Source organism: Pelodiscus sinensis, chromosome 3, assembly GCF_052426305.1.
Source record: "Pelodiscus sinensis isolate ZL-2025 chromosome 3, ASM5242630v1, whole genome shotgun sequence".
Taxonomy (NCBI): Eukaryota; Metazoa; Chordata; order Testudines; family Trionychidae; genus Pelodiscus; species Pelodiscus sinensis.
The window spans coordinates 48,548,734-48,617,197 of NC_143054.1; the positions used below are offsets into that span (position 1 = coordinate 48,548,734).

Consider the following 68,464-nt stretch of genomic DNA (forward strand, 5'->3'; position numbering starts at 1 on the left):
TTAAGTACATAATATAATACTTAGCATGTAGTGTTTTTCATTTCATTTTATTACTATTGCCAGCATCATCTAGAGACCTTTTTAAATATTGGTGTCACATTATCTATCTTCCAATCATTAGGTACAGGAGCTGATTTAAAGGATAGGTTACAAACCACAGTTAATAGTTCTGCAATTTCTTATTTGAGTTCTTTCAGAACTCTTGGGTGAATGTCATCTCGTCTCGGTGACTTAATACAGTTAAGTTTAACAATTTGTTCGAAAACCTCCTCTAATGACACCTCAATCTGGGACAATTCCTCAGATTTGTCTTCTAAAAATAATAGTTCAGGTTTGGAAATCTTCCTAACATCCTCTGTAAAGAATTCATGTAGTTTCTCTGCAATGACCTTATCATCTCTGAATGCTTCTTTAGCATCTAAGTCATCCAGTGGCTCCACTGTTTGTTTAGGACGCTTCCTGCTTCTGATGTACTTAAAAACATTTTGCTATTACTTTTTGACTTTTTGGCTAGCTGTTCTTCAAACTCCTTTTTGGCTTTTCTTCTTATATTTTTACACTTAATTTGACAGAGTTTATGCTCCTTTCTATTTTCCTCAATAGGATTTAACTTCTACTTTTTAAACAATGCCTTTTTATCTCTCACTGCTTCTTTTGCTTGGTTGTTAAGTGGCACTTTTTTGGTTCTCTTCCTGTGTTTTTTAATTTGGGATGTACATTTAGTTGGGCCTCCTTTATGGTGTCTTTGAAAAGTTTTCATGCAGCTTGCAGAGATTTTACTTTTCACACTGTACCTTTTAATTTCTATTTAACTAATCTACTCATTTTTATATAGTTCCCCTTTCTGCCACAGTGTTGGGCTGCTATGGCGTTTTTCCCACCAAGAAGAATGCCTGGGAAGATTTTCTTCATAGTAAGACTATTGCTGCACTTCAGTAGTTCACACTTGTTATTGGGTTGGTGAAATCTCTCTATATATTTTAGAGAGTGTCTGTCTGCTAGTCCATTGTTAATGGTGGGAGCTAGGGCCACCAAATTTGGTATGTAGCTTCCTTTTCTCCTAATTTAAGAAGGGAACTGTCCAGGCCAAAACAGGAGGTATGGTCACTCCACCTCACAGTTAATAATGTACATTTTATTTTCAGACTAAGTTTGTTTAGCTTCAACTTTAAGACACTGGATATTTCTCTTCTATACTGAAGGACCTTTTATTGAATATGTGCAAAGAACTGTTTTGAGTGTGGGGGAGGGCAGTAACTGTGCGCCCTGGGATGTGGCTAGCTTTGCATCTCATTCCCTGGATGCTAAGGGAGTGAGAAAAAATGCTTGCATTCTGTGTATTCCTCTCACACCTGGCTGGTGAGCTCCCTTCACCAACTAGGTATGAGAGGTATGCACGGAATGCAAGCACTTTCCCCTCACTTCCATAGCATCCAGGGAACGGGATGAAAAGCAAGCCGTGTCCCGGAGCGCAGGGCTGCTGCCCCCCTACAACCCCAAAATGTTGCCCTTGTATATGTGTTATCCTTATATGTATTTATAGATTATAATGAAATCACCCTTACCCTTCTCTTTGTTCAGCTAAATGGACTGAAAGATTTGAGTCTATTACTAAAAGGCATGTTTTCTTTTCCATTAATCATTCTGATGGCCCTTCTCTGAATCATCTCCAATTTATCAACATTGTTCTTTTGTGGATACTAGAGCTAAATACAGAATTCTAGCAGTGATCACACTGATGCTAAAAATAGAGGCACTATACTTCTAGAGATCGCCCCTTGTTTATATCTTTCAGGACTGCATTAGCTTTCTGGACCACAGCATTGCACTGGGAGCTCACGTATACTTTTACATTTAACAGTATTAAAAAAGTTCCTATAGAGTGAGTACTGCAACTGTGCACATAGGGTTTTCCGATTATATAATAATTTGATTAGTACTGGATGTGATCTTAGGACAAGAACCTGTCAACTCTCAAAATGATAACTAGGAATTTTGAAGTAATCTATATTAATATACAATCTAAGGATCAGGCAACAAAAGTGTAATAATTGCCCTACATGCATAAGTGCTCTTATGAAACATAATTGTTTTTCCCTTTGATATTTTCATTCCCTTTGCTCCTTATTTCCCATCCCCTTCTCTTTTCCCTGTCCCCCTCTGCCCTTCTCTCCTATTTATATTGGGTCTGCACATCCTAAACTCATACGCCATTCATCTGACAAAGTGGGCTGTGCCCACAAAAGCTCATGATGCCATCTACATGTTTTGTTATCTATAAAGTGTTACCAGACCTTTTGTTGTTTTTTAAGTTTATCCTGCACAGACTAACTTGGCTACCCCCTGAAGCTTCTAAACATTATAAAAGGTATGGATCCCAGCATTTACTGGTCATAACAGGTAGATTTTAATGCACAGCCATTAATATTATGGATAAGCATTATCCTATGTTAAACAGGCCCAGCCCACACTAGGGGGTGAAGTGGAGATTGTGAAGCATCTTATTTGCTTGCACCCAAATTACCAAGTGATCTAGGTCACGCTATATTATTTATCAGTCCTTGATTTTTGTGTTACAGGGCATCCCCACTATAAGTCACTCCAGTATACATCCGTTCCACACTAAAGTCATAGACATATGTAGGAACTGTTGCGTTGTAAGTCCTCCCATTCCCTGCTCTTAAGTCACACACAAAAAAAACCTGTACAAATGTAAGTCAGCGGCAAGAAAAAAATTCCCCGCTTTAAGTTGTTTTGCTATAAGTCCAAGTTTTTTGGAATGTATCTGGATGGCCTGTATCTGCATATCTTTGATGGTTTTATCTTTCTCCAACTGCATCAAGGAAATGTTTAATAGAGTATGGCCAAGAACCACTTCCTGCAGATCCCCACTGGGAAGACACCAGTTCAATGATTATTCCCCATTTATAGTAACATTTTGAGACCTATCAGCCCTTCTTTAATCCATTTAATGTATGCCATGATAATTCTATCAATAATTATATATTGTGTTAATTTTTTAATCAACATGTTATGGCTGCTTCAGACAGAATTCCTCTAGGAAAGGAATGCCACTACTTTATGTCAGATATCTCATGTGTTTTCCCAGTGCTGGCTGTGCTCAGCTGGCTGATGAAGGGTAAGTCTACACTACAGGGACAGGTCAATCTAAGCTATGCAATTGGCATTACATTAATAGTGTAACTCGAATCAACATAGCTTGGATCTACTTACCACAGGATCCATGCTGCACTGGGTTGAGAGAAGAAACTCTCCTGTTGACTCCCCTTGCTCGTTTCATTCTGATGAAGCAGTGGAATCAACAGGTGAGTGACTGGTGGTTGATGTATCAGGTCTTCACTAGACCTGCTAAATCAACCCCAACAGAACAATCACTGCAGCAGCAATCCACCCTATAGTGGAGACTTTCCCAATGAGGAGGTGGGACTCAGCTCTTCCTTTCATCCATCACTGTGGCAACATGAGATTAATACACTTCTCGGTGCTACTGTTACCTACTCTGGACCATCTTCTACCCCTCCTTTGTTATAGAAATCCAGTCACAATCTTGTCTCTAGTGAACAGTTATTGGACTTGAATCATTTTGAAAATATGTATTTATTGCATCCTGTTGGCAGTCTCAAATGTCAAGGCTTCCACTTCAGTGCAGCTTTAAGGATCTACCTATCATTGGCAATATGCGAAAGCAGAATCCTTGACATTCAAGACAAACCTTTCATTCGACTAAGCACGCATTTGGAGTACAGTTGTTCTAAATCAACTTGTAAAGAACAATTAACCCACAGTGCCTTATTTATCCTCAGTAAATACATTTCATTGCTCCTCTATTTACTTTTAGACTAGTTTCCTTACACAGTAGCAAAATAGAATAGTTTAAACAACAACAAATCTATTGCACAGTTGTCAGGAGAAAGAGGTAATGTAGCTCTCATAAGGGAATGTCAGAGTTAGATGTACCTGTGCTCTATTCGTTTAAGAAATGAAGGGGAGCTAAAAGGGGGTAGCTCATGTTGCAGCATCAGAGGAATGTGTGCTGTGAAATGGTGGAGTAACAATGGAGTGGGTACATACTGTGTTCGTCTGTTGATTTTATTACTAAGTGTAATTCCAGTTTGAAAACTGTCCCTGGTCTGGGAGTGTAATATTTGGCAAGCACAAGTATGAAATGCTGAATTGCCATGATCTCATCTCTTTGAGAGTTGAACCTATCTAGAAGCTGCTGTAGATGGTTCCAAGAAAAGCCACCATGGAAGCTTTAATAGTTGGTAAGGTGGGAGAGAGCTAGAGGATCTTCATGCTAAGGTATGATACCTTTTATGACAGTGAACAGACAAGCATTTAAAAGAAGTCTGTGACTCTCCAGGCATTTCTAGCACAAGTTTCAGTGAAAATGCAGCAAAAAAGCCATTTTCTTGTGCATAAGAAACCACCTAAGTAGTGAAGAGCAGGAAGAATTGGAAGATCAGGGATTGTGTGTACAGCTAGTTCGGATTAGGAAACCTAATCTGAATTAGCTAGTCCGTGCCGCGTGTAGCCGCGCGGCATGGAGTCCGAACTAGCCGGCATTTAAAAATGGCGCCGGCCGGCTTTATGCAAATGAAGCCCGGGAAATTCAAATCCCGGGCTTCATTTGCAACTCCGTATGACTACATTACCCTCCCTAGTTCGAACTAGGGGGGTAGTGTAGACATACCCATAAGGTCTCTAACATTCAGTACTTATTCTTTAAAGTCACAGGGTTCTTTTGTCCTTCGAGCCAGACTGTTTATAATACACACGTCCCATTGCAATTCCTTTGAAAGAAGAAGTGTAAACAGGAAAAAAATATATGAAACAAAAGAAGGGGTTTACACAACTCATCTGTCTCAACATATCTCCTAAATTACATGAGGCTTTCTCACTTTAGTCTCAGAAAAGAAACTCAAGTTGACAGATTTGTCTACACTGCTGTGTTTTTGTGCAAGAAGTTTTCTGTGGAAGAGATCTTCCACAAAAACTTCTTGCGCAAAAGCGTGTCCATACCTCAAAAGTGCATCGCAAAAGCAATGTGGTTTTGTGCAAGAGAGAGGTTCACACTGCATGGATGCTCTTACACAAGAAAGCTCTTATTGCCATTAACAGAATGGCTACGTCTACACTGGCACCCTTTTCCGGAAATGCTTAAAATGGAACAGTTTTCCATTATAAGTATTTCCGGAAAAAGCGCGTCTACATTGGCAGGATGCTTTTCCGGAAAAGCACTTTTTCCGGAAAAGCGTCCGTGGCCAATGTAGACGCGCTTTTCCGGAAAAAAGCCTCTATCGTCATTTTCGCGTGCCACCTAGTCCGTGCCACGTGTAGCCGCGGGCAGATAGTTCGAACTGTGGGGCATTTAAAAATGGCAGCGCCCGGGAACATGAAAATAAAGCCTGGATATTTAAATCTTGGGCTTCATTTGCAAGTTCGAATGCCTGCATTAGCCACCCTAGTTCGAACTAGGGTGGCAATGTAGACAAACCCCCTGATATTGATGGCCAGCCCAAGAGCTCTTCTGAAAGCACTAATGTCAGGCAGTTCAAACAGTGCATCCAGGCACTATGTCCCATTGTTCCACTCATGGGCAAACACTTCACTCTTAGGCTATGTCTACACTGCTGAGAAAAGTCGGAAAAAGTTACGCAAATTGCAAACCTCAATTTGTGTATCTTTTTCTGCTTTTTTTTCCAAAGGAGGCTTTTCTAAAATTTGGCCCATCTACACGATTTCAAAAAAAAAAAACAGATTTCAAAAAAACCTCTTATTTCAGAACATCCGTTATTTTACTCACTGAGAGGAATACAGGGATGCTGAAAGAAACTGTTCCGAAAAAGCAGACACATTCCTTGGATGTGGTAGAGCTTTTCCGGTATCCCAGAAAAGCTCTGCAATCTAGACATAGTCTCAGTCTCACACAAATTATGTAAATAACAGCATGTGGCCATCCTCTTGAGCAGTGGTCCCCAAAGTGGTGCCTGCGGGCGCCATGGTGCCCTCCGAAACATCTGGGCTGCCCCCCCCCCCCCGTGTGCAGGATTTGCGTGGCGCCGGCCCCGGGCACGCAGCACATGTGTGGTGCCGGCCCTGGGCTCGGCGCTTGGGTGGCCCCTACCCCCGGCGCATGGCACATGTGCAGTGCTGGCCCTTGGCTCAGGGAGCGTGGGCGGCCCCTGCCCTGGGTGCATAGCACATGCGCAGTGCCGGCCCTGAGCTCAGGGCGTGTGGGTGGCCCCAACGCCCGGGCGAGCGGAGCGTGTGTGGTCCCACCCCCGGTCTCCCGGCACGTGAGTGGCCCCGGCCCTGGGCACCCGACAGCCATGAAAGGTTGGGGACCACTGCTCCTGAGGATATAAGCCTCAAAAAGGTCTAGACTGCCATAGAGACACCTCCCCCTAGCTTTCAATCTGCCAAAGGCACATTCAACACTCAAGTAGCATTGACTTAGCCTATTGCTAAACTGCTCCTTACTGCTGTCCAGGTGCCCCATGTAAGGCTTCATGAGCCCTACATAACATAGGATCACTATGAGTCAGGGCTACTCAACACGTGACCCGTGGGCCACATCCTAGTTTGCTTGTGGCCCGCAGTGTGCTTTGGGTTTACGCACTCACCGCGCATTGTGCAGGTGGGATCCTTTGAACATCGCCTCCACTGGAAACATGCTCCACAATGGCGAGTCATATAATATAATGGTCTTCTGTTGATATGCATTTTAGTAGTTAAATTCCTGGACTGTCATTGCTCATTAAAAGTGCTGTCACATGGATGGAGATCGGGTAAATATTGCATTTTATTAATATCAGCAGAACTGACTTAAATGGGACCTTGTGTAGTCTTGCCTTAATATTTGTATTCATACCTGTCAGTGTGAAAGAAGCTATTTGCATATATATTTGCACATATAGTTGCGTGTATATGCAACCACACATAGGGTATGTCGTGAAATTCCTCATTCCACGAGGAGTAACGGCAGTTCGAACTAGGAAGCCTAGTTCGAACTACCTAGTTCGTGCCCCGTGTAGCCGCGCTGCGTGGGGTTTGAACCAGCGGGGTTTTAAAAATGCAAATGAAGCCCGGGAAATTCAAATCCTTCATTTGCAAGTGCGGTATGCCTACATTACCCTCCTAGTTCGAACTAGGAGGGTAGTGTAGACATACCCTTAGGTTGTGGCCCTCCACATGTGCTGTGAGTACCATTGTGGCCCTTGGGGCTTCCAAAGTTGAGTAGCCCTGCTATAGGCTGTGACGGCGCGTTGGGGGTTCCCCGTCTCCTGCACCCCGAAATGGCACAAACAGACTGCACCAGCCAGTGGAATTGAGGGTGGTTTATTGCTCCTCCAGCACAGCGCAGCACAGATGTAATCTGGTTACAGGAACTGGGCTAGGATGCCTCAGGCCCCCTTGAGATGGGGGAGACTGGGCCCCTAAACTCCAGCCCCTTCCCCTAGGCTCTCCTCCATGCTCTTCCACAGTCTAACTAAATTCCCTTGCAGCCCTGCCCCCGCAGTCAGGGCAGCATCCACCTTCCTTTGTTCCTCTCCATGGGGGGTGTCTGGCCACTGGTTCAACCAGTTTGGCCTTATCTCTGCCTAGCCAGGTTTTCCCTGCTGGGTCTTGCTCCAGACAGCAGGGGTCACCACAGCCCAGCAATTACCCCCACTACGTCACAGTTCTCCCCCCTCCGAGAGCGAACTGAGCAGGGTCACTCCGCTCGTGACCTAGGGAAGTTCGGGTCCTCTGCGTGGGAACCCGCCCCGGGGACATGGGTGCTCCCCTTGACTCAGGCCGGCCGTGGCGAGGCCCCACATGAATTGGCTTCCCTCTGTCCACTCGCCGCCCCGCTCCAGGGCGACTGGCGCAGGCCTGTCCTCGGGGGTCACACCCACCCCTCCGCTGGCCTTGATCTCTGGCCAGGGTCTCTCGGGCCGGGGCCATGAGCCCAGTGAGCCTTCTCTGGACAGCCAGGGCGGCTTCCACCCCCGATGCTCCATCCAGGGAGGTCTTCCCCTCCCATAACTCTCTCAGCAAGCCCAGAGGGTCTATCTGGGGTCGAGACCCCCAAGCCGCTTTCCTCCTGTCTTGGGCCTTCCCGCCCCTCTGGCAGGAGTCACAGGACCGGCAGTACCGCTGCACGGCTGTAAAGATTCCTGGCCAATAGAAGTGCTGGAGCAGCTTCAGCCGGGTGCTCCGGATCCCCCGGTGGCCCCCAACGGGGACATCGTGGGCCAAATACAGCAGCTTGAGGCGATACTTTCGGGGGACGACCAGCTGCCGCTGGACACCCCATGCCCTCGCCTTCCTGGGGGGAAGCCACTCACGGAACAGGAGCCCACGCTCCCGCAGGAATCTCTCCTGGCCACCTCTCCCCCGGGGCTGAGCTGCATGGAGGCCAGCCTGGTCCCTCAGCCTCTGCAAGGAGGGGTCTGCCTGCACCTCAGCCTGGAATTCAGCTGCTGAGGCAGGGATCGGGATCTGTCCCCCACCTCTGCCTAGGTCCGGAGTCCCAGCCTGGCTGGACCCCGTGTCCACTGGGATGGGACCCTGAGGACGCTGCCAGGAGTCCTTCCCTGGACCCACGTTGTCGGCCCCCCGCTGGCTCTGGCTCCGGGTAGGGACTAGAGCCCGCTGGGATCCATGGGGCCACTCCTCTAGGTCATTCCCCATCAGCACCTCGGTGGGCAAGTGCGGGTGTACCCCCACTTCCTTGAGGCCCTCCTTGGCCCCCCATTTCAGATGCACCCTGGCTACAGGCACCTTAAACGGGGACCCGTCTATGCCCTTCAGGGTCAGCTGCGCGTGGGGTAGTATCCGCTCCTGGGCCACTATGTCGGATCGGGCCAGAGTCACCTCCGCCCCCGTGTCCCAGAAGCCCGTCACCTTCCTACCATCCACCTCCAGGGGTATGAGGCACTCGCTCCGCAGGGGCCGTCCTGCCCCCACCCGGTACACGGAGAAATCCGCCTCCTGAGAATCAGACCTCCCAGGGGAGGTGCACTGAGCATCCTTCCCCTCTCTCTGAGCTGAGGTTTGCCTGCCAGCCCCTGCCTCTGGGGCAGCCTGCCCTTCCTCCCGCCCCAGCCAGTTAACCCTGGACAGTCCCCGGTCCTGGGACCTGGTGCACTGAGCCCTCTTGTGGCCTTTTTGCCCACAGCGATGGCAAGTTAGGCTTTGGGCTGTCTCTGTCCAGGCCCTGGCTGGTTCTCTGGGGCGCAGACGACCTGTTCCTTGGTCTCGCCCCGTAGTTGACTCCCTCCGTCGCTCAGCCGAGATCCGGTCTCTGCGCGGTTCCCTTTCTCTCCGGGACTCCCGTTCACACCCGGACCGGCTCTCCGTGAACTCATCCGCCAGCCTCCCGGCCTCCTGGGGGTTCTCTGGTCTCCGGTCCTTGAGCCACAGCCTCAGTTTGGGTGGGCACGCTTCATAGAACTGCTCCATCATGACCAGCTTGAGCAGCTCCTCTGCGGTCTGGGCTCCGACTCCAGACACCCACTTGCGGCCGTATTGCGCCAGGCGGGAGGCCAGGTCCACATAGGTCTCCCGTGGCCCTTTCTGTACCCCCCGGAACTTCTTCCTGTACATCTCGGGGGTCAGCCCGAACTTGTGCAGCAGGGCCTCCTTGACTCGGTTGTAATCCCCGGGCTGTAGGTCCTCCAGCTGACTGAGCACTCCGGCCGCCTCCTGGCTCAGTGCGGGGATGAGCTCCTGCAGCCAGTCAGCTGGGGGAACCCGTTGCAGTCCACAGGCCCTCTCAAAGGCACTGAGGAACCCGTCTATGTCACCCATGTCCTTCAATTGGGCCACCACGGGCCTCTCCAAGCATCTGGCAGTCCTGGGACCCTGGGGCCCATCCGCACTTGGCGCAGCCGGTGCCCCGCCGGTTCTCCGCTCTGCCATGGCCAGCTCATGCTGCCGCTGCCTCTCTCGATCTTGGCGATCCCTCTCTCGGTCCTCTACTTCCAATTCCTTGATCCGCAGCTGGATCTCCAGCCGCCGCAGCTCTGCTTGGCTGGCCCCTGCCCTAGATGGGCTGCAGCTTGCAGGCCTCCTGGGGGAAGCTGTCTCATCTCTCCTGTGGGTTCCAGCGCTCCTCCCCCTCTCTGAGCCTGACACACTCTCAGGGGGGGTCTGGCTGCTTCCCCTGGGGACAAGATCCTGGCCCTGTGGCTGGTCGTTCTCTTCTAGCTGAGCAATCAGCTGGGCCTTGGTTGCTTTCTGCACAGGCAAGCCCCTCTCTCTGCACAGCCCCACCAGCTCTGCCTTCAAGAGTCGGGCGTAGGCCATCTGCCCGCTGGGCCCCTCGGTGCAGACTCACCAGTCTAGTGCTGCAGCGCCCCACGATTCCCAGGAACCGCTTCGCTCTGTCTCCAGCACGCCTGGCTCCAGGGCTCTTGCTTCTACTGCGCCTTGTCGCTCGCCGCTGGAAGCTTCATCCACGGGGTGCCGTGGATCCCACTCCTGACACCAGTGTGACGGCGCGTTGGGGGTTCCCCGTCTCCTGCACCCCGAAATGGCACAAACAGACTGCACCAGCCAGTGGAATTGAGGGTGGTTTATTGCTCCTCCAGCACAGCGCAGCACAGATGTAATCTGGTTACAGGAACTGGGCTAGGATGCCTCAGGCCCCCTTGAGATGGGGGAGACTGGGCCCCTAAACTCCAGCCCCTTCCCCTAGGCTCTCCTCCATGCTCTTCCACAGTCTAACTAAATTCCCTTGCAGCCCTGCCCCCGCAGTCAGGGCAGCATCCACCTTCCTTTGTTCCTCTCCATGGGGGGTGTCTGGCCACTGGTTCAACCAGTTTGGCCTTATCTCTGCCTAGCCAGGTTTTCCCTGCTGGGTCTTGCTCCAGACAGCAGGGGTCACCACAGCCCAGCAATTACCCCCACTACGTCACATAGGCGTTTCCACATCCCCCACTGTAATTTTCTGGTCTGGAAAAATAATCCCAGCATGTACCCTTCTGAACAGGCCACTGTTCCTCAAGATGTGTGCATCGTGCACCTTTCCAGACAACCCTGCATTTATGTCTGTGAAACACCCTCAGTGATCCACAAGCACCTGAAGCACCACAGAGTACTCCTTACTCTGAGACAAGATGGCATGGCACTACAATGGGAACGTTTGTGCTAACAATTGCCTTGCCACAGTTTGGAAAGCCCATGTTAGTGAGGCCAGCCACTATGTCATTTGCATTTCCCCGAGTCACAGTTCTATGCAGCAAAATGTGATTTATTACCCTGCACACTTGCATAACTGTAGACTTCCCCACTCCATATTGATTTTCAACTGAATGGTAGCAATTGGCAGTCACCAGTTTCCATAAATCAACATTCATATGTTTCTCTACCGAGACAGCAGGTCTCACTTGGGCATCCTTGCACTGCAGTTCAGAGGCCAACTCATCACACAGTTCCAGGAAGGTTGCTTTATGCATCCAAAAGTTCTGTATCCACTGATCTTCATCTCACACCTGCCTGACAATATGATCCCACCACTCAGTGCTGGTTTCCCTATCCCAAAAGAGACGGTCTACAGTGCACAGCTGATCTGTGATAGCACTGCCAATTCATCAATGCTCCTCTCACTATTGTCATCTGCATTCAAGTTGTCCTCAAATATCAATTGCATAAATAGATCTGCTGCAAGGCATGATGTCTTAAGCACATTGAACACAACATGGGAGAGAATTACGGGATCCATTATTTCTCACAGCAGATGCTGGAGTTCACAAGGACTGTCATCAAGTGACATGAAAGTAAGCTGGGAGTGCTGGGAATCAAAGTGATGGCTGATAGGGTTTTTTCTCAGATTCCCAAAATACATAGCGCCATGATGTATGTTCCCACAATGCTTAGTGACTGAAGGTGATGCCAGTCACTGTGGGACGCTTACTCACACTGTTTTGCTCTGTCTATTGACAGGGTGCTAACAATGTGACTATGAAAGGTCAACAATGGGAGGCAGAAAAACTGTTTTGACCAGTTTTCCCTTTTGGGGAAATGCAATGAGGAGTAACGGTAATCCGAATTAGGGGCTTTAGTTCAAACTACCTAGCCCGTGCTGTGTGTAGCCGTGGGCAGGGAGTCTGAACTACGGGGCATTTAAAAATGGCGGCACCCGGGAACATGCAAATAAAGCCCAGGATATTTTAATCCCGGGCTTCATTTGCAAGTTTGAATGACTACATTAGCCACACTAGTTCGAACTAGGGTGTCATTGTAGACATACCCTTGGCGATTTTTGCATGTGGACAGCACTTTCATCACCAATCCTTCCCAGTGCAGACATAGCCATTCTCTGATCTTTACTTCTCACTGTCTGTTTACATAGCACAGATTACTTCCAAAATCCTGTTCCGGTAAGCAGTGGCTTCAAAAGAAAATTGTAATGTGTTCTCTGGAGGAAATTTCCCCTTTGATTATTCAAAATAGCGGTCATGAATCTAACAGGGGTATTTCATTACTATAATTACAATTCTCAGCAGTGGATTAAGACTATATTGGTTTTTAATCCACCAGTATTTGTTCCTATTATACATTTAAATGATTCTTTTCCATCACCAAAATAGAAAGAATCTATGTAGCACATACAAATGTAGATTACATGACACCAATGTTCTGCCTGCTTTTTCTCTTTCTCATAGTAACCTGATTTGAGGTACTGAACAGGAAACATGGATGTAGGGGTATATACTTATTCTGGGTCCTAGGCTTGCAGGAAGTGATTTGGCACAGAATCAACTACAATAGACCAACATCTGTTGCACACCAACTTTTTATTGCTCTGGTCTACTCCACCTGTAAGACCTTGTTCCAAAGGATACAGGGACCCTACCTGAATCCTGCCCTGATTTTTCTATTGTTGATTGTATGGGGCAGGAATATTTTATTCCAAATACATGTTTTGTTTTGGCTCTTTTTAACGTCAGTCTTCTTGCTTTTATAATCAGTTTATGTGACACTCCAAAGGTTTATATTTAGAGAGTTTCTTCATAGCTGGGTAATTAAAGCTTAGAAGAGCCCACTTAGCTTCAACCCTAACCACAAAATGGATCTACTCATGAGATACTCTAGAATCCAAACAGATGACATGTAAGAGCAGGTAGAAATATTTTGTCCACGGATATAACAAAATGTTGGTGCTGTGCTGATCAGTGAATATTACACTGAGTTATAATAAGTTAATAACAAATGACTCCTTGAAAAATAGAGCACTGTGCTTCCAGTACTTCAAGGAACTCTGTGACATACTGCCTAATTCAATGCCCGCTGAGGTCAATGGGAATTTACTTTAATTGATTAGGCCCAAAATCTAATTGTACTGTCCACTGGTCTCATCGGTTATTACAAGATGTTATGAGGTCTTTGCTATAGGTATAGCTAGAGCTACATCACCATTTGCATGTGTACCAACAAAACTACGGGGAGAAATTATTGCTATACTGTTCGAACATTTTGCATGTAACAATTTACATCAATACTTTAATGGATTTTCCTTTAGCAAATGAGAAAAGCAGATCACAGAGCAGTTTTGTATAACAGAAGTATATGCACACAGTCTTCTCTCTCAGTATATCTACAGTTCATTAAATAATGAACAACAAATAGGTGAGTCACTGACTCTAGCCTCTTTCTCTGTTCACTGAATATTTGCAGACTGTAATTTCTTTAAATATGTTTATAATTCAAAATTATGCCAGTGTTTTCAGGAAATTTGTTTTTACTCTAAGGATTGAATGGAAATGGTTCTCTGTAAATATCAGTATTTCTTAGTCAATATGTGCTGATCATTTGTGATTAGTTACACATGTCACATGATTTTCTTTCCCCTAATTAGCTGAAGGCCAAAATACTTGGGTAGATGGAATTATTTTGAAATAAGAGGCCTCCAGCCCTTCCCACAGGTGCCCTGATGGCCACTCAATCCACATGCATCAAAACTCTGAAGTCCCGCTTCCCCTGAAGCCCTTAAAGCTGCAGCCACAGGGGAAAGAGCTTGTGGCTCATGGCAGCCCTGACAGACCTGAGCCACACAGCAGCTTCCAGACCAGCATGTTTGGCCAGCATGAGCAACCCTGTTGTTCCCACTGAGCCCTCCCCTACTCCTAGGGAGATGGCAACTAGCTCCCAGGATCCTGCCCAGGGCCAGAAGAGGTGTACATCTTCCTGGTCTGGTGCAGAGATCCTGGACCTCATTGAGGTCTGGGGAGAGGAGGTAAACCTCCAGGATCCATGTTGCCTATGTTGATGACTCTACACAGCAGGACGGTGTTGATGGCCCTTATCACCGGTGGAAGGAGACAAACAAACAGAGAATCACAAGGTTGCCAGGGCCCTTGGGAGGCCGCTGAGCCCAACACCCCTCGCCCCCACCCGTACACACCAGGAGCAACCCCGACTTGCCGCATCCATCCTCAGGGCTTTGTGAAGGCATGACTGAAAAACCTCCCAGGGTTGACTTCCACCACCACAACCACCGCCACCACCACTCTTCCCTAGGGAACCCCACTCCAGCAGTTCAATTCTCCCTACTCCTGGGACAACAGCATGAGAGCACCATACATGCATGACCATGGCCCCTACTGTTGAACTCCCCATGCTGAACTGGTTCCCAATGAATTGGTAGGTGCCCAGCATGGCGAGCTTCCGGATGGCAATGGCTACCTGCTTCTGGAAGGGGGATGGTGGGTCTCATATTGGTATCCGATTGCTGGAGAGCAGGGGCGAGCGTACAGAAATTCTGGAGCTACTGCTGGTTACCCTGCTGCTCCAGGACAATCCAGTCCCACCAGGCGGAGCTGGTGTCCAGTCACCAGAATAGGCCGTGCATGATGTGCAGAGGAGAAAAGGAGGGGTTGAGCAGTACCTGGAGAGAGGTGAGGAATTGCCCCACAAGGAGCTGGAGGTCCTGTCCTGCAGGGCTAGGAAGGCAGCCCACAGAAACTGCAGCAGGAGGTGCACCAAAACATATAAGAGCCATCTACTGCTGGGAGGCAGGTCCAGCTCCATGGAAGAAGTGCTGAGGTGTCCACAAGGGCAACCACAGCAGGCAAAGTAAAGGCTTTGCTGACCTCAGTGAAGTAGCAAAGGAGACGAGCTTGAGACATGGCTGTACAGGGGGGTTCCTTTAAGCTCAGATAGCCTCAGGCAGCAGCTCCAGGAAGTGAGTGCTGTCCTGATGCCCTGCCTGAAGTGTTTCCAGGTGGCCTTAAATGTGATTCAGCATCCAATGAGTGTGGATGCTCTTTTTTGAAATAGCTCAGCTCTATTTTGATAGGCATTTGCTGTGTAGACACACTGTTTCGAAATAAGCTATTTCAGAGTATTTCCTACAAAACAGCTTATTCCAAAATAACATCCAGTGTAGAAGTGCCCTATGTTATAGATTCGGCACTATATTTGCCCTTTTCCTGTCCTCTGGAATCTCTTCCATGACTTTTGAAGATAATCCCTAGTGGCTCAGTTGTCTCCTCAGTCAAGGAATCTATCTCTCTCTTTTTTGAACCATGTTACAATTCTAGCATCCTCTGACAAGGAGTTCCACAGGTTGACTGCGTGCTAAATGAAGAAAAACTTCCTTGTTTGTTTTAAACTTGCTGCATATTAATTTCATTTGTGACCTCTAGTTCTTTTATTATGGGAATAAGTAAATAACTTTTCCTTATTCACTTTTTCCATGCCAGTCATGATTGTATAGACCTCTATCATATCCCCCCGTAGTCTTTTCTTTTCTAAGTTGAAAAGTCAAAGTCTTTTTAATCGCTCTTCATATGGGAGTAACGTTAGTTCGAACCAAGGGGTTTGATTCGAACTAACACGTCCAGGTGCGCACGTCCTGGTTCAAATCAGCTGTTGAGCAGAACAATGCGTGGGCGAGATTTCGCTAATGAAGCCCGGGATATTTAAATCCCCACTTCATTCGCAATTTCGGTCGGCTACATTTGCATCCCTAGCTCAAACTAGGGAGCAAATGTATACGTACCCTTAGACAACATCTAAATTCATTTCAAGGCTATTGAAAATAGTACAAAGACTAAGAACTAAAGACTGTGCTGAAGTTGCTGAAAATATATTGAAGCGCGAACAAAAGGAAAAGTCATAACAGGAAAATGACAAAATGCTAGTACACGATCAAAGGACCAAATTCTCATCTGGCTCAGAAAGTTAGATATGGTGATGTGCATAGCCATCAGGGAGTGGGTTGCAGCCCCTTGATTCTGTGCATTGGCATAAGCAAAAGCTGCTGAAAACTAACTGTAACTCACACCACAGACAGAAGATGACCTTACAACACTGGAGAATTAGTTTTAGTGGAGATCCACTTTGCCACACTGCCAACATCACCTGCTTTCCTTTCTCCCAAGTATAGAGGGAAGCTGGCACAATCATCACAAAGTGGATTCAGTGCACAGAGAGTATAGTCAAGACACCTATTCTTTCTGTTTCCGTTTCCCTATTACTAAAATGGACCCAAGCATCTTCCCAGAGCTTGCATCCTGAAACTCCTCCTGGACCCCAATTTCCCACCCTGAGCTAAGCCCGGAGCCCCTTCCACACTCCAAACCCCTTGGCCCAAGACCAGAACCTGCACTCCAACTGCCTACCCCACTTTGTGAAAGTGAGTGACTATGGGGGAGGAAGAGAGATGGAGAGAACAGAGTGAGGTCTTGGAGAAGGGGTGGAGCAGGGCCAGGGCCTCAAAGAAGGGGCAGGAAGGAAGCGGGTCAAGTGTATTTGGGTTTGAGGTAGATCTTACATTGCACTTAAATTGAAGAGTGATCTTTTGGAGATAACTGCTGTAAATGGAGGCTACAAACTTCCCTTGTGACTTTTTTGAGACAGGAAGAAAACATTTTGAGAGAACTGACAATGTAAGACCTCTGAAAATGCGAGAGGCAAATACCCTGCCAACTCTGAATAATGTTTCTGCCTGAATTAAAACTGTGTTTTCTTAGAAAATCCAATTGTGGATCTTCTCCTTCTCTGTATTAGATGGAGAGAGCAAAAGGCAACAAAAGGCACATCTCTGAGATGTGTTTATAGTAAAAACAAGAAGTTTATTTAACAGAGACTTTAATAATTACATAAAACCATTGGTAACAGAAGACCAAGTAGTTACATAAAAATAAACCATTCACACACATTCTAGAACCTAGTATTTGTCATCAATGGGGTTTTTTTCAGCCAGGTAGACTTTAATCTCTTTACCATTTTATAATTCATGCTCTCGGCTTGTCCCCTCAGAACAGGATACAGACTTTAGTTGTGTTCATATAGTTATGGTCCAAAAGTCCACTTTCTTCACTTGTAAACAGGTCTTTCTCCTCTGGGATTATTTCTTCATGAAAATTCACTTTCTGAAAGATTTCACAATCCCTTCATTAGCATTTGGCTCAGATTATAAATGGGCATCCATTGTAAACCATATAATACTGTCACATTACCGAATTGGAGGGAAGCAGCCAGATCGCTGCTGCACCCCTAGGTGGGGGTGTTGGCCCCAGAAATCTGTATGAAAGGGAGCTATGTGGGGTATTGAATGGGAGATTATTGTTTGTTGATCTTATGTACGCTATTTGTGTGAGTGTATAATGTCTATGTGTGTGGGTAGGAATCTGTAATCTGTGTGGAAGCTGAATATTTCTGTGAATGTGGTTAAGCATGGCTATGGACAGGCTGAGTAGCAAAGCCCGGTGGAACAATGACTCTCAATAGGCTATGGACACACCCAAAGAATGGGATTTGTCACCTGAGGGCAGCCAGCAGGAAACATAGAGATTGGCCTCTGACCAGGTGACTTGCTGCATACAAGAAGAGGCCAGGAAGGGAATAAAAGAGGCCATGTGGTTGATGCCATTTTGTTCTCAGCTCAGCACTTCATCCCAGAGGCAGCACTGCAGGGATCGAAGAGCCTGGAAGACCTGTGAACCCATCCTGATGATAGGATGTGCAATAAGAACTTTTAAAACAGCAGCTGTAACATCTCTGCTAGAGCCTGCATCGAGGACTGGGAGATTCGGTGCATGTAACGTACTGTACTTTAATAACCTTACTCTCATGCTTTTCTTTCTTGTGATAATAAACCTTTAGTTATAGATTCTAAAGGATTGGCCCAGAGTGATTTGTGGGTAAGATCCAGAGGGTAAATTGACCAGGGATCTGTGGCTGGTTTCTTGGAACCGGACAGAACTTGTTCGGGGTTGGTGGGATTGGGTGCTAGGACCCCCCCCCCCCCATCTGTGTATGAGGCCCGGGGCCATCTGGGGCACGGATATTGCTGGGATGTCGGAGGGGTTTGCTCGGGAGGCTTCAGGCAGGCAGCTGAAGCGCTCTGTGGGACTGGTTTGTGGCCTGTGTGGAGAGGTCACCAATCGGGGGCTGTAAGTAGCCCCGGATTTGAGCAATTCGCCCTGAGCGGACGCCCTCAGCTGTGCCCAGACACGGCCTGGTCTGTCACAAATACTCACTTTACATGTAGCCAGTCAGATAAATATTTCTTGTTGCATGAAAGAAATCTGTACCTCCCATTCTGGTGACCAGCCCCAAATCACAGATGTGAAGAACATAATTTTCAGTATATGTACATCACTACTTATATAATATCCATATATACATTTCACAGTGACCTGGGAACAGGTGTGACACAGGCTTTCGGAATAGTCCTTACATTACAATCTTTGGCAAATTATACAGAAGATCCCTCTAGTACTTCTGCCCCTTTGTCAGTTAGCAGCAGGTCTCTGCATCATGGTAGTTTATGACATGAACAATCCCATTGGATGTAAATGAAGACATATTTGAAACAAAATAAATATAATGTAGCAATTTAAAATTAATTTTAAGATGAAAGAACTCTCAGAAACATCCTAATATTTTATTCTGAAAAAAAATGGGGATCCAGCCTCAATCTTTAACCAAGCAGGTGGCTGAGTACAGTAATTCCTCATTTAACATAATAGATGCGTTTCTGAAAATATTTGTGCTAACTGAAAATGTGCTATGCGGAGTCAATATTCCCATTAAAAATAATGGAAAAGGTGGGGGTTGCATTTCAGGTGGTGGAAAAGTCAATTTTTTGTTGGTGCTGGGTCATCAATGTCAATATTAGATGATGTAGATGGAACAGAGCTATCTTGTTCATCAGATGATTTTTTTTAGGTTGAACACAAAAATTTTTTTTGAAAGAGAGCTGTTTTGCTACTTTTTGTTTTTCATTGTAAAGTTGCTTGTAGCAAGATATGGTGCTTTCTAAGCTTTTTGCTACTTTTGAGCTCTATTCACAAGCAGGATCATTCTCATAAAAATGTTTATTACGTCACTTATAAATACAAATCACCGCAGTTTGTAAAAACACAAAGATAAACACGTGAGTAAGCGGAGGAGTGCTGTGACCACATGTATTCATCCGCTCATGCGTATTACCACTGTTTTCACCAATTTATACTGCTCTGTGAAGTAGTCTGCCACTTGATTATTTTCGTGTTATTTCGGGGATGGTCATGTTATTCAAAAAACATTCCCTAAAAAAAAAATCATGCTATTGCGAAAACGTGTTAAGCGGGCACATATTAAATGAGTAATTACTCTACTGCCACCAGTAGGATTCAAGTAAGTAAATAGAGTCAAAATGCATCTGAGTCCCAACATTTGGACTTTGCTTACTTTTTGCCAGCAGATCTATATGTTGACAAGAAGCTATTTAATCAGCCTAATTTATCTGTCAATACTTACTTTAAATTTGTTTAAATGTTATATTTACTATGAAGAGCTAATTTTAAAAGACCTTAAATAGAAATCAGATAATGTTCTATTTTGTCTACTTACAGAAAAAGGCATCCAAAAATTACATTAAAATAGAAGGAGATTTCAAAAGTTGATAAGCAATAAGCAGTATTCTATTATCTCCCCCCATCATAAAAAAGTGGAAATCTTAGGAAAGAAAATGGGTCTCTAAAACCTGTATGGTATTTCAGTTTTAAAATGCACTTCAAAAAGCACCTAAAAGTGTAAATCAAATTACTTTAAACCCAGATGTATTATCCTTTCTTTGAAAATTATGTAGGGTTGGAAACATTTACTTTAATTGAGCATTTTAAAATAAGTTTTGCCCTTTAAGAGCTGAAGCCAGGAAGCACAAATGTTCACATTGCCTTCTGCTGGGTGCAGTCTGCCAATAACCAGAACACAGAGTCCTCCTTTCCAGTTAGGGATCCAGCTACAGTAAGAAAACTGTGGCTCCAGGACTTCTCCTTCTTTCCAATTAAATTTCTGGCTGCACCTCCCTGCTTCAGCACCCTGGAATTTAAGTAGTCCTGAACAAGGGAATTTGCTGGATTAGGGGAGGTCTGGTGCTTGGGCTCTCCCAGGGCTTCCCTTCTGGCTGCTGCCCAGGCAGAACCTGGAGGCCTCACCTCCTGTGGCTCACCTGCCTGGCTCTGCTGCCCCCACCCTACTCATGGATCTCTGCTTACTGCTCCTGGGCCTAAATGGGGCAGCAGCTGCTCCCAAGGTTCACCACACCTGGCCCCACATGCAGCTGCTCCTGGGGCTCTCTGCCCTGGTCCAATATGAGGTGGTAGTCTCTCCCGGGACTCTCTACCTCCAAGTCACTGGCCCTATGGGCTGCCACCGACCAGATTGTGGCTGTGCCTACACTACAAAGAATACAGGCAGTCTCCGGGTTACGTACAAGATAGGGACTGTAAGTTTGTTCTTAAGTTGAATTTGTATGTAAGTCGGAACTGGTACATATTGTAGGGGAAACTCTAGCCAAACATTTCTCCAGAACTCAGTTTTATTCTCCCACACCTCACTTCCCTCAGTCCTTTATTCTCAAGCTGAGGTGTCTGCTGAGAAAAGCCGCTCCGCGTCTCCCTGGTCTGCTGGGGGGGGGGGGGGACGCTAGCTTCGTGTCTCCCTGGTCTGCTGGGGGGAAGCAGCTAGTGTGGGGTTGCCTCCCCCTGTTTGTAAGTAGGGATCCGATGTAAGTCGGATCCATGTAACCCGGGGACTGCCTGTAGTCAGAAAAACATACACAAATTGCAAACCACAATTTACGTATCTTTTTCCACTTTTCTTCTGAAAGAGGCTTTTTTGACATTTGGCCTGTCTACATGGGGCCAAATGTCAGAAAAAAACCCTCTTTCAGAACATCCCTTCTTCCTCATAGAATGAGGTTTACAGGAGTGTGGAAAAAACATGTCTGCTTTTCCGATTTTTTTTTTTGGAGGAGGGAAGCAGACACATTCCTTGGAGCTATCTTGGAAAAACTCTGTAATCTAGATGTACCCTGGATCTGCTCCCAGCCACTCTCAACCTTTGCGGCTGGGGCAATCTGGTCTAGCAACATCTGTGCTTCCTTTGGTTCTTTGTATTTTCATTATGCTCCATGAGTTGTTGAAATACTGGATTGCTACTATTCCTCATTCTTATTAATTCAGCAACCATACATTTTAGCCAGAAAGAATGGGCTGATAAAAAAGGCCTTTAAGCGTGTGGTTTGTAAAATAAAGGCCTTTATCCAGGCCTTTAAACATGTGGTTTGTAAAATGCTTAGGTAAAGGAGTTCTCTCATTGCCTGCACTGGAAGCTGAACTGGACTCCAAGGGCCTGATTTTCCACTTCTTTGCACCTTTTGTATATATGTGTATTTGTGCAAAATAGGTATAAAGTGATACCATTTTAACTGAGTCACAGTTTCACCCAATTTGCTTTCACAATGCTCAGGTGTATAACTACACAGGGTGAAAAGAAGTGGAAATTAAAGCCCAAAAGTAGTTGTGGGAGAAGGAGCAAACAAAAATTGGAAATCAAGAGCTAAGTCAGAAACTCTTTTTAATTATCTTGTGCTGTTTGCACTTGACTAATTTGATGATTGATCTCTAAAATATCAGATCTTTCCACTTCCAGCATTGAGGATTTGTGTTCAGACCTGTTGGGATGTGCGCCCCAAAGTCTAGTCCGCAACGGGGGCGAGGCTCCCCCTCCTTTCCGTGCGTCGTTATCCCAGATAGCAAATATCCCCAATTATTAGTTTAGCATAATGACCTCCGTGGCTGCTGGGCCCTCGGCGCTTGGGTGTGGTCTCCCAGCAGCGGGAGGGAGTGGGGGGGGACGCCCGGGGGAGTGGGGGGGGACGCCCACCCTCACTCACGGGCCCTAGCCCAGGGCTCTAAGAGCAGGTCCCACAAGACCTGCTCAGCCGGCGGGGGAATCTTTTCCCGAAACCCTCTGGCTCGCCGGGCTTAACTCCAGCCCCTGCCCTGGGCTTCTTCCTACTCCTGACTCTCCATCTCCTTTCCAGCCTCCTTCTCTCCTCTCCCCTCCTAGGGCTTTCCTTCTCCCTTTTAAACTACCCGCCTCCCCTTTACGTCAGCGTCGACCCGCCCTTTTACGTCCTGTCTCCCTCCCCCCGGCGCGCTACTGACGTCATTTCCCCTACGTCACTCCCCCTCCTTCCCTTTCGTCAGTGCACTGGACGGTGTCTCTGCCCCTGCGCCCGGCGACGGACTGCCCTGCGGCGGCTGTGCAAGACGCACAGATCTGCTGCATTCTCCCGGCAGTGCTGAGCAGAGCGAGCGCCACTGCCAGCTCAGTGCGGGGCGGGTTCGCCTCTGAGGGGCAGAGGCATCCCGCACCGTCACAAGACCTGAAAGTTATACAACTTCAATTACCTGTTTTACTGAGATGTGGGGAAATAATAAAGAAAATTTACACTACTGTTGGATAGTCACATACAAATAGACATGTTCACTAAATATGGCCACATCAGTAGTTATACAAAGGGCACCCTGGCTGCAGCTGGCGGCTGTGCCAAAAGATCTACAGTCCAAAGTAGAGGACTTGCCCTTTGATAGGCAAGCCCTATTTGCTGAGAAGACGGTCCAGCTGCTTCACTCAGGCAAGGACTCAAGAACCACCCTCAGGACGCTCAGCATGTATACCCCGCCATATCGTCGGCAGCGATACACACCTTACTACTGTCAAAGACCCTTCTCATACGCAACATCTCGATTCAAGTGATATGACCAGCAAAGACCTAGACAGTGACAACAAAAGCAACGACCTCAAAATAAGGCACCAAACCAACAAAACAACTGTCAGCCTGTTTGATGGTTTCATCTAGGGTCTGCAAAACATCCCTTTGGAATTTCATCCACAAGAACCGAAAAAAATATTCCATCATCGATTGAGACCATACCGCGAGCAAATCACATCAGACTACACAATTCCCTTCACCTCGTTACCCCTTCTCTCTCCCCCCTCCCCATCCCTTCTTAGGGACCCCTCTCATGAGCCTTTCTTAAAGGCAGAGGTTCTCCATCTTCTCAAAATCAGGGCCATAGAGAGGGGTACCCAAGGAATTCCAGGGCAAGGGATTCTATTCCCATTATTTCTTACCGAAAAGAGAGTGGAGACCAATATTAGATCTTCGGGGACTCAATGGATACCTACGAAAACAATGGTTCAAGAGGCGTACAGATAGTTCGGAATAACTACGTAGTTCGAACTATCTAGCCCGTGCCGCGTGTAGCCGCGCGGCACGGGGTTCGCACTAGCCGGCTTTTAAAAATGGCGGAGCCGGCTTTATGCTAATGAAGCCCGGGAAATTCAAATCCCGGGCTTCATTAGCAAGTTCGGTATGCATACATTACCCCGCTAGTTCGAACTAGCGGGGTAGTGTAGACATACCCTCAGTCTCATAATCAATCTCGCAAAGTCATCCACAACTCCACAGCAATCTCTCGAGTTCATTGGGGCTCGACTAGATTCCACCACGACCAGGGCTTATCTGCCCCTCTCCAGATTCAGAGTAATCCAATAACTTGTACAAATACTCCCCATGATCCCCAAGACCTTGATACTCACTTTCCTGAGGCTCCTAGGCCATATGACCGCCACCACATATGTAGTGCAACCTGCAAGATTGCACCTCATATGTCTTCAACATTAGTTGACTTCTATCTACTGACCGGGCAATCACAATCTTCACAGATCAGTTTATGTCCCTCCTGTGGTATGGGAATCCCTAAAATGGTGGAACACCACCACAAATATGCTTACTGGCATCCCCTTCTGTCACCCATAGCCCACCATACAAATAACAATAAACGCATCCTTACTGGGCTGAGGAGCCCACCTCAGGGACTCTCAAGTTCAAGGATGTTGGGCCGCTCACAAGTCCCTCCAACACATCAATTTTCTCGAGTTGAGAGCAGTATTCAACACCTGCAAAGTTTTCCTATCCAACATTCAAGGCTGCACTATTCAAGTCCTTTTGGACAACATGACGACAGTATATTATATCAACCGCCAGGACAGTGCTCGCTCACGATCGCTTTGCGCGGAGGCTTATGGAACTGGTGCATCCAACACAATATTTCCATCACTGCGATGTACCTACCAGGCAAGGACAATGTCAATGCCGATACTCTCAGCAGGCACCTCATCCACCAACACGAATGGCAATTGAACCCGCAGGTAGCAAAACAAATCTTCCAAAGATGGGGGCTTATTTGCAACATATCACAACACGAAGTGCCCCTTTTACTGTTCAAAAGCAGGCATTGGACCGAACTCTCTAGGGGATGCCTTCCTTATAGACTGGAACCATCAACTACTCTTTGCATTTCCTCCAATTTCTCTGATTCCCAAAGTTTTGGAGAAAATAGCCAGGGAAAACACCAAAGTCATTCTTATAGCTCCCTTCTGGCCCCACCAAATGTGGCTCCCACTTCTCCTCCAGATGTCCATGTGTCCTCCATACCACTTACCAGACTGACACAATCTTCTGACACAACAGCAAGGGAGAATTATACATCCACAGGTCCACTGCCTACACGTCATGGCATGGCTCCTAACTGGTTCCAGCACACAGAAATCACATATTCCCAGGATGTCAAACATGTGTTGATGCATAGTAGAAGGGACTTAACATGCTGCACTTATCTGTATAAATGGTGCCATTTCCAATCCTGGTGCCATGTCAATAGCCTCGATCCCGAGTCCCTTCCTCTCCAGCACATCCTTGATTGTGCCTCGCAATTGCAAAGATCAGGTTTATCGCTTCCTTCGATCAAAGTCCACCTCACCGCGATCTCAGCTCTTCGACTCCTAGTGCAGGGTTACTTGTTATTCTCCCATCCAATGACCAAAAGATTTTTTAAGGGGCTCGCAAACTTATATCCCTCACACAGGGAACCCACAGACATGTGGGACTTACAGCTAGTCTTACATGCCCTAATGCATCCCCCCTTCAAGCCAATGGCAACATCTGACCTGCCTACACTTACCATGAAGGTCGTCTTCCTCCTGGCTATTACCTCTGCCCGGAGAGTGGGGGAGCTTGCTGTTCTCTTAGCCACACCACCGTATACTCTTTTCACTAACCAGGGGCGGATACTGCTTCCTCACTCCAGCTTTCTTCCCTAGGTGAACTCTCAGTTCCACATTAACGAGCCCATCGCACTCCCAACCTTATACCCTGAACCACACTTGTCTCCACAGGAATCCCAACTGCACACTCTGGATGTTTGCCATGCCCTTGCGATCTACTTGGATAGAATACAAGCTTTCCGCAAATCACAATGTTTGCTACTATCCATGGCCCAGCACTCTATGGGCCAACCCCTCTCATCACAACGCATTTCTAAGTTTGTTGTCTTCTGCATCTTATGCTGTTACTCATTACAAAATAAGACCCCCCTTGTTCACTAAGAGCACATTCAACTAGAGCAATGGCAACTTTGACAGCCTTTATCAAAGGAGTCTCCTTACCAGACATCTGCAGAGCGACTACATGGTCATCCGACTACACATTTGCGAAGCACTATGCTATCAACACTTCAACTCATGACTCTGCAGTAGCCTCAGCAGTCTTGTCCATGGCACAGAGGTCATAACTCTGATACCCACCTCCATAGACCAGACTACTGCTCTGGAGTCACCTAGAGTGGAACACCCATGGGGACAACACTTGGAGAAGAAGAAGTTACTCACCTTGTGCAGTAACGATGGTTCTTCAAGATGTGTGTCCCTGTGGATGTTCCACGTCCTGCCCTCCTCCCCTCTTCGGAGTCTCTTTTTCTGTTTTTCAGATATTCTCCGCTTAGGAGGAACTGGCAGGAGCCAGACTACGCACACTCAGAGTCGGACTGAGCAGCACATATCTCCTGCTGCGCATGCGTGGCCTGGCTGAACCACAACTGATAAATCTCCAGTCTGTGGTGTGGGACGAGCCCGACACCTAGAGTGGAGCACCCATGGGGACACATATCTTGAAGAACCATCATTACTGCACAAGGTGAGTAACTTCTTCTGAAATAACTGTGCAGTGTAGATGTACCCTATGTCAACCCTCTACCCAAGCCCTGAGCTCCCTCCCACTCGCATACTCCCTCCCAGAACACATATCCTCTCCCACATTCCAGACGTCTTGACTGTAGCCCGTAGCCCCCTCCTGCACTCTGAACTCCTCATCCCTGGCCTCACCTTGGAGCCTATACCCCAGACTGGAGCCCTCACACCCTTCCACATATCAACCTCCAGCCCCAGCCTGGTAAAAGTGAAGGAGGAGAAGAGGTCTGTAGTGAGGAGACAGTGCTTCAGGGAAGGGGTGGTACAAGGGGTGGGACAAAGGTATTTGGTTTTATGCTGTTAGAAAGTTGGCAACCCTAATCTGAAGAGAGAATATATGCATCTCCAGCCATATCATTGTGCCGTGATCCCATCAGAAGCTCGCAAGCTAAATGAGGTAGGTTAGTACTCAGATGGTTACTTTCAAAGGAACACACAGCCCAAAACATACGAAGAATTACTGATAGGACTTTTTTCCCTGTCTCAGTTCTGACTCTATCTCTCAACATGATATTAGAGATGGTACTGAAATGCTGTAAGATAATAAGATATAAAAGTGAAGTTCTAACCACTAGTAATGATAAATGGAACAAAGGCACTTTTCTCATAGTTTTGTGTATGAGAAAAGTATAATACTGGTGTGCTGGCAAACTGGATAATGACATTTTGTTTACCTGAAATTCTAGTGTCAACAGAATTCAGTGTTCCTCGTTTTCTGCCAGGAGCTATTGGGCAAAGAGGTTTCATTGAGCTTCATTTCAGAGTGGGTATATAATGTATGGAAAATAGGCATTGTTGTACCAATTTTTGCTTTAAGTGCTATGTTTGTATTATCATTGGTCAGTTGTTACCATGAAAGAAAATATGTCCCTTTTTAACATTTGTGTCCCGTAACTTAAAATGTTGACCATGATATTATCAAATTACCTCACCATCTATTGTCACAAGGTCCCATTGTGTTCTTTACACAATAAAGTAATTATACTTAATAACATTTAACTGATTACACGATTATCCAAAGGTTATCTTAGAAGGCAATTTATATTTTATACAAACTGTTTTGTGAACACTTGTAACATTTTCAATAATAACACTAACACTAAACTTTTACATCCAGACACATACATACTCTCCCATCCAGAGCCATACACACTCAGAGACTCACATACACTCTTTTTGGACACACTGACTCTCACTGTCATATAGACACACACACACACACACACACACACACACAAAGTGTCATAGATACCCTCTCACATGGACCGACATGAGTCACACATGGACATGCACAATCTCTCTACTACAGGGTCACACATACACTGACATATCACACAAACTCATAAACACGTACTCTTAGATATACAAATGAACATCCCAGAGTGGTTGGCTTTCTCCCTCTGTAGTCATTGAAATGCAGACAGTGTGCTGCTCCTTAGATTTACCCAAAACTTGGTGAACTGCCAAAGTCACCCTGGCACAAAGCATGGCACAATGGCACTCGAAGTGAAGCAGTAACTCTCCCATCTCCATGGGAATGAAAGCTGGGGTACCTGCAATGAGACTTCATTACCATGATCAGTGCAAAAGAACTAACAGGGTGTCTCAAGGAGCCACCTTGTGAGGGACTGGCAACAGATTTTCTGGGCCTCTGGGCAAGGTGGGCTTTCCCAGCTCCAGAACCCTGGAAGGGATGGTGCCTTGGATGGAAGGGGTAGGGCTAGGGGCTAACCTCCCCCAGCCAGCCCTTAAGTGCTGTCGAGCCCACAACAACCAGAGCTCATGCAGCAATTTAAAAGGCCCAGGGCTCTGGCTGCTGCCATGGTAGCGGTGTCATTGTCTGGAGTACTTTCCTCAATTTCTGGGAGTCATGGCAAGACACAGAGAAATGTCTGATGGGCCAGATCTGCAAATTTTGCAGGCAAATTGTGTAGCTTGGTTCAAGGCAATTTCAAAATAGCTTATTTTGAAATTTGGCACTATCTACACAGCACCAAATTTCAAAATAAAGTGCTATTCCAAAAAATTCCTTAATCCTTGTGGAATGAGGGATGTTGGAAAAGCAAGCTCATTATATTTCGAAATAACAGGTATACTCAAAAATGCAAGCAAATGGTCTGGTAGCACTTTATAGACTAACAAAACATGTAGATGGTATCATGAGCTTTCATGGGCACAGCCCACTTCTTCAGATGACTGGAGTTATGACTAGAGGATAAGAAAACGAAATAAATAGGAGAAGGGGGCAAGAGGAATGAGAAAGTTGCTCCTTCAGGATACTTCTGGTATCCCAAAATAGTGGCACAGTGTAGACATAGCCTGGAAGACCTGGGTTTATATCCCTCCTCTTCCTGACATAGAACAACAGATTTTACCCAGGTCTTCACCTCCTTGATGCATACCACAGGTGCTCAAGTATTCTGGGATGGTTTTGTTTCTCCTGTTAATGGTGTTCCACTTTGAATATTTATTGCACAAAACCAAGAGATATTAATACAGTGGTTAGGCACTCACCTAAAATGTGTGGAACCCAAGTTCAAGTCCCACATGTGATGTATAGTCAAGTATTTTATACAAAGTAGAACAAATTCAACAGGAGAGATTGAGAGAGCCCAGACAGGACACTCAGCTAGGATTCATGTGCTTGTTCTACATCAGGCAGAATGGGAATTTGAAGCAAGGGACTCCCACATCCTGGGTGAGTGCACTAATCACTGAGCTACCAAATGCAAGGAAGGCACTACTGCTTCTGGTGGCTGGTCTTTCCTAGTGCAGGGCGTTATCTAGTAAACATGCTTTGTGGCCGCCTCTGAACATCTTTATCAAATTTGGCCCCCAGAAGAGGCAAGTGGGGAAAGCCTAGCTTGTGAATATCACTGGGACTTTGGAATGAATTAGGCATCAAACGTCTGCTGCTGAAAGAAGTGAGTCTTGAGAAATGATCTGAAGATTGAGGTTGTCTAGAACATGGCATCTCGCAGAATATTGTAGATATAAAGAATAATGTGAGTAAAGTTACAGTCATTTGTGGAAAAAGGAAACCAAGAGATGAGCAAGTTGATAATATTAGGGCTGAAGAAAAGAGGTAGTAGAAAAGAGAAAGAGGAGATATAGGACAAGATAAAGCTGCACAGATCCTTGAAACTGACAATGAAGAGTACGAATATTAAGTGGAGAGTTAGAAGCCAGTACAAAAGTTAAGCGGATGGGAAGGTGACATTGCAAACAATGAAGATCATTTTAGCTGTCTCATAATGAATAAACTTGAGAGGTGCAGAGTGAGAACTATAAGCATGTCTACACAGTAGGGCAAAAGTCAAATTAAGCTATGCATCTTCAGCTACGTTAGTTGCATAGCTGAAGTTGAAATAACTTAGTTTGGCTTTTGATGCTGTCTACACAGCAGGAAGTCAAAGGAAGAACATTCTTTCTTCGACTTCCTGCTATGTAGACAGCAACGAAAGGAACACTCTTCCTTCAGCTTCCCTTACTCCTTATGAAATGAGGGTTAGAGGAGTCAGAATAAGAAGTCCTCCAGCTTGCCATTATTTCGAAATGATGGCTTGCTCTTTGTTATTTTGAAATAACATCATTTATTCTGAAATAACATTGCTGTGTAGACATACACTATGAAAGTTACATTGGAGAATTGCAGTAGTCAAGCTTCTCTTTTCCATGCTCATGGTATATGAGGTCTTTATTAATAGATTTTGGATTCAAGCAATACTAACTTTATATTTCTATTTCTGCACAGGCTGGAAAGAATTCATATAGGAAAATGTCCCTGGTCACATTCTCTTTTCTCTATCTGCTACATGCTTTGTAGAGGAGATACAAGTATCAATATCAAAACAAACTATCTTTCACTTGTAGCTACATTCTCCCTCCCCCACTTCATGACCCCACTACTGATTTTCCCATAAGTATGCTCTACCTTCCCAGTATTCAGCAGATTTGGAGGAGCACAGAGTTCAGAATATTTTTAAATAGCACAGCTAATTTTGTTTTTATAGTCCAAGAAGAACTGACCCCAATATATACTTGTGACAGGGCGCAACGGCCCTGCACTTGGGAACCCCCCACAATGGCCATGTATTGATGCAGGGGAACGTGCTGTGCACCAGTTGAGCAGGGTGCAGCAACGCCATGCCCCCATTCTGGCAGCAGTGAAGAGGGTGGAGTGTGGGGGCAGATGCTGGAAGGGCGTGTCCCTCCTCTGGGGGTGAAAAGGTAGACTGGGCGGACCTCTGGGAAGAGGGAACGAGCAGCGGGCAGGGAACTCACAAGGGAGGGAGGAGGTGTTACAGCGGGAAGTCCCGCCAGAGAGTTGGAAGGGAAAGGCAGGGGTCGCTGGGGCGGCAGGGAGATGGTCGCAGTGAGCCTGAAAGGGGAACTAGGTGAAGGGAGAGGAAGCAGCCCCAAGGCAGGGCATTCACAGATGCCCGCAGGCTGACGTGTTACGGCAGGCAGCCCCGTCAGCCAGATGTGGACCAAGAGTTGGTCCATGTCCTTAGGGCCCTGGGCTGGGGCCCGTGAGTGAAGGTGGGCCTGGCTCTTCCCCCCCTCCCCCCCGGGAGCAAAGCCACGTCAACAACCCTGAGGAGGAAAGACTGATTACCTGATGAGGAAGTGAGAACTAAATAAGCAAGACCGAGGGCGGGCCAAACTGTGATATCCGTCAAGTAAAGGCGCAGGGGTAGGGAAATAGAGGCACAGTGTGGTTCGCATACCTTCCCCTCTGGTACAATATTGTATATGTTTATTTTCTTTTTTTACCCTCTCCCCTGGTTCTTCTTACACTGACAGAGAAAAAATACCAGAAGTCTGAAGTGCAAACAATACTATATTTACTAGGGTTAATGTATAGCAAGCATAATTCTGAAGCCTTTCACGTCAGATGAGCTTATCTATGATGAAGAGTCTGTTCCCCAGTGTTTTGTTCCTAAATCTGCTGCTGCAGAGCATTTATCCTCTGATGCTGCAGAGCCATACCTGTATCCCTGTTCCCCATTCTCTCTTCCTTGTTCCCATTCCCCCTCCTCCTTAGCAAACATGATTCCAGATTCCACCACATCCCAATTTCCCTCCCCACTTCCTGTTTGACCTCAGTTTATATAGTAAAATTTGAGTTCTGCTCAGTTATACCCTAATCAATCATTTACCAATCCTAACATATGGTACCATAATTCTCTGACCTGGCACCATATCTCACCACCTTAATTGATTTATACCTAGCATAATTAATTATCTAGTAGACAGAAACAGAAACAGAGTCTGCACCCTATATGTGAGCCCTGCACATCCTGGCTCCTTCCAGATACATTAAAACTAAATCATTGCCCAATGCCTAATGGGCCTTCAGCATCAACAGCAGGAAGTGTAGGATTTGCTCAAAAATGTTATAAATCTCCATGGGGTAGATTTTTTTTTAAAATCCCATTTCTAAGTGTCTAACCATAAACATAACTCACTTTTAAAAATAGGGGTTAGGTTCTTAAGTTGCTTAGGCAGATTTTGAAAACTTTATCCATGATCTTTTAACCTAAGAGACACCTCTTGAAATTTTTACTCAGTTTTTACTCAGTCATTATTCAGGAGTATTATGTGCAATTATGTGCAAATAAATCCATATTATTTTATGGGAATTTGCCTGAGTCAGGACTGAGTGAAGCTAAATAAGTACCTGAAGATGTAATCTGAAATCAATAATGCTAAAATAAAAAATAGGCTGTTTTATTAATGAAGGGTACTAATAACACATCTAAAGTAGAAAGTGAGGTTGCTCTCTAAACATGTGACTACAGAAAATAGTAAAACAATATTTGGGTAAGTTATGTAAACACTATTGATAACTATGAACATAGTGATTTCTGAGTTTCCATTTACTGTGGGTTGTTAAAGCTGGAGGTGTTTTGTTGTACCTTTTTGTGCTGTTCAAAAGGTTACTGGTTCTGGAAGTTTCTATTGAAGACTGGACTTGCTGAATTGCAACAGAGTTTTGAAAAGCAGCTTCCTAAACTGTATGGCTCATGAATTTCTTTATGGTAGCGTCAACATTGATGGCAAACAGTTTTAGGCTTTGTTCGGATTTTGTGCCCACTGAGCAATATGATGTGTCTTTCAAATTTTTTCCTGTCAATGTTTGTAAAGCAAGTTGTTCTCAAACTATAGTTTGTGTAGACTTCTGATATTTTCAGTAAGTCTCCTGTTCACAATATTGAATCTTGATTTGTGGCATGGTTCTTAGATGTGTTCTGGAATGAAAAATATGTGCCTACTACCTTATGTCACTAGTTTTTGTTACTCTAAAAGACTATGGAGCAACTTTTCTAACTATTTGTATCTAAGAAGTTGAAATTAATCTTCTCTGTATTCTGAGGGTTTCTAGTACACATCTAGGAAACCTGTGTTAAATTATTTTGGTGTGTCAGGTATCTACAACAGGCTACGAGAAACTAGATGAAATCCTGTCCTTACTAAAGTCAATGAGAGCTGTGTCAGCCTGGATGTTTTAGTTGTGAACATAATATTGGATTTTCTGAATTTCTTATTGTGAACTAGATCAAAGTTTGATAGCTGTGAAGAAAGGATTAAACTCTACAATTCCTCATGAGGAGATAGCAAGAAGCTCTGATGGCTTCAAAAGGACGCTATTGAAAAAACCCCTCTTTCCTGTCCACTTGTGCCTTTTTTCGAAAGAGCTCTTTTGGAAAAAGGCTTCTTCCTCATAGAAAGAGGTTTACCACTGCCAGAAAAACCCCTACATTCTTTTGACTTTCTGTTGAAAGAATACAATTGCAGTGTAGATGTAAGTGTAGTTTTTCCAGAAAAATTGATATTTTTCTGGAAAACTCTTCAGTGTACATATATCCTGACAGTATCATAAAAGCTCTGTGTTTAGATGCTTTTATACAATGTTTAATGTAAAAGAGGCCCAGTGCCTCTGGTCATATTGAGGAAATAATCTATTTTACAAGATACATGTGATACTATTAAGTTACTGCCATCGTCAACTGAAAGATTTCATTATGTAAAAAAAATCCTAAATTTTCATATCAACTGCTGTTGCTTACTCTTGTTATAAAGGTCCAATTTATATTTCACTCCATGTTATTATGGAAAGGAAAAGCAGCCATGTGGTACAAAGAAACAGGTGAATTTTCTCAGCATAGTTTGCTCCTGTTAATAATTTGCATGTCCTACAATTTTCTACCTCATTCCTTCATGCCATAAGGACCATTATATACTTCTGATAATGAAGTAAGAAGCATGCTTTGGATTTCCACTTCCAGAGTGATGATTAAGTCTTGAGGAGGAATCTATCTTGAATGGGAATCTTACAATAAATAGTCATCTCCATGCTGAAATATAGTGGTATAATGTGTACATAGGAATAGTGGTGTCATGCTGTCTGAAGTGGTTTATAACTGAGGCTATGTCTACACTATGAGTTTTTTCGGCAGAAAATATGCTAATGGGGGACTCATCTGAGTGAGTCGCAATCTCATTTGCATATTTTCTGCTGATCCGTTTTTGCGCTAGGGGTTTTTACGCAAAAACAAGCAGTGTGGACATTTCCTTTTTGCACAAAAAAACCTTTTTGCGAAAGAGCCATTATTCCTTTGATCAATATCTGTAGTTTCTGCTCTCAGAACACAATCTGAACAATGCCTTCACCTGCATGGGCCAGTGAATTTCTACTGCTGAATACAACGACCCTTGTTTTGACAGGTAATTCAATTATAAGGATATACAGTGCAAAAAAAAAAGGAGTTTTGTGCAAAAAGGAAACATCCACACCGCTTGTTTTTTGCACAAAAACCCCTAGTGCAAAAACAGATCGGCAGAAAATATGTAAATGAAATGGTGACTCACACAAGTGAGTCCCTCATTAGCATATTTTCTGCCAAAAAAACTCATAGTGTAGACGTAGCATGAGTGCCTATCTCAGGGCAGACTGTCAGGAAAATAAGGACCAACACTTCACAGTGATGGTATATTCTATTATTAGATTTTACCAAGCCAGTAACAAATATGAACTTCTGGATGACTATACCAGTTTTACCAGAGTCTCAAACAGACCCTGTAAGCCCTCCAAACCTATCCTGCCACCCAAACTGAACTTTGGGATAAAAAGCTATATAAACCAAAAATCACACTACAGCAAATTAGTCCTAATCCCAAAAGATCAGTCACTCCAGAGCAATTTGGTATTCTGGATCTCACACCAAAAACAACACTGGAGGTCAATTCTCTAATAAACTAACTAAAGATTACCTAAGAAAATAAATGAAGAGTTGTTGAGAAGTGAAAGCAGGTAAAGGATATTAATAGATTAGTTTGTAAATCCAAAATGATAGCAGAGCTGTAGTAGTCCCTCAAATTCCCAACAGATTTTTCAGGGAACCCAGATATTTCTGAGGATCTCCACTTTACTTTTGGCATCTTCCATGTAAGCGTCCAGTCAGAGGTAAGGAATATTCCTTTGAATCATTATTTGTAGTTTCCGCTCTCAGAAGACAATCTGAACAACGCCTTCACCCACATGGGCCAGTGAATTTCTACTGCTGAATACGGCTCCAAATTATGTTTGACAGGTAATTCAACTATAAGAATATACATAATGTAAAAAGTAATGTAATAGTAAACAATTTTTTCATTCGCTTTGGGGGTAGCCGAGTTAGTCTGTACAGGATAAACTTTAAAAAACAACATATAGTCTGGTAGCACTTTAAAGATTAACAAGACATGTAGATGGTATCATGAGCTTTCGCGGGCACAGCCCCCTCCCCCCCAGCAAAACTTGTTGAGCAAAACAAAAAAGGAAAAAAGGAACTGAACAGGGCAGCAAAACGTGACGGGGGAGGCTGGGTTGCCTCGTGCCTCCCCTGGAATTTCTTCACCCCCCCCAGGGGGGCACACCCCCCAGTTTTGGGATATAGAGAATTGTGTCTATTTCAACCTCTCCCTTCCAATTTCCCACTGTTACTATCACCAATGAAGTGTCAACAGCAAAGGTGGCCATTCACTGTCCTTTTAACCATCACATTGTTTAACCCAGTCTTCTCTATATACTAATGCTCTCAATGGTGGAGATTCACAGGTGATAGTGCAACATAGGGAACCAGTGAAAAACAACTGAGTTGTCCTTGGATAATACAGTGAAAATTCTGTGTTGAAATAAAAAATCTGAAGTCTTTTTACTTAGTCTAAATTGAAGCCTTGTACATACTGGAAACTAATCTATGTATGTCATATCTTCCCATTACAGATGAGGGAGGGCAGAACTAGTTTAATCTGGAACAGTATGAGAAGCAGCCATGAAACTAAAATAGGAAATTATGTATAAAGGTGGAGCTGACACACAGAGATATATTAAGGTGTTTTCTCTGCTTGTTAGCTAGGAATTGTGCTACACATTCCTCTATCAGTAACATGACTCAAAGATGTCAGAATTGATCTACTTAAAAGATATTACCCTACCACTTGTTTCTTCTAAAGGTATTTCCCAAATTCATGGGAGAGATGGCTACTGTTCAGTGTTGCACGAAGCCATCTCTCTGTACAGTATATTAGCTCATTAGCAGTTTTGTGGGGTTCCTTGTGGAGTCAAGGAGCTGTAGAAATGCAGGCTAGTCTCCTCATACCTGCAGATTTGTGATGATTCACCACACACTTTATCTGCACAAGTTTATTCAAAACTCAGGACTCCGGCTCCCAGTGGGCTGCGCAGGGACCGTAATCACCTCTTTGTTGTTTAAAAGGCATCAAAGTACAATGACCTTTCTGTCACCCAGCCCCCGGCCATCTCCCTCCCGGCCCTTCACTGACCCTTGCTTGAACTGCCTCCGAGTCAGCTCCAAATCACCCTCGGCCTCCACCACAGGTACGTTAGACAGGCTGGGGCCGGGGAGACCTGTGGACGGGCACTAAAAGGCCGCCACTAAGGCGTGTGGGTGAAGCGGAATCCCCCACTATGGGCGGGCTAGGCCAGTACGGAGGCTGCAGAGCACTTTCCCCTGGAGCGGCTGGTGCCCGGGCGGCCAGTCGGGGGGAGGCACAAGACACTGCAGGGACCAGCTCTCCTCTGACCCTGGGAGGCAGTTCCTGGGCTCCGCGCTTCCGATCCTCCGAGGCCCGCCGCCCCTCCCTTGCGTGGCGCTACGCAACTCGGCCACCTCTCGCTCATTCACTAACCGGTTCTCACCGGCTACCTCCGCCTTTCAATACCCTCTTCTCTCCCTCGCCCCCCGTGCGGCCCCGCCCCATGGCGGCGCCGGGCCCGCCTCCGACGGTCTAGCAACAGCTCTGATTGGTGATGCGCGACGCCCGTCACGGGGCGGTGTGTGTGTCGTACGACGCACGCCTGTGCGGGAGGAAGGCGGCGCTGGCGGGCCCCTCCCCTTCTGTGCCGCTTGCTCCGCGTTGGCACCGCACTCTCCAAAGCTGCTCGCTTGCTACCGCCGCCGCCGCAGCTGTATGGTCCAGCGCCGCTCCGCCGCCGTACCCCCTCCGCCAGCTCCGCGGCCTCCAGCGCCTCCAGCTCCTCCTGGTTCTGCTCCTCCTGCCCCCGGCGGTGGCGCCCTCACCCCGGCTGTATGATCAGGCTACAGTCTTCAATGAGTAACCATATTCCTGTGAGTACCGGCCTGGCCGCCTTCTCCCGTGCACCGCGTGGCCGCCGCGTGTGTCCGGCTCTTCTCTCCGGGCTGCCGGCGCTTCGCCCCCTCGCGGCTCCTCCATGTTGGCTCTTTGTTCTGCCGGCTCCGAGCGGCTCCTTGAGTCCTTTCGCGCCGTGCGGCGGCTCCTCCCTGGCGGGAAGCAGCGGGCGGGGTTGGCGTGGCAGCAGAGCGAGGGGTGGTGGAGTCCTGGGTCTGCCGCGGCTCCCTTGCGGGCTAGGAGGCGGCTGGACACAAAGCCGCTTTGTGAGCTGGGCTGCAGCTCGCCCCGCCCGCCTCCCCTCGGTGTCTGTCCAGCCGCTGCTCTCCCTCCGTGTCCTTAACGACCGAGCCCAACGCCCCGCAGCCCTGCGAGGCGGCCGATCCCGCGGGGCGGCTCTGGGTGACAAAATGGCTTCGTGTCAGGAGCCTGAGGCGTGACTCAGGTCCGGGGATCGGCCCGTTCCCTGGACACCCGGCCAGCGGCCTCGTGCGGAGCCTTCCAGCTTGCGCACTTGAGCCGCCGCGGTGCCCTTCCCTCCGTGGCCAGGCGCGCCGGGTGTAGGTGCGGGCTAACGTGGCGGGAGCGGGGGCCGGTGCCAGGGCGGGGTGAATGGCCTGGGTTTCACGCTGACCCGGGCTGAGAAGTAGTCGAGACAAGCCGAGGCTTGTCCGAGGATGGTGCGTGGGTGTCCGCCAGGCGGGCGGTGTCGCAGGGAGCTGAGGGTTGGAAAGTGACTCACTACACGCGGGAGTGGGTGCCGCGTTGGAAAGTCACGATTGAGCGGTGGCGCGGGGTCAATCGTGGGTGTGTGCATCTTACTGTCAAGTCCAGCTGCCGAGTAACTTCCTTTGTTAGGGACATACCTCCGTCAGGCTGGGACACCAGAGCTAGTGGCACCTCGTGCAGCAGCACTCCTTTGTGCAAGAAATATGAGGCCTGTTTCTCTGTTGTAGTGTTTAGCTAAGCTACTTCCGCCAGGGTTCTTGGAAACCCTTTGTATTCTTTTGCTTTTAGAGCCTTGTTCTAAAAGCTGCCTTCAGAAAAATACCTGTATTGCCAACTTCCAGTTGTTTCTTGGCAGACTCAAAATATCCGATTTGTTGAATGTGTACCTGGTACAACTATATCAGACCGTCTCAGTCAATGTATCTGGTGCCTCTTAGGAGGGTTGTGTTGTGAGTAAATCACCAGATTGGTACACTATGGGGAGCCTTGTCTGTCTTTACTGTGAGGCAAGCCTTTCTGCTTTCAGTTCTGTATCAGTACAATAGAGTTAATACTGACTACTTCACGAGTATAAATTAATGAAGTAAGACTTTTGATGACACTAAGTATAATCCCCTAGTTAAGAGGGAAAGCATGTAAAAGGGAAAGGGAGGGCTTAGAGGAAGGCAAAAATGTTCTGGGTCTCATCAAATCTAACAATATTTGAACGTCAAAGCGAAATTTTGTGTGCACTGCTCATATTTTAATTGATATCGTGAAGCAGTTTTATTTTTTACGAACGAAAGTAGTCAAGTATATAACCTGTGACATTAGCATTTTAAATTTGTTTATTTAAAAAGTGTTTTCTAGCTCTCAGGGCCCCAGAGGTAGGCTTTCAGTGTTAGTCTACTTGATGCTGCAGACTGTCTGAAACAATGACTCAGCAGTCTGAATTCCACCTACTAATCTCATAGGGCTGTCAGCTAAGAAGCCCAACATCAAATAATCCATCACTGATTCCTTTAGCAGATGGAATGGCCAAAGGATCCAGAGAGAAGAAAATAGAGCATGTAAAAGTTGGAGAAACCAAAGACAGAAATAGCAGCAGTCCAGAGAAGAGCATATTTTCTCAGTGAGAGATACTGAATGTGTCAATAAAACACTAAATAAGTTTAGTTGTTAAACAAAAGCTCTTTTCTCCTTAGCTTCTGTGCTGTCATGTTTTGATGTCAATAGATCTGTCAAGTAGAGATGTAAAATCCCAGTTAATCAGGGAGGAAAGGGGTGGCTGGTTTCTGCTCCAGGTTCCTCTTGTGTGCGGGAAGGAGGGACAGCTCCCCCACCCCCATGGAGCTGGATCAGCCCTCCATCAATGGGGGGTTGGCTGCTCCCAGGTATCAGTTAACTAATACCCCATAAGCATCACCCAGTAAGGGTGGTGCTTACTGAGTAACCAGTTACCCGTTCACATCCTTTCCGTAGATGGAGGCGTGTAGGGAGTGCTGGACTCATATTCTGACTCAAGAAACAACTAACTAATCTTTCTCTTCCAAATGAGACTCAGCTACAGGTTCTTCACAAAATAGTGCACTGCTTTGAATATTGGAAATGTTTTGGGGGGTTTTCTGGTTATTATTGAATTCTAATTTAGAGCAACAGATTATCCTGTTAAATCAGCAATACACATTTTAGTTGATTTAATTACACATCTGCATCCTATTTGTGTAGTGTAGATCTCTTATTTTAACAGTAATGAGAACAGAATTTTTGCCTACCAAATACTGTTTGTCTTGGGAACATAAGAATGGCCATACTGGGTCAGACCAATGATTCATCTAGCCCAGTATCCTGTCTTCTGACTGTGGCCAATGCCAGATGCCCCAGAGAGGGAATCATTAAATGAATCCCTCTGTCATCCATTTCCAGCCTCTGACAAGCATGGACTAGGGATACCATTCCTGCCCATACTGGCTAATAGTCATTGATAGACCTAATCTCCATGAATTTATCTAGTTCTTTTTATTCTGTCTAGAAACAGAATATTGCTATTACAAAGATTTATAGTTCATTAATTTTCATTTTAAAGGGTGGAAAATGCTTAATTAAGCTAACAGGATGCTAGTGGCTTGCTGTTTAACTACCAGCAATATGCTTAGCTGATATTCTACTGAGCCCAAAAAGAGTCCTTGTCTTGAATAATTATTCAGTTGGAAAAGCAGACAGGAAGCACTGGATAACTAAAGAGGAGTAGTAGTTGAGAACTGAGGCTTGACATCACAGGTGACAGTCTAAATTAACTGAAGATATGAATTTTAGATGATTAGTTAAATCATATTAAACATCAGTGTGGATACTTACTCAGTACTAGCATGGCTTTAATTTGCTTTGGAAATGAATTAAGGGAAATGGAAGGAAGGCTGCTATAATTCTGAGTAAGAGAATCCACAGAAATGGGGTTTATTTAATTCACTTAAAATTCACAGCTTCAGTTAATTTAGAATATCCTGAGTGTGGGCATAGAGGAATAACTTATTTTAACATGTATATGTGAAATCTGTCCTTAAAAACCTCTTAAGGATGGAGATTCTACCACATCCCTAGACAATCCATTCCACCCTCCTAGGGAAACTTGTTTTTCCTAATATCCAACGTAAGCCTTCTCCGCCACAACTTGAGATCATTGTTTCTTTTTCTGCCATCTGTTTATCACAGAGAATACATTGGCTCCATAGTTCCTGCTAAGGTGCTGTACACAAAAAATTCTGCCCCTGCCCACCTCCTCTGGAGAGCTGCGAAGCAACACTTGTACAACAGGCAGCTGCTCTGACAGGCGGGGCCGACTGAGACAGCATGGTGAAGGATCTGCTGGGGTGGGGAGTGGGGGGGGGTCAGGGTCCTGTTCTGGGAGCTGGGGCTGGGAATGGGATGTGCCATGTGGCACAGGAGTGGGGTGGCTGCTCCAGCAGCTAGGAATGTGTGTTGATAAATTGGGTGCCACGGTGGCACAGCTCCAAACCAGCTCACATGACCTCAGTATTAGTGCACAAGCCAAAACTCATTCTGTTCATGGTTGGAAAATGTTAGAGGGAATTCACTGTCAGGCTCCATCCTCTTTGGAATCCTTCCCCCACTTTCAGGTAGTTAAAGGCTGCTATTAGATCCCCCCTCATTTTTCTTGTCCGAAGACTCAATAAGCCCTGTCCTCATGAGTCTTGTGCTCTAGCCCCCTAATAGTTTTTGTTGCCTTCCTCTGGATTCCCTCCAATTTGTCCATGTTTTTTCTGTAGCGGCGAGCCCAAGGCTAGACACAGTACTCAAGATGTGTCCTCTCCAGTGCTGAATAGAAGGGAATAATCACTTCCCTTCAGTCTGCTGGCAATTCTCCTACTAATGTAGCCTGATACACTTTCAGCCTTCTTGTTGACTCATATCCAGCTTCTTGTGTACTATAATCCCAGGCCCTGTTCTGCACAAATGCTGCCTAGACAGTCGGTCCCTAGTCTATGGATATGTATACACTTGCACCCTAGTTTGAACTATTAATGCAAATGTAGGCATTCGAAATATTTAAATCCCCGCTTTATTTACTATCCTGCGTTTCATTAGCATAATGTTGGCTGTGCACTGTTTCGGAACCCAGCTGATTTGAAAGTGAAAGTGCACTCTGGGCTGTGTTAGTTTGAATCAAACCCCTTGGTTCAAACTAACGCAGCCCGGAGCGCACTTTAACTTTTGAATCAGCTGGGTTCCGAAATGGCACGCGGTCGAGATCCTGCACTTCATTAGCATAGTATTTAAATCCCCTCTTCATTTACTATTTTGAATGCCTACATTTGCATCTGTAGTTTGAACTCGGGTGCAAGTGCAGACATACCCTGTAGCAAGACATGGAATTCTCCTGTCCTAAGTGTAGGACTCTGCACTTGTTCTTGTTGAAGCTCATCGCATTTCTTTTGGCCCAATCATCCAATTTTTCTAGGTCACTATAGACCCTATTTCTACCCTCCTATCTCTCCTCTTGCTTCTGCCACCCAGATCAGTGTCATAAGCCCTGGAATTACAAACCATCTAGTCACCCTGCGTGCCATTACAGATTATTAAAAAATTCAGCAGGCCTGGTCTTAAAAATCACATTTGCAATATATTGCATAAACAAATAGGAGTGTTAGATATTGGTTATCTTAGTAATCATGTAGCCTCAACAATTTTTTTAATGGTTACTAAAATGCTTTCCCTTCACAAGCTGTCCACGGACTGAGGCAGCTCTAGTATCCCACCTACTTCACCCAACGCTGCTGCTGATAGAAAGGCAATGGTGCGGGGGGGAGGTAGGCTTGAAAGCTGACTCCCCACATGTATCGGTACCTGCCTAATCCCATGCTGCTGCCTCTGACAGATGTGTGTGGGGAGCCAACTTGAAAACCAGCTTCCCGCATGTACTGGCTTCTGCCTGCCCCCCTGTGCTGCTGCCGCTATGGGAAGCAGCAGGGGGGAAGAAGGAGCAGGTGCCTCTACAGGAAGTGGCACGCATGGGGAGCCAGCTTAAAAGCTAGCTCCCTATGGGCATTGGCTCCTGCCCCTTATCCCCCTTGTTGCTGCTTCTGATACACCAGCCCCGCTTGCTGCTTCTGTATGTAGTCATTTGGATTAATCAATACACCCAGGCTTATTGTTTAAATGACTATACACTAGAGATGTTAAACTTTAGTCTAATTGACTACAGGCAGTCCCCGGGTTACGTACAAGATAGGGACTGTAGGTTTGTTCTTAAGTTGAATCTGTATGTAAGTCGGAACTGGCGTCCAGATTCAGACACTGCTGAAACTGACCGCCAGTTCTGACTTACATACAGAATCAACTTAAGAACCCCAGGCGTCCCCAAGTCAGCTGCTGCTGAAACTGATCAGCAGCTGATTCCAGGAAGCCCGGGGCAGAGCAACTCTGCCTGGGGCTTCCTGTAGTCAGCGCTGGTCAGTTTCAGCAGAAGCTGACTTGGGGATGCCTGGGGCAGAGCAGCTGGGGTGCTGCTGGGTTGCTCCAGTAGCGCCGCTCCTGGGTGCTACTGGACCAACGTAGCAGCACCCCATCTGCTCTGTCCCAGGTGTCCTGATTCAGCCGCTGCTGAAACTGACCAGCAGCGGCTGAATCAGGACCTGGGGCAGAGCAGCTGGGGTGCTGCCGGGTTGGTCCAGTAGTGCCCAGAGCGGGCGCTGCAGGACCAATCGGCAGCGCCCCAGCTGCTCTGCCCCAGAGTCCAAAACAAAAGCCTGGTCTGCTGGGGCGCGGGGGGAGCACACTAGCTGCCCCCCCTCCCCAGCAGACCAGGGACACGGGGAGCAGAGCCTCTGAGGCTTTGCTCTGGCAGAGCCTCAGAAGCGCGGGAACCCGCCCGGTGCCCCTGGTCTGCTGGAGACGGTCTCCAGCAGACCAGGGGCACCGGAGCAGCTTACGAACGGGGCTTTCTCGCCCCGACTTCCAGGGCGAGAGAGCCCCGTTCGTAAGTGCGGATCCGACGTAAGTCGGGGACTGCCTGTAGTAGATGGATTTTTCTGTCTAAGTATGGGAGCTGCAGCAGGATTAGCTCCTGGCTCCAGGAATTAACTCTGCTGCAGCTCTCCTTTTAAGTGTATTAAGAGCCAATAGGCTAGCTGATTCCTGGCTTGCTCTGGGTCCCCCTGCTGCGCTTTAGCCTTCTAAATGTATTAAGGGCCTGCTGGCTCTTAATACATTTAAAAGGCTGGAGCACAGCAGTAGGGGGGACGCAGCACGAGCCGGGCCAGCTGTTACCTGGCTCACGCTGGGTTGATCAAAAAAGGCTAGAGTGCAGCAGGGGGACCCAGCGTGAGCCGGGAATCAGCTGTCTCAGTTTATGCTGGTCTCCACCCCCTCCCATCCCCCGCGCTGCGCTTCTGATTTTTTTTTTTCAAAGTGTATTAAGAGCTAGCAAGTGCTAGGGGGAACTGTCTTTTAAACCAGCTCCCCTCAGCACCTGCTTCCCCTGCCTTGCTGCCTGCCTCTAATAGAGGCAGCAAGGTGGGCAGGAAGCTTTTGCGTATTGGATAGTGAACTAGTTGCTTAATCTCGATTATGCACTAACAACACTATAAACAAGTAGAGGCACTTGTTCATCAACCCTGTGTCAAGGAACTATCAAACAATGGACATAGTGTTATCCTGGGATAATCCACATAGTTCTCTACTCTCCCTGGGTCAGCAATAGTCTCAGTCTTCCTTAAGCAGCCAGTCCATCACCAATCATGAATGGTCACCGTAGGCCATCATAGAGCTGACATTTCACCATTGGAGGGGACATCTGTGATTGGCCTGTTCGCCACAAAAGACAGTGCTAAATGCTGAATGTTTGTTTCTGTGGAAGTATGAGCCTGGATTTGTTGCAAGATGTCTTCATTATATCATGGAATCATGTACTTTCTCTGTGATGCCTCTAATTCCCAGGGTGTTATGCAGGCTCAGAGACAATCACATCAAACTCTTTAACAGTTCTCCAGAGGTCAATTAAGCCTCTCATCTGACTTTAGGATTACTTAGACATAATATCAAAATACCAAGGTCAGAAGCTGCATCCATACCTGAAGTCAGTGCATCCATCACCCTGGATGTTGGTTGATTGAATATTGCTCATAGGTGCAAGTGATCCTTGAAATGGAAGATGGTCATTTTTGACAACCAAATTTGATCTTGACCTATTAGAGGCTCCTGTACCTCAGATTCTTGACTTTTCTGCATTTCGGTCAATTCCATCCAAGAATATCTTGCAGTAATTGCTTTGTCATTCATCTGTTTACTCACTATTTTTCACCATCTTTTACATTTGGATGTCTGATGTGATTGTGTACTTACCTGCCAGTCAAAAAAACCCCAACCTCAGCAAGTGACCTTAATGTTCTTACATGTTTTATTAATCCCCTTTTTGAGTAACTCAGTGCAGTCCATACACTACAATAGGGATGTCAACATGTAGACAACTACATGATTAACTGATAAGCTTGGGCTTCAACTTCCCCTTATACTACCCCATCTGTGGAGCAGCCTCTGTCCATGGGGAGTTAGACCCTCCGTGGGCAAGGGCTGCTGTCGCCTGACACTGCTGCCTCTCTCATAGCCAGCAGTATGGGGCACCAGGGAGGGAGCTGGTCTGCACAGGAAGCTGGCTTTTAAACAATCTTCTCTCGCAGACTAGCTCCTGCCTGCCACCTGCACTGCTATGCCGATAGAGAGGTAGCAACATGGAGTGACAGGGAGCTCTGTGGGAGTGGTGCCGGAAGCATACTGGCTACTGGCCTCGCCCTCGCCCCTGGGGACTACTGAATAGTCATGTAACCACTAAAATTTGATGCAGTTGTATGACTCTTCAATTGCACGCTATCTAATGTGTCTATGCCCACATTCTCAGGACTTTGACCATTGCATCAGTTCTGGTGGCTTGAAAACTCCTTGTTCTGGCTTCTTCTATCCCTCACCAAGCACTCAGTTTCATGGAGGCCGTCATTTTAGACTTAGGCTAAAGTCTCATCCCAAAAGAGCTTTTGGAAATTCGTTTGTATCAGTCCATTAGTTTACTTGTTTACTGCTCCTAAACATCATTCTGCACTAGGAGAAGAAAAACTGAACACTTATATAAAATACCCTGAAATATTCTACCGGTTTGATATCCCTGGTCTGCCACACTTGGGACTTGACTAGTCCCCGATGAGGGATTTTGTTGGACCAGGGGAGATTGTTTACAGCCCTGTACTTGGGGCCCTGCACCCTCCACTGGGACTCTCTGGTCTGGCAGCATCTGTGCTCTTGTCTGCCTATGGATGTCGCCGGATCAGAGTCCCAGTTTAGAGTGGTTCAACCAGCACTACCATGACAGAAGAGAAACTTTCAGGTGATGGTCTTCTCTCTTCGTCGCCATCTTTTTTTCTTTAAAAGGTCAAGCCATCTTTCCCCAATGTCAGAATGGATTAGGCAGTGCATATCTCTCAGCTGTTGAACCTTTCCTTTTAAATTCACAGCACAAGCTGTGTTCTCTGACTGTAAAATGTGTAAAGCAGCTACATGTAGTGACCCTTAATTTTTGTCAAGCATTGTGTTCTTCACTTAGTAGCAGTACTTGACGTGTAGTTCAGAAGGGTGTGCTACAATCAAGTTTTTAGTTATCAAGGCTCTTTAGTCTCATGTTCCAGATAGATGAAGATGACTGACTGGAACAGCATCAGAGATTCTGAGTTTAATAAAGGAGTTGAGGATCTCTGTCCCTTGAAGAAGAGGGGTACAAAGTTATGTAGGCCACTGTTGCAGCACCAGCAGAAACTGCTGTTCGCAAGATTCTGATCTTGTGTACATAATCCTCAAAGAGGCTCCACAATTGCTATAACACACGTTACTATGGCACTAAGAGTATCAAGTAACAATGGGTATATGGACAGGATCAAACTGCTTAGACATTAAAAGGAATGTTGGTGGTGTGTTTTCCTCATGAGCTTTGATATGTGCTTGGTATATCCAGTCATAAAATGATAAATATATTGGCACAGTCATACATGTGATTACTAGTTCCGATATCTGGTAATTGGAACCATCACCATTTTATATATTATCTAGAAAGCTGTTTTTCAGCTTTTTAAATCAAATTGGAATACAAGCTAATTGTTTCAACATCCTAAAAACATTCCATTTCTAACTCCGTAATAGAGGATTCCAGAAACAGAAATGGCAACAGAGATGAGTGGTTTAGCTAAAGAATGGAGATGAGTGTGTTGCATACATCCATGGGTTAGGCAACCAGATTAGGTACATTTTTGGAAACCTGTGAGGTGTTGCATATTATAAACCACTTAACTGCTGTTTAACATACCAGATATATAGAACTTTAGATTCACTGTGAATGCCAATCTGATACGACTTAAAATTGCTGTGGCCAAATGCAGAGCTAGTGAAATTGAACCAAATAGGTTTAATGTGGTGAGTGGCAGCTTACTTTAGTTTACAAACTGGCTGCTGACAACTATAAAAGCCGAAGGTGACTTAAATGGCAATCAGTGCCACTTAGAAAATCTTACGGTTCGAAATATCTGCAGATCCTGTATGGTAAGTAAGTGTTAAGACTATGTAGTATTTAAGATATAGAATGGGGGTTGATAATGTGTGTTCTCAAATGACTAATACAAACTAAGAGCCCTGCATGGATGCAAAATTTGCATCTGTAGCTGCAAAAATGAACAGTGAATATATCCATTAACATCTCCCAGTGTGGATACCTGCTGATATATGCAAATTTCCAGGGTTCTAGATGCAAAATTTGTATCTGCATCCATACCTGCAAAAATGAGCTGCTGATATCCATGGATTTGCAGGGTGCTATAAACTAAGTGGTTCTAGATGTCTACTTAGAAGTCAAATGGCACCTATCTAATGCTAAAATATGGTAGTACAGTGCCACTTAAAGGAGTTGGCTTCCATATTGAGCTCTAGCTAGCAGCAATGAGAAGATTACAATTGTATCAGCATTAGGTTCACTTGTTCCTTTGTATTTGGCTTGTCTCACCTCAGCCAGGAGAACACAGCCTGTCTGGCTCCACCTTTCAGAAGAGCTGCAGTAGAAGCCAGAGGCTACGTCTACACTAGCCAGTCTTGCTCAAGAACAAATGCAAATGAGCTGCCATTTTTGCTCAGGAAGGAGCAGTTTACACTGTTCCTTGTGTAAAAACTTTCTCTTTGCACTTATCAGGCAGAACAGGTCTTGCACAAGAGGGAGCAGTGTATACTGCTCCCTCTTGCACCAAAGCCCCTTGCGCAAAAATGGTTGCTCATTAAGTGTGCAAATGAGGCGTGGTGATATTCACCGCTGCACCTCATTCGCATATGTTCTTGAGAAGACTGGACAGTGTAGATGTAGCCAGAGAGTATTAAAAGCAGCCATATTTAAGGATTGTATTACCGGGGGTGGGAGCACTAGGGGTATGTCTACACTTGCTCCCTAGTTCAAGCTAGGGATGCAAATGTAGGCGACCGAAATTGCTAATGAAGAGGGGATTTAAATATTCCACGCTTCATTAGCATGATCTCGCCCGTGTGTTATTCCGCTCAACAACTGACTCGAACCAGGAAGCGCGCACTGGGACACGTTAGTTTGAACCAAACCCCTTGGTTCGAACTAACATTACTCTTCATTTTTTTTGCATCAATTTCTGCAGTTCACAAGCTTTCATTAAATTCTGAGTTCATAGCTATTGAGTATAAACTCAATCACAGCTATAGCTCAAAGTAAATTTTTTGTTCTGCTAAGTCTGCCAACCGGAACTTACGTTGATGAGACCCTTTTGATATTCAGTATCTAGTTTACAGCCATTACGTTCCTAATCATATTGGTGTTTGTGCTCCTTATTTGGGAAGGCCATGAGCAGGTAGTGGTCTTGTAGAAAGATAGCTAATCCTTAATTACCTGCAGGATGGGTGGGTTGTTTGTCTCTGTGGTTATATCTTAATTGGTTTTTTCTCTCTTTTATTAAAAAAAAAAAAAAAAGCCACCTCTTTTAAGCCAAGGAGATTTTTGGATAGGGTGAAGAAACAAACCTCATATGTTCCAATGAATAGGGTGGAACTTTATTCATGTTGTCTATACTTAAACTGGTTGATGTGTAGCTGGAAGGATATGGGGGTTAGATTTTTTTTTTTTTATTTAAATCTGTGGATCTGCTATATGCCCAGCAATTGAGATGCCTCTAGAAGAAATCCTGACATTGTTTCTAGATGTTATTGGTGGAAAGCCCTTCTTGTAACAATCTGCTAGATAGTTATCTAGTGGTAGGTGGCTACCTCTACAAAAATTTTTAGCTTAACTTTGACACCCCCACCCCTTCCATTCTTTCTTTTCTCTTTTTTAAATAGGTAGACTGAGAACTGCAAAGCATTATGTGTATTAATATTGTAGTTTGGGCACAAAGCGGATCCCTGCAATATAAGACTTGACAATAAAATAAGCATGAAATAACTGAAATGGTCTTTTGAGATTACACTTCTACATCTTTCAAGTATCCCTTCTTGTGCACGTATGCTCATTTGTTCCAAAGCAGTATTAATGGTATCCTTACTAGGAATGTAAAATCCTGTTTTAATTGGTTAACCAATAAAAGGGGGAACGGGGGACTCCAGCCTGGCTGGAGTACCCCCACCCCTCCTGCTGTTGGGCTGGGGTGAGCTCCCCTCACCGCAGACACGGGCTGCACTGGCCAGGCTGGAATAATCCCTCCCTGTGGAGCATCCACCTGCCTGTGGCAGGTGAGAAGCTGCTCCAGCCCCTTCTGGTTAATCTTAAATGGTAGTAAATCACATCCCTAATCCTTACAACTTTGTTGCCAAACAATGGAGTATACCATAGGATGTATTAACTTACAACAGTGGTTCGGTCTGTGATGGTTTTGCAGGTGGGCCATGGGCTTGGGTCTCATACCCTCCCCCCTGTAATGGGGAGCCTGTGCTGGTACTCCATCCTGGACAGACGGACACACACACACCCCGCACCTCAAGCATCAGTACTGGCTTCCCACTGGAGGGAGGGAAAGCTTGCAGGCCAGGTCTGGCTTGTGGGGGAAGGAAGCATCTCTATGTGCTGCTGTCCCATCCTCCCCACCCCCCGCCCCCAAGTAGGGGCACCTCAGTGCAGAAATTTGCTAACCTGGATGCTTTCCCACTGGCTGGAATCACAGCTAATGGAAGTAGCAGGGAACAGTGCCTAGGAGCCGTGGAATGCACTGATCCAGGTTAGTCTTCTTCCCTCCCCCTCCCCCCATTCCTTCTGCCCCCAATTCTCCTCATGCCCAGGGCCCACACTCCTATCACCTTTGTGCACTTCCCCTCCTGACAAGACACTGCACCCCACCTCCCCCACTGCTCCTGTACCCTACCTCCCAGCCCAGACCTGTACCCCATCTTGCACCCATTTTTGTCGTCTTAGGTGGTTGGCTCGTGGTCCACGGAAAGGGCTGCAGCCCAAAACATTTGAGCCACTGACTTAAGCATAAAGGAAGTGTAGTGGTCAGGAATAATGCTACTGGAGCCAGGAATAAAGCAGCAGTAGACCCTGTTGTGCGTTGTTTATAACTAATAAAAAGAGTGGCTTTTGTTTAATGATGGCTAATGCAGATATAAATCCCTGAAATTGACACAGTACATCAATTCTAAAATGAAGTCCTTGTTTCAGTTTTAGACCTCTTGTCAGTGGACTCCCCATGTAGCTGACTTCCGTATTCAGTGTTGAAGTACATCTGTTCATCTTGCAACATTAAAGTTGTCTAATGAAGGATAATCTTCCTATCTTTTAAAATGCCATATTTTTTTTTAAACAGTTTGTCATGTTTCTTCTTGCATACTTAAATTCAAAACTTCCATTTGGAATATGGTATGGAACAGGTACTGTTTTACAATAGCTCTACTAAATGGGAATTAGTTATGCCTGCACTCAAAGCACATATATTATAATAGTAAGTCATCTGGCTTTGCCTTCTTGAAAAGATGTGAATTCCGTTTGAGGAGTTGGGCATTTTCTGTAAACAGGCGAGTGTGTGTATATATAGCAAATATTGTGCACCAAAGTTAGTATAACTTCAGATTAATAAATCTCCAGTGAATATCATACAGCAGATATTGAAATTATAAACTTGTAAATCAAGACCAGAATTTCTTCAGATTCTTCTGGGTGCTTTTAAATGTAGCCTTTTTGTAGAAATACAATTGTTGAATAAAAGTTCTGTGAGCCATAAATTGAAGAGTTCTTTTAAAATGTTAGTATGTTGTCTAACTCAGAAATGTTGTAAAAATCTTAAACAATGAATAGTCTTGCCGCTCTTTAGAGACTAACAAACCAGATAGATAGTATCATGACCTTTCGTGGGCATAATCCACTTCTTCAGATTAGTGGTATTTGCCCTGTCCTGAGTTCAGGGGATGAGAGTAGATGACCTTTCAAGGTTACTTTCAGTTCTATGTTTTACCCTGATCTTGCCAAATATAATTTTGAATTCCAAACACTACTCACTTGTGTTACTGTGGTACTTAGGTTAAAAAAAACCCACAACTAATTTCATTGAGGACGTCTTAGTTGTACAAGATTATAAAATATTCCTGGTGAGACTAAGGTATTTTTTCTATGAATAAAAAAAGTGTCTTCAAGTAACTTTTTTCCCCTCCTTCCCCTCTTTACAGCAGTTCTGTGGTGTTCTTGGTCACACATTTATGGAGTTTCTGAAGGGCAGTGGAGACTACTGCCAGGCACAGCACGACCTCTATGCAGACAAGTGAACTGTAGAAATTCATTACTACTCCACCAAGAAGCCCCCCTAAGAGTGATTTAACCAGAATAAGAAGTGTTGAATAGAAATTGGCAGAGCATTTGACAAGGAGTTGAGACCTGGATGGGGTAAACCTCAGCGCACTGCCTTCTTGCCTCAGTATTACTGGATTGAAGAATTGCTGCTTCTTGTTAGGAGGTTCATTTCATTTCCCATTGCTCCCAATTTCATACTTGCCAGCACTGAAATTTTTCAAGTGGAGTATAGTGAAGTAGACTTCAGTATCACTACATTATTTCTGTATTAGAATTTTTTAATCCTTTCACAATCTTGTTGCATGTTTTTTAACTAAATTAATATGGCACGAATGAACCGCCCAGCTCCTGTGGAAATCACCTACAAGAACATGAGATTTCTTATCACACACAATCCAACCAATGCAACCTTAAACAAATTTATAGAGGTAAGACTTTTTTTGGATGGAATGTATATTTATAATATATGTAATGCATAGACTAGCTCATATTTAATAGTAATGTGCTTTTAACCAGTCAAATTCACCCCTTAATTACACTTTGTATTGCTTCAAGGCTTGTTGCAAAGAGTGCAGTGGCTTTCAGTCTGTGAGCTGCGGACCTTTGGGGGTCTGCAGACCATGCCTAAGATTTCCAAAGAGGTTGGCATCTCCATTTGAAATGTTTTAGGGTCCTCATATGAAGGGTTGAAAACCATTGATAAAGAAACTTTTCAAATTGAGAAGCCATATACCAACCCCAACTCTCTTGTAGACAGCACCCCATACTCCACCCTTCGCCCTAGCCCTGACCCTCCTCTCAGCCAGCATCCTACACTCCTTCCTGCGCCCCAGGCTCTGCCCAGAGCTCCCTCCTATACTGTGAACAACCATACTGTAAGGAATAGAGTGAGCATGATGGGGCCTCGGGGAAGGGACTGGATAGATCTTGGGTTGTCCTTAAATACAGAGAGTGATTTCTAACATAAAAATGTTAGAGACCACTTGCATAATGGGATCCTGATCCTGTTTGAAGCCTCTTGATACTATAATACACTGTTTAGCACTGAGTGGTACGAAGGGTAGTAAGGCTATGGAATTCTCATATTTCTGTATTTTGAGAAGTTTTAAAGGATTACCATCTGATGTTGGTTTACTTTATTGTAAATCAACAAAATAACAAGAGCTATGCTTTATCTACTGTTCACCAAATGGAAGACAATGGGGGAGGGTTGATGAAGAGCCGTCTTATTAAAACTTCTGAAATATGTTAATACTAGGGATGTTAGATAATCATGTAACCTCTTGTAATCTTAGTGGTAACATGAATATTTGATAGTCCCCCAGGGGTAGGGCTGGCAGCCATTGCGCTCCCTGCCACCCTGCTCTGTTGAGACTGAGGTAGGGAGGGAGAGTGTAATCATTGGATTAACAGATCAGCATTAGCTTATCGGTTAATTCTTTAAACGACTGTACAATAACATCTCTAGTTTAATACTGCTAAAGTACAGAAAATACTTGGCTATTCCTTATGAGAGAGTCATGTCAGCTGATTTATAAACTTTTTTTCCTTCTTAGGAACTTAAGAAGTATGGCGTTACCACAGTGGTAAGAGTATGTGAAGCTACATATGACACTGCACCAGTGGAAAAAGAGGGCATTCAGGTTTTGGTGAGTGGCTTAAAAAGACTTGCTCTAATGTTTTATCAGACCTGCAACATTCACAAGCTTTTAATGTCTACTGCAAGTTCATAATGACCTAAAACTTTAGCTAATCAGGTGTGAGCAACATTAAGCACTTGGAGTTCACTGGTACCCAGTGTAAGCACTGCAGTAGAGTTGCAAAAAGTTAGTTTTCAAATATAGGAACTACAGGGCTTGTCTAATCTTTGAAGACTTCCTGCAGCATTTTCTACACTCAACTTCCACTGTTGAATGAGTTCTTAATAGGGATCAGAGTTTCCTCTAAGCTGTGCGGTTATGTAGCCATGCAGCTATTTTTCTGATCCCTGCTCAGATTTTCAAAGCACTCGCGCAGGCAGGGAGCTTAGCTGACTAGCGCAGGGGGGTGTGTGTGCGCACCTATAAACAGCAGCTGAATATGGTGTTGAACTGAAGAGCTCCCAGATCAGAAAAGCAGACAAGATAAGCAGCTGAGATAAGGAGGCAGTAAGTGGCTGGGGAGGAGGAGGGAGTGAATCATTAATTGGCTTGGGGGGGGGGGGGTCAGAAGTGGGGAGTTTGGAAAGTTCCATTTGCTGTAGGGGAGAGGCAGAAACCCAGCAGTCTCCCCAATCATCCTGGGTTGGGAAGGGGGAGGTAAGGGGTTGATTGCATGAGGTAGTTGGAGGGGGGGGGGGAGAAGGGGTGAGTGGGTGCTGGCATCTATGCAGTGAGGTGGGGGCAGTTTGTTTGGGGTGTCCTGACTCGCTGCAGTCCTCTGTTAGGCTGGGTTGGACAGGAGTGGGGGAAAGAAAGCAGGCTGCATGGTGTGTGGGGGGGGGGTGTTCGTGTGTTCACTAGGAGGACATTTGCATGATTGTATTTCAAACAAAGTTTACATAGGTGTTAATGGCTTAAGAAAAAAATTATGTTAATAGAATTTTTTTAGTGTTACATTTATCTAAAACTCTAAATATAACTTTTTTTTTTAAATCCCATGTTACAATTTACCATGTATTAGTATTGCATTAAGGTCAGATCTTTGCTATGTGGTAGAGTTCTAGCTCTTATGAGTTAGAAGTAGTATGATCCTGGTTCTGTAGGATGAAGCATGTTTCAAAGAGCTTGCAACTAAGGTATCTGTCTACAAAAACTGAAGCCATGTGTTAATTTGTTCTGGGGCTTCTCTTCCTCAAGTGGAAGAAGGCTAATTCCCTACCTTTTGTACAGCACCTTTGTAGTCATTAAGTCACAACAACTAGACACAGGTGTTTTGTTTTAATATATTTTCTTCCACATGTATGAATGCTTATTTATCTATAGATAAACGTGGTGGTGGTGGTGGTGCACATCCACACACTACCTCAATATTGGTGTTGTACATAAGATATTTCAACCCGCCCAAGGACAGAATGTTGGAACACTGACAATGATAAAATGCATTTAAGTAACAGTGTATGCAGGGAGAGGACAGTTGGCTCCCTGGCAACTGGTGAGCATGGGGAGTGGGCTTTTAAGTCCGTGCCCCACGTGTATGTTACCCTTTCAGATCCCCAGTTCTTGAAGGGTGTTTGGGGACAAGATGGTCAAGACCTGCCAGGTGGCTAAATGGGTGATGGGTTTTGGCTGGATATCAGTTACAAAGGGGGCAGGAGTGTGTGTCTATGTAAAAGACAGTTAAAAACCACAGCACCATTGTTGCTATTGCAGGCGTTTAATGGACTATAGCAGTGATGGAAATTTGAGACCCGAAAAGCTAGTGCAAAGGTTCCAGAAAGCAGCCTAAACTTAAAAGTTGAGAATTCCCTAATGTGGAGCAGTCTTTGGATTTCTAGGCAGTGGACACACAGAATAACTAGCAACACATCCTTCTTGCCTTGTGATCAGAGTGCTACAAATGCTCTGCATATTGGAGCTGGTGATTGGTGCGGGGGACTGTTACCAGCTGGTGTAGTTCAGCACATCCCAGCATATTGATCTAATAGCTTGTGTGAGTTTTAGGCACCAGTGATACGTAGCATTGCTGTGCAGACAATATTGTACACTTAATGGGACATACCTTATTATATATGTCTGCATTTTGAAAAATCCATTTTTTTTTTTTTTACTGCTTACACTGAGACTGTTTCATCCCTCTTAGAATCTGATTTGTACAAGCTTGAAAGAAGGGAATTTGTTTTAGTGATTAAAAGCAGATAATTCAGAGAACATTAACTACATATCCACTGAAGTTAGCAATTTAATTAACATGCATGAACCTTTTTGAAACTTCAGTTTAATATTCAACAGATTTGGATTCCGGTAACCAACATAAGTAAAAAAAGAATAAAGCTATTTGCATCTTGACAATGTTAGTCTGAGTGAACTACATCTTAATAACAAATCATACCATTCAACTTTATTTCATTAAGCCTAATTAATTTAAGGGGTTGAACTGAAGGATGGGTTGACAATTGAGGAAACTGCTTCACTTTGGTTAATGTTCCTAGTTATAGTAGAATCTGATTCTTTATACGGGGAAAAAAAATTGCCTTTCTTTTTAGGATTGGCCATTTGATGATGGTGCTCCACCGTCCAACCAGATTGTTGATGATTGGCTAAACCTCGTGAAAGTTAAATTCCGTGAAGAACCTGGTTGTTGTATTGCTGTGCACTGTGTTGCTGGTCTTGGGAGGTAAAAGAAACCCTAAAATAATGGCTGTGGCTTTTTTAACTGTTTGTCATAAATGGTGCTTTATAGCCAATATAAGAAGTATCCAGTAGTCAAGCCTCAGATATTTACCTGGAACTTGTACACTGGGATGAGCAGGGCTCGCCAAGCGGTGGTGAACCCCGCTCGCCAGCTGCGTGGTTTGGCGTGCTGCGCATGTGCTTACCGTGCTGCGCAGCTGTTCCATCTTGTAATCTACTTGCCCATGGCGAGTAGATTACACTAATTGTTGAGCCCTAGGGATGAGTATTAGTCTGGATTAAAATAGGGTGTGAATTTTGAAGCAGAATAGCTATTCCTGAATAACACCGTGTAGGCAAGCCTTGAGCTTAGAAGATAGCGTCAAAATTCCTATGCTACCATGTCCTTTCACAACAACTTTTGCTATTTAGAGCATACTTCTGTTTTATTTTTTTAACTGCAATCTTGTTAATCACTCTTTTAAAAATATATAACTTGCTACAAGAGCTGGTCAAATACATTATTCAATCTTTCTAGTACTACTTGACCACTTCTATATGCCAGTCAAATAGAAAATGTATTGAGAAAATGCCAGTGAAAAAATATTAAATATATTCATACAGGTTGAACCTTTTTATCAACACCCTTGGGATCTGACCAGTGCCAACCAGAGAATTTGCTGAAACATGGGAGGGCAATATTGTCTAGCAGCATTACCGACACGTTTACTGGGCTTTTAGGGGTAAATTAGAGCACAGAACAGTGAGCGCCAGGACTGGTGGCTGAAAACAAACTTTGAGACCATGGGAAGCTTGGCCACAGCAATAAGTGGACATCCAGCTAACTAAAATCATGCCAGACGATGTATGTTGCTGGACCAGAGTGCCAGACAAGAGCAATTCAACCTGTAGTAGTATTTGACTAGTTCAACAAGCCACATACCTTGATTTTTTTCCTTCTCTTGTCTGGCTCTATAATCAAAAGTATCTGAATTGTTTTCAGGGTCTTACCTTTTTGTTATCTCTTTTCAATTCTTACCATTTGGAAATATTGCCAACCTCTAGTAGGTGGAGGACTTAAAACTACAGCCACAGATGGATGTGGTGTAGTGAGAAGGAGGGTGATGGTGCTGTCGATCTCACTTGGCGAGAATCAAGCACCTACATACTAACAGCTGGGAAAGAGTGTGTGTATATATATTGTGTGTATGTGTGTTGGGGACTTAGGTCTGACTAGTAAGAGTAAGATTTTTCTCCCCCCCCCCCCCCTTCTTCCCCCCCTTCGGGCCTACTGTTTTCTTTTTTCTGCTGCCCAGTATAGTATCCAGTAAATGCTGGCATTTGAGCAGTTATCGAGAGCTACATTTAAAGCCATTTTTATTAGCTTTGGAAAGGGATCTGCTGAGGTTTAAAATTTTATTTTTGCAATATACGTTCTAAAGATTTCTCTTGTTCTTCCAGAGCTCCGGTGTTAGTTGCCCTTGCGCTGATTGAGTGTGGAATGAAGTATGAAGATGCAGTGCAGTTTATAAGGCAGTAAGTATTAAACTAGTGTCTGTATTTTTCTTTTTTGGGCTAAGGTGGATAGTAAGATGAGATTGTTCTGTCAAACAACCCATATACAGAATAGCATTGTGGAAGAAATTTGGCAATAAAGGGAATACGGTGGTTGTGCTAGTAAACTATGCCTTTCAATTTAAACAAACTAAGGAAATAAAAGTAGTTGTAATACTGCAAAAACAATTAAAGGTTTTGAGTGACACCGCACTCCTGGCTAGTAGGCCAAATTGCATCCTCTTGATGAATTTACATGAACCATATGAAATGTTAGATAATGTATGTTTCAGGCTCTCATTTCAATCTTTGTAATTTTCATAATTGCAAAGACAAGCTTCTAAACATAACAGCTAAATATTGTTTTCTTTAGTCATATTTGCAAGATGGTAGGTATGCAACACACATTTTGGAACTTGGGTTGAATCTGTAGTACTGAGAGCAGAAAAACATTCCTCTTGAATTGTAAGTCTCATTTCAATAACTGTTCAAGAATACATACACATAGATGATTTCACTTACCAGTTCTCTGGCCTTTGCTATACTTGAGGCACTGACACCATTCAGACTAGTTTTGAATTGATTTTGCATTCAGCGTGTTAAGCTTACTGTTTAAATCTCTCGTGTCCTCCTGCTGCTTTGTGCTAGGGATGTAATCGACTAGTTGATTATCTAATAAGCAAAAGCTTATTGGATACTCGACACACTAGTCGACTAGTTGTTCCCCCTCCCCTTGCTTGCCTGTACCAGAAAGAAGCAGCAAGGGGGAGAGAAGAGGAAGGGGTGCTGGGGGGAGCTAACTTAAAAGCCAGTTCCCTCCAGCTCCGTGGGAGGGGGCAGGAGCGCAGCAGCGGCATTGCACCTTTGAAAGCGGAAGTGCTGCATGGAGCCTGGGGCCAGCAGGGGACTGAGTCTCCTGCTGGCCCCAGGGTCCATGCAGCATTTCAATGTTTGAAATGCACAAGAGCCACTACTGGGGCTTGCTTGGGGTGGTACTTATAAGTAGGGCCTAACTCAAGCAAAAAGGGTAGGTGAGCATTAAACCATACCATACTAAAAAAATTGAGTTTCAAGGTAACCATGTGTTCAAATTGGGGGGGGTAGAAGGCACTTTTGTGGCCCTTTTTTTGTAGGGTTGCACTCTGTGTGCGCTGTTATCACTATTGCCACCTTTTGTCTCAAATACAGTACATTTTTCCCAGTAACTTAGTATTTTGAATGAATTTATCAATGAGGTACAAAGTGAGTGTCGTTAATATTCCTTTAGAGCAGGGGTAGGCAGTAATTTTTTTGGGGGGGAGGGGTGGCACCACGCCTAAAATTTGAGTGATTACAGGCTGCACTTTTCTACAGGTGGAGCAGGTGTGGGATCTGGGATGGAGGAACTATGGGTAAGAGATGAGAGTGCAGGAGGGGATGTGGAATCTGGGAGAGGGGTTGTGTGCAGTAGGGGATGATGACCCTGGGAGAGGTGGTTTGGAATGCAGTAGGGGCAAGCTCTGGCTGGAGGTGCTTGCTGTAGGCAACTGGCAGTCCAAAAGGACCCAAAGGCTGCTCAAATAATCTGGCTGCTGGGGTCAGTGTATGCAACTCTGTGCAGCACATCCTTGGGGAGTGGGGATGGGAGGAGCAGCAGGTCTCCATATTCTGCAAGCACTGCTCTTGCAACTCCAACTGGCTGAGTTTTTGGCCAATGGGAGTTGCAAGGATAGGGCTGGAGGCGGGGAAGTGCATAGGGACTCCCCTCCCCTCGAGGCATGCCATGCAAAACCACCTGCCACTAAAGGGTGCACTGTATGGAGATGCTCACGCTGGCCCCATTAGCTGGCCTCTTTATGCAGCATGTGGGGCCACAGCAGACCGGAAGCTTGCCTGAGGGTCCCATTGGGGGCACAACAGTCTGGATCCAAATCTTCAGCAGGCCAGATCTGCGTCATGGGCTGTATTTTGCTGACTCATGCTTTAGAGCAAAAGAACAGGTTTGATAGTGCCTACAGCTACATGAAACTTTCCTCCTGAGGGTTTCCCAAGAGACTGGAGAATGATCATTGTGCAAAAGCTTTGCCTTAGAGCACATTTGGTGAGGCATTCAGAATTTGATGTTATTTGAGTAGGAGATTTAAAAACTACAGTGACTGAAATTTGGTACTACATTTTAAAAAAAAAACCCAACCTTCCTTTGCTACCATGCCATTGTTTGCCCTCAGCCATTTTTAAGAACTGCTTTTATGACTTTTTTCCCGTTAATGTTATTTCAGGAACTATATTTCAGGAAGTGACCTTTTTGTTTCTAAAGATGATCTTCTAACAACTATCTCTGTCATTTAGGAAGCGACGTGGAGCCTTCAATAGCAAGCAGCTTCTGTATTTGGAGAAATATCGTCCCAAAATGCGCCTGCGTTTTAAAGACTCCAATGGTCACCGAAACAACTGTTGTATTCAGTAAAGCCAGGCTGTCTGTGCTTTGAAGGTAGAAGATGGAAATTTGAATTGGGCAAACTACATACAGAAAAATGTGTAGGGCTGATAAATAGGCTAAATGAAGCTTCCTTAGGAGCCTTTATAGGCTAAAAGTATGGCAGAAATGCAACTTGTCTGTGTAGGTTAATATCTACCTGTTTGGAGAACTAGTAAATGTTTTGCTGTATGCTGTCTCTGAAATGTCTTTGTCATAATTTGTATCAATTGAGCTATCTTTGAATCATGTAGTTAAGTTTAATTCATCTATTTCCTAATAATATCTGTCACAGTATGAAGTGTAGAGAGGTTAGGTGCCAAAAAACCCAGCACAATATCTATTTTTTTTTCTGTAAATTAGTGTAGTTCTTGTGATGCATGAACTACAATCATCTGGACCTTACTTTGTCTTTTTCCCTACAGTCATTTCAATATTGAGGATAGGGTGTATATGGTAATCTGCTCTCACTATATATGTATGTCTCCCACGATCGCACTAGAATATCAGGATTTGCACAATCTTTGTTTTTTTTTTTTTTTTAAACTAAGACTTACAGTGACTTTTAGGTGTCTTTCTGTAACCCTTTCCTCCCATTATCTTAAACCTCTGCATTTTACAAATACATCAATTCTCTGGTAACACATGTGGAAAATTCTTTACATTGTACAGAAGCACACAAAGTCTTTAATGTCTCCAAACAAAAAGCCTTACATTTAAATTATGTTGGCACTTCATGTGCAACTTAACAGAGGGCCTGAAAAGGATGGGAGGGTTATTTAATATTTCTAGTAAAATGTTGCCTTTGTCTTGTGCAGGAAGTATAGATTATACCCTTTACTTTAGTAAATATTTTTTTAAAATGTAGAAATGCTTAGTTATTGTAGCTAAAACAATTCTTAATCAAAATTTCTGAAGATCTTGTAATTTCTTTTACTGTACCTCTTGAAAATTGTTTACCAACTATTGCGTTGTTGAAAGTGTGATTCCCCTCTTCCCCCTCTCCCCCCCTTGAGTTTCTGCTATCAAGTAGGCAGATCTCCTATAATATTTTGTATGCCTTTTGAGCTGCGTAACTTAATATTTGGATACTTGATAATTTGTTTTATTATGTAATTGATAAAATGGTGATGTGTATTAATGTTAGGTCAACCATATATTTATACTGTCTTGGGAATGTGTGGTTATAGTTCTGTGGGAGAAATAATATTGCCAGTGTTCACCAGCTTGTAAAATCTAGTGCGAGAGCTTAAACATCTAAAATAAATACTGAAATGCACTTCTTGAGTCTGCTGAAATATGTATAGGGCTTTTAGACTTGGATTTAGAAGCTTAACTTCAGGCACCCATTTACTTATCTTGGTCCAAGTGTTCTCACACATGTAAGAAGGTAAAGAAAATAAATGTATACCACATATTCATACAAAATAGCTGTCACTGAATGTCAAAATACTTGTCTTTAGGAAGGAATCAAATTTGAAGTAACTTCTTCAATGTTAAATTTAGAGCTCATGTTGCAAAGGTGACTGCAAATGTAAAGGAAAGCTACACTGGCTCTGTGTAGAGACACTTTGTTCCCTTGAGACCGGAAAAAAGTGTATCTAAGAATTGTAAAGAAATAACGTGAAATAGAATTGGCAGTTTATTCAGTTATAACACAATACAGAGTGTACTGTATTCAGTTTGCCATACAAGTACTAGAAAGTGATATTACTGTGATTGTTACATAACTGTGATAAAAAAACATGTATAACTTAGAGCAGGGGTGTCCAAACTTTTTTCAAAGAGGGCCAGATTTGATGAAGTGAACATGCGTGAGGGCTGACCATTTTGCCTGACATTCTTTGAACCATTAAAATTAAATGCAAATTAACTATTTTATGCAAAGTTTATTGCAAACGGCATACTTTTCATTTCGTCACATGGATGACAAATCGAAACAGGTGTTAAATCACTCTGCCTTTCATATCTGAAGGCCAGATGAAAAAAAAATCCAGGAAGCTGAAATATGTCAGGAACATTGTAAAGTACATTACATATTATTGGTAATAAAGGTTGTCTGTCAACTTTTAAGTTCAAAAAATATGAACAGGAATATAACACCAAGTATACATGTTGTGTCCAAATATATTTATAACTGATTTAGACCAACTGACATTAACTGAGATTTTACAATGTATTCATCTCAATACATATGATTCGTTGGGGGCCATAAAAGATAGATATTGCCAAATTACCTGTGGGGCCGTATTAAACTGGAACACGGGCCGCAATTGGCCCGCGGGCCGGACTTTGGACATGCCTGACTTAGAGCGTGCAAGTCCAGTCAGTCCTACTTACTCATCCAATAGCTAAGAAACGAGTTGGCTTACGTTTGCAGGAGATAATTTTTATCTTGTTGTTTAAAAGCAAGAACAGGTGTTCACATGGCACTTTTGTGGTAGGCATTACAATGTATTTACATGCCAGATATTAATATGTCCCCTTAAACATTGGCCACCATTCCAGAGAATATGCTTCCATGCTGTTAATGCTTGTTCTAAAAGAATGTGTTAATTACATTTGTGGCTTCTTGAGAGAGACTTGCATGTCTCCTCTCGTTTTCATTAAGAACACATCCATGAAAATACAAAGAATGTAGCAATGTTAGATTTCTGAAGACATCTATAGTACTGAAACCCAGAATCTGAGCAATGAGATGTGGACCATCTTTTTAGAAATCTTAAAAAAGCAATGATCTGACACGGAAACTACAGAATCTGAACCATCAAAAAAGAAAACGTCAACAAATGGTCCTGCAGCACCTTAGAGACCAACAAAAAAACGTAGATGGTATTGTGAACTTTTGTGGGCACAACCCACTTCAAATGAATGGAGTAAGGGGTCCAAGGTACAAATAAAATGCAGAGAGGGTGGTGGTGGTGGAGAAACCTTGTCAATTAGCATCTGTTCTAAATTAGGGAAATAGAGTGGGCTGTAGGTGCCTGGTATTTAGCTTTTGATGCCATTAAGGTATGGATGTCATTAAGGTGTGGAATGTAGTAAGCACGTTAAATACAGAGTAATTGAGTAGTCGATGGAATTTCCATCGACTACTCGAATAGTCAATAGACACCCCGCATTCCTCCTTTGAAAAGTACAAGAGCCTCCACTGGGAAATACTGCTGACTCCGGGCTGCATGTGTCTGCCAGCTTTGAAATGTAGAAGAGCTCCCAGTGAGGGAGCTCTTGTGCATTTCAAAGCAGAAGGGCCATTGTGGAGCCTGCGGTCAGTGGAGGACTCTGATTCCCTCGTTGACCCTGGACTCCATGCTGCGCTGCCACTTTAAAATGCCACGTGGAGGCTGGATAAACTTGGGACTCCCCAGCTGACTCTGGCATCCCGCATGGCATTTCCCCAGAACCCAGGATCAGCTGGAGATGCCCCAGCTGATCCCGGGCTCTGAGTGCTGCACTGGAACCCGGAATCAGCTGGGGAGTCCCCAGCTGACCCCAGGCTCCACACAAACGTTGCTGTGGCGTTTCAAAGTGGCAACGCTGCACAGAGCCTGGATATGAGCTCCGTGCGGCACTGTCGCTTTGAAATACGCCCTCTTCTCTCTCTTCCCCTCCTAGCCCCTTTTGCTGCCTTGATCTGATAAAGGTAGCAAGGGGGGAATCGACTAGTTGACTCAATTATCTGATAAGCAAATGTTTATCGGATAGTCGACTAGTCCTTAACATCCTTAGACTGTAGCGGCCCATCCAGTCAGGGTTTTTGTTCAAACCTTGATTACAGGTGTAAAATTTGTAAATGAAAGCAAGTTCTGCAGTTTCTCTTCAGCCTTGGCAAGTTAAAATATTACCCAAAAGGTTTCTGTATGTTACCATTTTTAATATCTTATTTGCGTCCATTAATCCTTTGTCATGGACATTGTCCAGTTTGACCAATATACATGGCGGGGGACATTGCTGGCACTTGATGGCATAGATCACATTAGTAGATGTGCATTTGTATGAGCCTATGATGTGGTGTCTTAAGTGGCTAGGTCCTGTGATGATACCACTTATATAGATGGTGGACAGAGTTGGCACTGGAGTTGATTGCAGGGTTGAGTTCCTGAGTGAGTGTGATGGAGGTGTGCTGCATGGTTGCTGGAAAGAACTTGTTTCAGGTTAGGGTGCTGTCTGTAGTAAGAATGTTAAGGACTAGTCTTTCTCCCCCCCCCCCCCTTTGCTGTGCAAAGGGGGGGAAGAGAGGGTACTTCAAAGCAGCAGTGCCTCATGGAACCTGTACTAAGCTTCCTGTGGCATTGCCTCTTTGAAACACCAAAACACCATTTCAAAGGTGCAGCGCTACACAGCTGAGCCCAGGATCAGCTCTATGGTACTACCTCTTTGAAAACACAGATATGGCATTTCAAAGCTGCAACCGTGTGGAGTCCGGGGTCAGCTGGGGACTCCCCAGCTGATCCCGGGTCCCAGCACGGCATTTCAAGCATGCAGAGCCCAGGGTTAGTTGGGGAGTCCCCAGCTGACCCTGGGCTCCATGTGGCATTTCATAGCGGCAGCACAGCATGGAGCCTGAGGTCAATGGGGGATTCTGTTTCCCGCTGACTCAGGCTCCCTGCAGGTGCTTCTGCTTTGATATGCACAAGAGCCCCTGCTGGGGACTCTTATACATTTCAATGCTGGCATGCCTGCATGCAGCCTGGAGTCAGTGTGACTTCCCACTGGCCCTGAGTGCATGCGGAGTTCTGCATTCCTCCTTTGAAATATGCAAGAGCCCCCACTGGGGCTCTGGTACACTTCATTTCACAGGAGGAATACGGAAGTGCCTATTGAACAGTCGATGGAAATTCCATTGACTACTCGACTAGTAAATTACTCGGTATTTCACATCCTTAGTCTGTGAGGAATCCCCTGTCCCCCAAGGCCTGTGAGATTTGAGGGGTCACTTTCCAGGATAAGTTATATATTGTTAATGATGCACTGGAGGGGGTTTAAGCTGGCTGTAGGTGATGACCAATGGTTTTTGTGTTGTGTTGTTTGTTTGGACCTATGTTGAAGAATTTGATGCCTAGGTACTAGTCTAGCTCCATCAATCTGTTTTCACTTCCCCGGGTGGGAATTAAAGTTTTAAGAATGCTTGATAGAGATCCTGTAAGTATTTGTGGTATTGGAGCAAAAAGAAAATCAACCTTCTGAATCATCTGAATCAGGTGATGAAAATGAACAAGCATTGGTTTGTGTTACCAAGCAAAACCAGTTAGCCTGGATGTATGTCCTCTGAAGTGGTGGTTGAAGCAAGAGGGACAAACTTGGGCACAACTTTTTTTTTTTTTTTTCGCGCGTTGCTCTTTACAACACTACCATATGAATGCCTGTGTTCACTTTTAGGTGATACTGTACCTGGATCAGAAGCTGGAATCTCTTACCAGTCATTCTCTTACCAGTCACACATTTTGGGCCCCTGAGTTTGACAATGACTAGAGCCTTGTGCAGATAGAAAATTGGTATCGGTATTTGCTTTTGGAAAAATGATTTGCAGACATCCATATCTGCAGGTGTGGATACCTGCAGATATCTGGATTTGCAGGGCTCTAACAGGAACCTTGGGAATGTATATCCATTTCTTCCTGTTTTTTTTTTTTAAAGGGGGGAGGGGGGTGGTAATGTTTTTGCATGCATTAGTTCTGTTGCACAATTTAAAGCTCTGATCAAACTTGGTATGTATTCTGCATTTTCTTGAAGAAAAGTGGAACATTTAGATGCCCATAAAAATGGGTGTCTAAGGCAATTTTGTACCTATTCTTGCCAGACTACAAAGAAACTTTGAAAGATTACATATAGATAAATGAATAAAATGATTAACCAGTAATCCTGCCCCCCCCCATCCCCTTTTGCTTTCTCTGTATCAGAGGCAGCAAGTGGGGGGGAAGCAGGAGCTGGTGCCCATGAAAAACTGACTTTAAGCAGGCTCTCCACGAGCACCTGATCTGCCTGTCACCTCTCTGCTGCTGTGCAGAGGGTGAGTGGGACAGGTGGGAGCAAATACCTGCAGGGAGCCAGCTTCCTGCATGTATCTGCTCCTGCAGACCTACCTGCTCCTCCTTCCCCACCCCACTTTACTGCCTCCTACAGAGGCAGGCATGAGTTGGTTCTTTGGGGAGTTATCTTAAAAGCCGGTTCCCCACAGCACCAGTTCCATGATGCAGCCTCCACCCCGCTGCTACCTCTGTTAGAACACAGGAGTGGGGAATGGGTAGGGGAGGTTGTTGTAAAACAACCTCTGCAGGGGGTCCAAGCTCCCCACGGACATAGGCTGCTTCATATCCCACGGAGCAGTCTGTTAGTTGAGAGCTTGGGCCCCCCACTGCTGCAGGGGTCTTCCCAAGAGTGGGGCCAGAGGCGCACTGGCTGCCAGCCCTGCCCCCAGGGACTATTGAATAGTGGTGTAACCGACCATATTTTATGCAGGTACAATACTCTTAAAATAATAAGGGATCTTTTGGAAAAGGCTTTATTTTCCGAAAGATCCGCGTCTAGACTGGTGCTTTTTTCTGGCAAAGCTCCGAGCTGAAAAAAAGCGGCAGCCATTTTTATGCAAATGAAGCAGGGGGGGATTTAAATCCCTGCTTCATTTTCAATTGCGATGTGTCTAATTTGCATCCCTTTTACGGAAAAGGGATGCAGTCTAGACACAGCCTCAAAGTACTATGTAATCTGACTTTTGGGAAATCTGAACACTGCCAAGTAGTTTTCATACCACTTGTCTCTTGTTTTCAGGGATTTCAAATTCTGAAGTTTGAAGAGGATTAGTATCTTTCTTCCTCATCCCTTCTGTTTTCTGCTGCCTCTGTGCCAACTATTCTCATTCACTACTACAACTTTCTGACCTGTCTCTGATCCTCTGGTGGTGTGGAAATCCTGCACACTTGCTGGCTCAGTTCTGTCCCTTAGCAATCATACCTTTCTGCTCTATGCTCTACCATGTGATTGATTGTCAATCGGGGAATCCCTTGCATGTTATAGAGACCATATCTATAGTAAGTGTGCGCAAATGTAACTACACTGGAACTGTGGTGCAGTGGTAGCTGGTGCTAAATAATCAGATGACACTGTGGTTTAGCTTGCTATAATAAGTCCTGCTTTCTGCAAGTGCAGCATATTTATAAAAGGGATTTGTGTTGCTGTTAATTATAAAGGCTGTGTCTGCATTTACACTGGCAGAGTATATATTGCATGATACCTGACATAGGGTAGAAATAATAATAATGTAGCTTATGAGGCACTTCATGGGCAAATAGGATACAGGCATGCCAGATAGTTGGATAGTGAATATATACCCTACATAGGTCTCTGTGATCAAACACGGACTCACATATCCACACTGCTATATTTAGCACTCTAGTGTCCTGCTATAGGAGACTTTCCACACCACAGGCATTTGGTAGCTGCCAGAGCCCTTCTTCCCTGTGCCCAGCAGAGTCTTTCACTGCCACATTGCAATGTAGCTGCAAACTACTTTTCATTTTGGCACGTAGCAGTGTGTATTTGCTGTACATGTTGCCATCAATGCAGACAAGGCTGTAGATACAAATTTCCTTAAGTAGACCAGGTGAGAATAAGGAACATTCCCCTTCAATTAAGGGCCACACCTTGCTTTTTCTGCTTCTAAAAGAGGCTGTAAATAACATCATTTGGGTGGGGTGTCTATGAAAAGAAAAATTCCAAATATAAGATACTTGCACTTTATCCTATATTCATCCATACAAATGAATAACTGCAAAGAGAACATTATTTTTCTTGTGTTATTAGTAAAATTTATGCCAAAGAAGGGAAGTACATTATTCAAACAGAGCCCTGCAATAAAAGTACACTAAACCTGTATCAAACAGGTAAGTATCCAAACCACTTGACTTTTACTTAAGTGAAATAAACATAATGAAAACGAGCCCTTTCTGGCTGCTGTTTGTTCCTCCTCGTGCTGTGCAGAAATCTCAAGAGTTACCAGTTCTAAAATTAAGAGAACAGCCATGCATGCTATAAGCTTGAGTGTTGAATTGAATTCTGATATTGTGATGTCATGGGAAGTATCATTGAATGAGGCAATATTCTGATATATCAGAAGAAAAGGATGCAACATTCTATCACTGTATGTATTGTTACAGCATGATAAAATCACAAACAAACGGGCTTTGCATTTGATTCATCACCTTGGGTTGGTAGCAATTTGCATCTCTTTGCACATGTACCAGAGAAAGCATTTACTTGCAGGAAGGAAAGATGATATACTGCTCCTTCCTGGGAGCTTTGGGGAAGGACAGTAAATTCTAGCCCAGGTTTGATAAAGAACTTAAGTACATCTTTCATTTCTTCCAGCTACAGTTGCCTCAGGATGACTTAGCTGGAGGGAATAGAGAAATGTGCTATAGTTCTGACACATTTTGGGATTCAACCCAGAACAGTAAGAGGGTTGTGTCATTATCTCCCCTGCAGTTCAGTAACAGCCAGCCTGTAAGCCTACAGGTCACAATTCTGGCTTCCACTGCCCTCTTAGTTTTTGCAGAATAACCCTAACTGCCCCTCTAGTCCCAGATTTTCTCAACTCTGGTTTGTGATGTCCAGTTCTCTTAGGGAACGCTCACAGTTGCTTTCTCTTTAATCAGTCAGTAAACAGTAACTGGAGTTTGATAAATACTTCTATTTCAATCAAAGCACTGAATTGGTTTACAGTAGAAGCAATAAGGGCCATCCAGCTACATATGATTGCTGGCACACCACTGGTGGTGAGAAAGATGACTCTCTTGCAGGAAGGGATGCAGGCAGCTGGTTACTTCTAGCAGAAGACAGTGCTCCACATTTCTCACCGTGGTTCTGAAGAACCTTTATGCTGCCTTGGATATGAGAGAGGAGTCCTCACCAGAGGAGGAGAAGCCATGTGTCCCCAAGGTTGAGGTTTGCAGCCATCACTGTGAGGAAGAAATGTAGGTGCACCAGGTGCACCATTAATAGGGTCCTTCTTGGTGCCCTCTGTATGGCCTCTCAGACCATTCCCACTCAGAGGAGAGTGGTGCT

General features: G+C 44.8%; 2 protein-coding genes across 3 annotated transcripts; both read left to right on the forward strand.

Moving 5' to 3' along the window:
- Window positions 1-36,757: 36,757 nt before the first annotated feature.
- LOC142827801 (uncharacterized) lies at window positions 36,758-51,510 on the forward strand. 2 transcript variants are annotated; one of them, XM_075923690.2, is made up of 2 exons: window positions 36,758-37,025; window positions 50,968-51,510. In XM_075923690.2, the coding sequence occupies exons 1-2, from the start codon at window positions 36,987-36,989 to the stop codon at window positions 51,058-51,060; spliced, it is 132 nt and encodes a 43-aa protein (XP_075779805.1). In that variant the 5' UTR covers window positions 36,758-36,986; the 3' UTR covers window positions 51,061-51,510. The 2 variants fall into 2 exon arrangements, with proteins under 2 accessions (XP_075779805.1, XP_075779804.1); XM_075923689.2 differs by having other exon boundaries at window positions 36,785-37,025; window positions 50,965-51,510.
- Window positions 51,373-60,683, forward strand: PTP4A1 (protein tyrosine phosphatase 4A1). Its single transcript, XM_075923687.2, has 5 exons — window positions 51,373-51,513; window positions 52,642-52,734; window positions 55,269-55,399; window positions 56,857-56,931; window positions 59,278-60,683. Exons 1-5 carry the CDS (start codon window positions 51,409-51,411, stop codon window positions 59,393-59,395), a joined length of 522 nt encoding a protein of 173 aa, XP_075779802.1. The 5' UTR covers window positions 51,373-51,408; the 3' UTR covers window positions 59,396-60,683.
- Window positions 60,684-68,464: the final 7,781 nt, after the last annotated feature.

Coding starts and splice junctions, on each gene's coding strand:
- LOC142827801 (XM_075923689.2), top strand. CDS start 36,987: ATGATCAGGCTACAGTCTTCAATGAGTAACCATATTCCT. Junction 37,026..50,964: donor CAATGAGTAACCATATTCCT/GTGAGTACCGGC, acceptor CCCTCTTTACAG/CAGTTCTGTGGTGTTCTTGG.
- PTP4A1 (XM_075923687.2), top strand. CDS start 51,409: ATGGCACGAATGAACCGCCCAGCTCCTGTGGAAATCACCTACAAGAAC. Junction 52,735..55,268: donor AAGAGGGCATTCAGGTTTTG/GTGAGTGGCTTA, acceptor CTTTCTTTTTAG/GATTGGCCATTTGATGATGG. Junction 56,932..59,277: donor GCAGTGCAGTTTATAAGGCA/GTAAGTATTAAA, acceptor TCTGTCATTTAG/GAAGCGACGTGGAGCCTTCA.